Source organism: Geotrypetes seraphini, chromosome 2, assembly GCF_902459505.1.
Source record: "Geotrypetes seraphini chromosome 2, aGeoSer1.1, whole genome shotgun sequence".
NCBI classification, from domain to species: Eukaryota; Metazoa; Chordata; class Amphibia; order Gymnophiona; family Dermophiidae; genus Geotrypetes; species Geotrypetes seraphini.
The window spans coordinates 77,708,559-77,780,647 of record NC_047085.1 but is presented as its reverse complement, the minus strand read 5'-3'; positions in this window follow the sequence as shown (position 1 = coordinate 77,780,647).

Below are 72,089 nucleotides of genomic sequence, written 5' to 3'. Positions count from 1 at the left end.
ACCTGGAGTACTGTGTCCAGTTTTGGAGGCCACATTACCAAAAGGTTGTGAAGAGAATGGAGTTGATCCAAAGAATGGCCACTAGGATGGTCTCAGGACTTAAAGACATCCCATATGAAGAACGTCTGACCAGACTGCGCTTATATTCTCTCGAGGAGTGCAGAGAAAGGGGGGACATGATAGAAACATTCAAATATAACACAGGTCGCTTTGAAGTGGAGGAAGAAATCTTTTTTCTCAAGGGTCCCACAGCGACACGAGGGCATCCTTTAAAACTTAAGGAGGGAAGATTTCATGGCGACACCAGGAAATACTTCTTCACCGAATGGGTGATCGATCGATGGAATAGTCTTCCTTGCCAGGTAGTTGAGGCCAGTAGTGTGCTTGACTTCAAGCATCGATGGGACCAACAGGTAGGGGTACCACAGAGTTTTGCTTAAAAGATGGATACTTCAGGGAGGGAGGGTTCATCTTTAGTGGACTTGTGTGAGGGAGGGTTATTGTGTGGGCAGACTTGTTGGGCCGCCAGCCCTTTTCTGCCGTCAAACTCTGTTTCTATATCATATGCACCAACTTAATCTAGTTGAGTACCTAGATTAAGAGTTTCTTTCTTAATATTGTGCTCTGTTTTCTCAGTCATATTGCAAACAGTACACATGTACATTTTGTTAGCTATTCAGATGTCAGATATTTGAGCCATTAGTAGATATTTGTGCTTTCTCTCCATTTTTTTTTGTTACAAAAAATAGTGAGACCGAAAATGAGGCTAAGGTCTGTTGCTTGCTTAAATCTGTTTTCCACTTCTCCGATTTTTGATAGACAGTGAAAGTGGTCTAAACTGGATGATGCTAATTATTATTTTTCTTTTTAATTAACAAAGCTGTTCCGCATTCCTCATCTCCCCAAATTATTTCCTCAATCTGAACCAACACCTATATAGGTTATTCCCAAAACTACATAAGAAAAATTGCTCATTAGGCATCTGTTTATTCTAAAACACATGCACACAAGGGACAGCATTAGATAACAGCTTTTTGGCTTACTAAATGGGTTAGACCTAGTAAATATGGTAGTCATTTTTCAACTGATTCTACCATCTGTCACCAACAGCATAGCTTTGAGCAGTTGTTTCTCATAGTTTAATGTTTTTTGTTCTAATTATTTTATGAACCTACAATATGTACTCATAAAGTTTAAGGATGTAGCCACAAGTAAGATGAATTTCTTCACAGAACAGGCAGGCATTTGCCCATTTTTTTGTGGACAATTCTACATCACCTTAGGAAAACAATAATAAAGTTTTAAAGTTACAAATTTGACTACATAGTTTTGTGAGCTCAGAATGTCACAGTCTGCATTTTAGGAGTCCAGTTTTTATGCAGTTTACTTTGGCAATGTTAGCTTTTTGCAGACATAAAATTGTATTTTAATATGGTAAATCTCCAGAGTTTGCAAAGATTTCATGCACAGACGTCTTTGTTTCAGAATTTTCACAGTTGCAACATAAATATGGCCTTAAGAGGAGGAGGAGTGTGTGGCGCAGTGGTTGGATCTACAGCCTCAGCACCCTGGGATTGTGGGTTCAAACCCCGCGCTGCTCCTTGTGACCCTGGGCAAGTCACTCAGTCCTCCATAGCCCCAGGTACGTTAGCTAGATTGTGAGCCCACCGGGACAGAGAGGGAAAATGCTTGAGTACCTGATTGTAAAACCGCTTAGATAACCTTGATGGGCGGTATATAAAATCCTAATAAACTTGAAACTTGAAACTTAATAAATCAGAAAGTTTTAGATGGTTGCAACTGAAGCAGGCCATTCAGGCAGGGTTCCCTAACTGGAAAAACCTTAATAATCAATATAGTATGGAGTTCTTATGCTTTCAGGTGGACTTCTTGGGTCACCAGGCTGCCCAGTGGTATAAATTGCTGACTGGATTTATTAAAAAGAAACCAAACACTGGTCTGAGAGACATTTGGAGCATTGAGATTAAGCATCAAATTACTGCGTCTCAATGGCCACGAATTTGGACTTGGAGGATGAGATGTACAGTGTCGGCATCTATGAGACAAACTTGGTTTTTTCTGTTACATAGAGCATTTTGGACCCCTGTTTGGTTGCAAAAATTGGATAGCTCTAAGTCTAATAAATGTTGGCATTGTCATCTCGAAGCAGGGATTTTAGATCATTTATTATTCTATTGTCCATCTATTATGAATTTTTGAAAATCAATTTGGGACCAAATTAATTGTTTATTAGACAACCCAGTGGCATTATCATATGATGCTGTGCTGTTTGGTATGGCAATGAGCAGGGCCGCCATCAGGGCAGTACTACCAGTCCTGCATTCAGGGGCCCGGAGCTGACAGGGGGCCCAGGCTTCCCCAGGGTACTAGGCAGTGTTCTAAGGCAGGGGCGCCAGTAGCTCGCCAAGGCAAAGTGAGTCGATCATCCAGGACTCACTTTGTCTTTGCGATCCAATCTATCGGGCCGATCAGTCTTCCTCTCCCCGACGTCAATTCTGCAGTCGGAGAGGAAGTTCGGGCCAGCCAATCGCTGCCTGGCTGGGCGGAGCTTCCTCTCCGACGGCACAATTGACATCGGGGAGAGGAATGCTGATCGGCCCGAAGCAGGGAGAGCATGCGTCAGCGTCAGCTTTGGGGTCTGTTATCCATTGGTGAGTCCTGTTCCTCGATGGCAGCGGCAGTGGTAGTGGCTTGGGGAACGGCAGGGAAAAAGAAATAAAGGGGGCATGCAGGGAGACAGAAGGAAAGAAGAGAAACAGAAAAAAAGAAACGGGGCATAAAGAGAGGAAGAAAAAGTTGGGGGAGGGAATGAGGTGTGGAGGAGAGGAAGCATACAGGCTGAAAGACGGGAAGCAAGATTGGATGCACAGTCAGAAGAAGAAAGTGCAACCAAAAATCACCAGACAAGGTAGGAAAAATGATTTTATTTTAAATTTAGCAAAGTGGAGGCAGTATTACCACAGTTTTCAAAGGAATTTGCCCAAATAACTTAATAGTTAACTGGGTAAATTCCCAGAGATGAAAACTTCCCTTCACTTACTATGCACAGTTCTGAATTTATATCTGCTGTCTATATTTTACAATATGGTCCCCTTTTACTAAACCGCAATAGTGGTTTTTAGCGCAGGGAGCCTATGAGCGTCAAGAGCAGCGCTGGGCATTCAGCGCAGCTCCCTACGCTAAAAACTGCTATTGTGGTTTAATAAAAAGGATGGAGGATATATTTGTCTATTTTTGTATGGTTGTTACTTAGGTGACAATGCATAGAGTCATCTGCCTTGACCTCTTTGAAAAAAACCCAGAATAGGAATGATAATTAACATTTTCTCAGCGTATAGTGTGCTTTGTGTTTTTAAATTTTATTGTTGGTAGATCATTTTGACTTGGTCATTTTAAAGTAGCTCACAAGCTCAAAAAGTTTGGGCACCTCTGAGCTAGAGCGTTGAAACTGTGTATTTCTATTTTATCCCCCCTTTTACAAAACTGTGGAGTGTTTTTTAGCGCCAGCCGTGGTGGTAGCAGCTCTGATGCTCAGAATTCTATGAGCGTCAGGGCTGTTACCACTGTGGCTAAAATCCACACTACAGTTTTGTAAAAGAGTGAGGGGTTAGTTTGTGATGACATATTCCATACTAGGCGAAGGTGTTTTCTGTGTTCTGTTTGTTCGAAAGACATGGTTTTCTGTTAGGATTGACGGTGTAGGATTGATCTGTGCTGGTCTGGCTTGTTTAGTTTTACAATGGGTGTATTGATGTACTGCTCACTGCAATATGTAAGATGCTGCCTTTTCCTAGGTACTCATGTGTGACGTGTGGTTTGTTACTAAAAATCATGTTTTTCTTACAGATGGGGGGTATGCCAAAAAATGATGGGCCCCGGGTGTTACATATGCTAGGTACGCCACTGTATGTAAAGATACCAGAAAGCTGGCGTAGCAAAAACTTTAAGTAAATTGTTATTCTTCTAAGTTTTGAGTATTTAACCCTCCCACAATCTTGCGGGCACTCATTTCAAGTTTCAAGTTTATTGAGATTTTGATTTAAACGCAATATCAAATATTTTCAATGCATATAACAAAAATAAATTTGGGGAAATAAATAAAACCATTTGAACAATAAACATACAAACATATCCATAGATGATTAAAATTACATAAGGAGTACAAGGATAAACTACATTTGTTTAAAAATGCGTTCTCCGTGCCTGCTCATAAATTTGTTGACTGGAAGGATCCAGCAATGTGGCCAGATGCCATTCAGGACAAAGACAGAGAAAGAATTGTGCAATTTGGATTAATGATGGAAGATGATTTAAAGCAAATGGCACAGTCTATGAGTAAAGATCTTGACGGATGTTCTTTTTATGAATATCTCCTCTATGCCAAATCACCCAATGGACGTGAGAAGATTTTAAGGGACTGGCCTAGGTGGAGCATTAGCAGAAAAGTATGTGTGTATTCGGCCCATGGAATAAGGTGGGGTCGGGGGGGGAGGGTTGCGATGCCGGTTAGAGCAGGGGGGGGGGGGTGCTCGTACACCAGAACATGCTCGGTTTGCGAGGCAAAGGTTTGCTGAGTGTTTTGCTCGTCTTGCAAAACACTTGCAAACCGGTTTACTCGCAAACCGAGGTTCCACTGTATTATGCTTCTGCTGTGCACAACAATAAACACTGCTGTCATACTTTTTTTTGTCCCCTGCTCTAATTTGTAATACCCCTGGGCGTGTTCTGTGATCTTGTTGTACAAGTGATTTTGACTTATAATAGTGCGTTTATTTACAGCTTTTCTTTTAAAATTATAATGCTTGGCTTGTTTTCCTTCTGGGCATAAGAAATCCCTCATAATTGAGGTGGTAATACTACTGTTTCTGCTGGTTTTCTACTGGTCGCACGCTGCGCATTGTGGGACCGGGATCCTGGCGAGGCCTAGTAACTCCACAGAATCCCAGTCTTGGCTCGAGCGTAACCGTGGTGGGCCACAGCTGGCCTGGTGCCTCCCATAAACTGCACACCACACTGGCCGGGTTTTTGTCCAAATATATCACTTTTATTTATCCACAAGAAAAGTTTCAAACAAAAAAGGTCAAAATTTGGCATTCAAAGTAAAAACCCAAAACATTCCAATTTTCTCTTGTTCTGCTTTCTTTCTCTTATGTGCCAGTTCTTATCACTGCACCCTCAGTGCTGGCCAATTCAAGTTCACAAATTAAGAACATAAAATACAGTTCATGTTAGGTGTTATTTCCCCAAGCAGTGCCAGAACCGTACCTGCCTTGGTAATAGTTAGGCTACCTGGTTCTAGGCACTAATTAGGCTTCTGGTAGATTTGAGTGGCAGTTCCCTTTTACTAGGAGCAGAGGGACTTGTGCTCCCACAGGTGTGGCCACTGTTCCACTCATCTAACACAAAAGTAAATTCAGCAGCTTCCAGCCCAGCTTGAAACCCGGATACAAAATCCTTCGCAAAACATAAAACTCAAAAAGGAAGAAACAAAAAAAAAAACCCTTTCACCAAGGAAAAAGGACATTCAGGCTTTCCTAAACCTATTCCCATTCCATAGGGTGTTCTTCCCCAGAAGACATAGCATTATTCTCTAACCAGTCCATGTCACAAACCTCAGATTGTGTTTCAAGGTTTTGCATTTCCCTCTCCTGGTGAGAACTTTCCAAGGCTGGCCAAAAGTTAGCTGCTTTAGCTGGGTTCCTTCTCAGCTTCCCCTGAGCTTCCAGTCCCAGCTGTCCCTCCCCTCTCACTGACAAGGGAACTTCAGAAAAAGGGAGACTCGGCACATAACCACGCCCCCTCACAGCAGCTTTAGCTAATTCCTTAAAGAGCCCTGTCCTTCCCGTTCCAGCCTGAGCTCTGTGAGCATTTAAAGGGACAGGCTCCCACTTAACCTTGTGCTCAGGATTTTCCCTATACACAGGATATTTCTTCTCCTTAGTCCCTGGCACATTATTAATGCTTCCCTGCTCTTTTCCCTGGGCTTTTCCCCGGGCTTTATTAGGACTGGCCAGATCCCTGTCACAGCATACATCAGGGCCGCCATCAGGGCAGTACTACCAGTCCTGCATTGTAGATGAGAGGAGGCACCCTCTGGAGCTGGTGAGTTGCATTAAGTTTTGATCTATATCTCTTATTTATTAATCATTCATGATCATTATGTAATGCTGTGGGCATTGGCGGGGAGTTGTGGTGGTTAGTGGCTGGTTTGGTTCAGGGGGATGTGAAAATTAAAAAATGTGTGGACTTTAATTTTGGGCAAATACAGTACAACCATTTAAAGCAGAGGTAAACTCACCTCTCCTTGTCCAGCGCCGGGTGACACAACCCCTTCGGCATGCATTCTGCTGTCTAGCAGGGTTCCCTTGGCTACTTGACATCGCCATGCCCTGCTATTGGGCTGAGATGTGAACCCGGCCTAGTGCCGGGCTGCGCATCCGACTGCACATACGCAGCCAATATCCATAACAGGCAGAGACAGCAGCGTGGGACTTTCCCCAGGTGAGTTTACTAATACTTTAATACAGTCACATGGAGAATTAAATATTGTATTTTAGTGCCTTTATTTTTTTTCCATTTTGAGGCAAAAATGTATCCACACAAGTCTGGATTTCAAAAACGTAAGGAAAGAAAACAGCGAGAGCAAGAGGAGGAAAGCTTGAAGAAGAAAAAAACTATTATGAAGTTTTTTCAGCCTAAAAGCACCCAAGCAGATATTGAAATTGGTGAAACTTCTAAAACAGTTATGGAAGTCACTTCAGAACTCAGTGAAGAAGAAACACCCAACATCAGTTCCTCTATTGACATAACTGAAGAAGCCACAATGTCACGTGCTATACAAAGTGCTACAGATGCTGAAGCTCTTGTGATCCTTTAATGTCAAAAAGTATTGCTTCTGGGGTTTGTGTGCATGAAAGACCATCTGGTAGCAGCATTTCCACAGACATGACCCCCTCTAACATTGCTTGTGAAAGCCCTGAAAATGCTGACTATTCCGAAACTGTTGACTGGAAGGATCCAGCAATGTGGCCAGATGTCATTCAGGACAAAGACAGAGAAAGAATTGTGCAATTTGGATTAATGATGGAGGACGATTTAAAGCAAATGGCACAGTCTATGAGTAAAGATCTTGACGGACGTTCTTTTTATGAATATCTCCTCTATGCCAAATCACCCAATGGACGTGAGAAGATTTTAAGGGACTGGCTTAGGTGGAGCATTAGCAGAAAAGTTTTATATTGCATAACATGCTTTGCATTTACCAGTGAGCCGAGATGCCAGAATACAAGTTTTCTCTGCAAAAAGGAAGGCTTTGATCCTACCAAAACCAAGTGGCAAAGGCTGTATGTGCGCTTACCAGAGAATGAGCAATCAATTCAGCACAGAAAACATTACTGGAGTTGGAGAACACTTCAGAAGTCTATAGGTGGACATGGTATTGATGCAGAAATACAAATAACTTTAGCAAGGGAAGCTAAGAAGTTCTCTCTTCTGCTACAAAGACTTCTTGATGTGTCTTTATATTTGGCCTCCAGGAACTTAGCATTTAGAGGAAGCACACAAAGAATTGGGGATGTTAAAAATGGAAATTTTCTAGGAACTCTAGAAATCCTGGCTCGGAATGACCCCTTACTATCTGACCATTTACAAAAAGTAAAAGACAGCCAAGAAAAAGGGGAAAAAATGCCAGCGCACTATCTATCTTGGGCCATTCAAAACAAATTTATTGATATTTGTGGAAATCGCATTGTGGAGGCCATAAATACCGAACGAAAAGAAACTCTATATTTTGCTATCATATGTGATGCTACTCCTGACATTTCACATACAGAGCAGAATGTGATAGTAATACGATATGTTCACCGAGATCAATTTAAAGGAAGTTGGAGTGTGGAGGAAAGGTTCATTGAATTTTTTGATTTTTTTAAGAAAACAGGTGAAGAAATCGCTGATATGATAGTCACAAGATTAAGTTATCATGGACTTGATCTCAGTGATTGTAGAGGTCAGGGATATGATAACGGATCAAATATGTCTGGCAGAGTTAAAGGAGTACGAGCAAGAATACAAGAAAAGTACCCTCAAGCTATATTCTGTCCTTGTGCTGCACACACGCTGAATCTTGTAGGTGTACATGCTGCAACATGCTGTCCAGAAGTGAAGACTTTTTTTGGAAGTGTGGACAGATTGTATATTCTTTGCAGTAGCAGTCCTGAGCGATGGAACATATTGACTGAAGAAATTGGTATTTCTTTGCATGGTCTAAGTGATACAAGGTGGAGTGCACGAATTGAAGCTATTCGCCCTATTGCTCGAAGACTTCCAAGCATTCTTACTGCAGTGGAGAAAATTATCGCAATAGGAAAACTTACAACAGAGGCACATTCTGATGCACAAGGATTTTATGAATATTTTTCTTCTTTCCGAGCAATTTTTTTGACTACATTTTGGGTGAAAGTCTTGGCAAGTTTTGATGAGAGAAATAAGATCTTGCAATCAAGGTCTGTTTCCATGGATATTGCTGCTGCTAATATCAAGGATCTAACTGCAGAAATGCAGACACTTAGAGAAAATTGGTCTTCAAATCCTTTCAGAAGCTACACTGGTAGCAGAAAATATGAAGATTCCTACAGAACTGATGAACACACAACAGCTTCGTCAAACAAGGACACGCCAGGAAAATGCACAGGATAGCTTCAGATCAAGAGTTTTCTACCTGACATTAGATACCATCATTTCTGACCTTCATCAACAGTTTAAATCAATGGAAGATTCCTGCAAGCTGTTTGCTCCCATTTTCAAATTAAGAGGGCTTTCTGAGGAAGATCTCATAACTTCAACAAATGAACTGATTTCTGCTTACCCTAATGACTTTACACAGTCCTTAGTGGAAGAACTGCAGCATCTCCGTAAAGTATACGAAGCTACTTTCTCGGGTGATCTGCGTCCCTTGGAATTACTAAATGCCATATATGATCTACAGCTGCAAGGAATATTCGCTGAAGTATGCATTGCCTTGCGAATATTTTCAACGCTTCCATTGTCTGTTGCAGAAGGAGAAAGAGCATTTAGTAAGCTGGCCTTAATCAAGAACTATCTGCGCTCAACAATGAGTCAGCAACGTTTAAATAGCCTTGCACTGCTCTCTTTTGAACATGAACTTGCTAAAAAACTAGATTTTAAGGATCTAATAAAAGACTTTGCAAACCGTAAAGTGAGAAGGCTGGCAGCCTAAATTATATTGACCATTGTTTCAAACTGTGGACATGTGCAATGGCAAGGAGACTACCTCTTCAAGTTAGTGGATCCATCCACTAATGACTACCTTACAGGTATATACATGTACCTACATTTTCTCCACCCAATCTGCTGAATAGCAGTGGATGGAGTCTTTATTTAAGTAAGCAGATTGGCTTAGAAGCCCAACTTTGGAAAAAGTTATCTTGCTCAGGACATTTTTTTATAAGACTTAGGATAGTGTATTTTAGGTTGGAGTTATTTTTTGCAGACTTTTTACATTGGTCTGCTAAATATGTTATGTAAGATAGGGCTTATGGGTATTTAATGGGACCAAAAATCAATACTGGCAAAATTTTGAAAATTTTTGCCCCTCTTTTTACAAAAAAAAAAAGTCAAGACAACAATGAATACATTTTTCCTACAAATTCTTTTTTTGTTTTAATTTTGTCTAAAATACACTATTTATTTTTTTACTTGCACTTTACCATATTCTACTGAAAATGTTGTAGAGTAGATGTTCAACTTCCTAGTTGCATATGTTGATTTGCGATCCATAAAGGCACTAATTGTTTTATTCTTCTGACCGAAAGATTTAACCAAATGACTCTTAATTATTGAAGAGAGCTGTTATATGGTAGAATTAGAGAGAGAGAAGTAGGCTACGCTGCTACTCAATAGAATAGCAATATCCCTTTTTTTCAGATGTGTAGTTTTTTCTGATATATTTATTAAGCTTACAGTATTTATAAAAACACATTTAATACTTGTTACAAAAAATATTGTGCAATTGTGATCTACTTCTGGCCTACAAAGGTCAAAAGAAATCCTTAACTGAGATTTTACATTCAAAAGTGAATTATAGCTACTAGCACTATTATTTATTAGTTATTTATTATGCATATGTTTGTTAGTTTGTTATTAGTTCAGTATTAGACATATGTTAGTTTAGAATAGATAGATATAGATTAGTTTAGTTTAGTTTAGGTTAGGTTAGGGCCCTGCTGAAAGAGTCTACCTTGACGTGGTTGCAGGCTTACAAATCTTTTGGTCAAAGAGTGCGGCAACAGAGAAAAGTATGTGTGTATTCGGCCCATGGAAGAAGGGGGGGCGTCAGGGGGGGGAAGGGGTGCGTGGGGGGCCCAATAGGATTGCTCAGTAAGGGGCCCAGAAATTTCTGATGGCGGCCCTGGCAATGAGAGCAAAAAGTCAGATTTCTACAAATAATAACAAATTATTACTTATGACTGGGGTTGCCATTCAACAAATTATGTATAATTGGAAAAATTGGAGTAGATTAAATTATAATTATTGGTGGAATTCCTTGTCATGTTTATAAAATGGAGAGATTTATTGCAATACAGCGGGGATGTTTCAGGAAATTTCAAGATGTGTGGGAGCCATTAACAAAGTATTATACTGATTAGATGACATTTTTTCCCTTAAATTTACACGTTCAATTGTGAGAGGGGGAGGGGGGATATTTTATTGTTACTTATTGTATAAGTTATTGATTATATGATAGGAAAGGGTGGGAAGGGTGGGAGATAAAAGCATATCATTTATACCACTGATGATTATTAAGTGATATATTTATTGTTAATTTGTTTGGACATATTGTCACACATATTGTAAGTTTGAAAATGAATAAAGAATTAAAAAAAAAAAAAAGAATTATTCTAAATCAGGTCAATGTTAAGTGGGGCAGTCGGCATCTTTTTTTAAAATGCTGGCCATTGTGATTGAATTAAATCCAGATACTGGTATCAAAATAGTGTTGGTGCTATCACAAGCATGAATGCACATGAGGCAAATCTGTGAGGAAGCTTTGGAATGAGGGGGCAAAGGACAACATTTTGATTTATTTATTTATTTTGCAAGATGTGTTAATCTCCCATGGCAAGTTATGACTATTTCACAATACAACTACAATAGCCTCTCTTTAATACATAGAAAGAATTTTATTTTTCTCTAATTAAATTACATCATTTTTATAACAGCCAACTTTATGTGGCCACATCATTCTCATAGAGTTTAAGAAAGTCAGTGTTGGTGTTGCGCCATGTTTGAAGCTATAGTAATTCATTTATTTCCAACAGTGAAGTTACCCTCAATTTTTTTTTTTTGTTGTTCTTTGTTTATCTTGTAGAGGTTGAACCATGATGCAGCATGTATATTAACAACACCATCTTCTGCCAATGCTCTGTGTTTCTTGAATATTCTAAACCTGGCAACTCTTGAAATTAAGATTCTTCAAATAATGCAACCGACAGCAATGCAGAGATAAGTGTTGACATTTGCACCATTTTTTAAAAAATTTATTTATTAAATGGCCTATATAAAGGCTGCATAAGATTGATGAGTTACCAAGCTGATTTGTGCTATGACTATAATGCTGAACAGGTACATTTTGATGGGATCACAGGAGGATCATAACGGTCTCCTCTTTATATAAGCACTATTTTTTAGTCATATTTGTCAGATATTGTGTTATTTTGGACAATACATGCAGTGGGAGCAGCCATGTTATATGTTGAAAAATTCAGTGGCACTGACGTCACTTTTCACGTGAAAGTGTCAGCACTTACACATGAAAATGGCAAGTTTGGAACTCCCACATGAAAGTATTGACATTCCATTTGTAGTTGTCCCATTTTATAAGCCTACATGTATAAATGGCACTATTTAAGAGGGGAAGTTATCAAGGTGGGCTACTGTTGTGTTACTTTAATGTCAACCCTAGTTATTAGTAATTAGGTCTCATTGCATAAAATGGGACCTGCGATTAAAATATGATGAGTCAGCACTAGAATAGCATGTTTAAACAGTAGTCCACGTTCATAACTACATTCCTAGGTAGTGAGGTTGCTATTTTAATATAATTTCAATTTGGAGGAGATTAAAAATCACACAGGATTAAAAATAATCACTCCCTTCATCCCTTGATTTTTAATTTCTAATTTTAATTATCCTTATTTTTAAAATCCCCCTTCCCATCGTGCCTACCTTTTATGTTAACTTTACTTGATTATTGTAGCTCCTCCCTCATTCCTTTTGTGCCTGTTCGTTTATACGTTGTCTATTATTTGTCTTGTGACTCATCACAATCTCTACCTTTGTAAGTCTATATCTTTGGTACCTTTTTTATTTTAAATCTTTATTAATTTTCAATTATTAACAATGCAACACACAGATATAAGAACATATAACAAGTCAAGAAAAGCACATTCAACTTATAGATATTCAAAAGCAATCATTTCATCCCGTCAATTAATCAATAACACAAATATATATACTCTTTCAATAACCTACACATATTTAAAATAATACAGTAGTATAATCCCTCCCAACCTGGATGTGTAAGGAAATGGCACAGAAACGAAAGACAAAAACAACTACAGAGAAGTAATAAAAGATGTCAACGGGACCCAAACCAGTTTAAATACATTACTATGCCCCAGCATTTCAGCATTCATTGGTACCTTATTAGCACTTATTTGTGCACCGCTTAGAAGTTTGATTGAGCGGTATAAATTTTTTTTTAATAAACTTGAAACTTGATTTTAATCCAACCCAAACATCGCCCAAACCATATGTTCTTGACATCTCTATATAATATGGTTTTCCATGTGTAAATAGAGGCTTTCTGAAATTGTTTTTACACTATTCACACAGGTAACTGCAGGGTTATTTTCACTTGCAAATCATGAATAGAGCTTCTAAAATTATATTTAGAATATGTATGCATTTTTTGCCTGCTCAAAACATGTCTTATTGAAACCTGCCCCCTGGTGCATCTTCATATGTAAACATCAGCATTCTGAAATTGCCATTTATACATGTATGTAATCTACACGTATAAATATCCCTATTTTAAATATGTAGATGCTTCTACAATGAACTCCTTGCTTTATTTGTAAATATTAGTCTTTGACCTTGAGCATTAAACAATTATTATGAAAACTAATCTACCGTATAATAAACAAGCAAGTTTCAGCTCAATTACTCAATGAGGCGACAGAATATTTTTAAAAATTAATTGTAATAATAAATTGGTAAACTGTTAGGTTATAGTTTTATTTCTGAAAGGTATAATATAGTTCAAGGGATTAAAGATACATTTTAAAATAAAGAGGCTTGTTAGAATGTAACCTAGTCACATAGTAAATGATGGCAGACAAAGGCAAGTGTGGCCCATCCACTCTACCCAGTAAAGTGCTTAGGGTTGTAACTGCCAACTGCTGTTCCATGTAGGTTACCATTATCCACCCACTCATTACTTTATTTAGGGACCACCATGCTTTTGTGATCCTTGGATGCTGCAAGACATCCACTGTGCATAAATAAATCAAATATATATATATATATAACAAGACATCTCAAAGCCCAGACCAAGGTTACAGGACACAAACTCTGCTCCATAAAAGAATGTATTGATGAGGAGAGAGTGGATGCTGCGGATGGGCAGACTGGATGGGCCATTTGGCCTTTATCTACCATCATGTTTCTATGTTGATCCCATAGAGTGTTGACTGCAAGAACCATATAACTTAAAACTGGAAGGGGATGGAAAGAAATAAAGGACTACAGTACCCCTTTCCAAATATCACCAGCATTCATTAAATATATGCTGTAATTAAAACAGATAAGACCTAGAATGTATGAGGACAGTTAGACTTCCAAAGAGAACAATTTAGATTGAATCTAATCAAGATAATGAGGATGCTAATAAGATACTCTTGAATTTAAATATGCCATTACAAGGATGTTACTTCAGTTCAAAGAGATTGCATGAATACTCAGAAGTCTCACTATCTGAAAAGGATATTAAACAGTGATGACACAGAATTATTTTCTTACAAGCCATAATAATTCAACTAAGGATTAGTTAGAATAAAATGATTTTCCAATTTTATATAGGTAAATCTTATCAACAATAAAATGAAAAGAACCATTGTTTTCATTTTAAGATTCTGTGGCATATTGTGGTAATCAAAAACTTTAAAAATGCATAGCTTGCCAATGTAATCTTTTTGGCTGGTAACAGAGTGACATTTCAAGTAACCAAAGGATAGATACACTAATTCCTACACACAATGAGACAAGCACAAGATTAAATTGCAAGAAACAATATTAATCAAATGTGTCTTTGTCAACTCTCTGTAGTTAGAAATGGCAGTTTCTGAACATAGCTTAGAGAGAAGAAAATTTCAAACTTGTGAACTAACAATCCCTAGTTATGTCCCTCTTTATTAATCTTTGTAACCTTATTTTAACCCTATATGTATTTTGGATAATCTTTTTATTATTGTACATCGCTTAGAAGTCTGATTAGGCGGTATAAGAAATTTTAAATATACGTGAAACTTGCGATCTCTTTTACAAAGCCACAAGGCAACATCCCCGAAGCCCTTTAAATTCGATGGGCTTCGGGGCCGTTAGCGCGGCTATTTAAAAGAGGCTGCTGGTCTTGCTACCAAAGAAATACATTAATGAATGCAAGCTCAAGAAATAAATTGAAATGATGGTCCTTCTAATGGAGAGCGTGACACTGTTGAAAACTGAACTAAGATTGTAGCAAGTTGCAGAGGTGCAATGAGGTACATAGTAACATAGCAAATGAGTGCAGGTAAAAGAGCAGCCAACAAAAAAATATTTCTTGGTGCCTTGGGTTTTCCTGGGGTTATTTGGGGCACTGATTGAGAAAATTGTATTGGATAAACCACTCTAGTTTCTTAGATATGGTTATGGGATAGTAGTTATTCCTTTGGGATAGTAGAGCCAAACATGAACATTGGGCAAAAAAAGATTGGCCTTTAAGGGAATACTGTATATGGTGGTTGGAGGACAAAATGTAATCAATGAACCTTTGGTAGCATGAGAATCATACTAAAACCATTACATAGAAAGCTAGGCCTGATGAAACAATTTGTAAAGGCTTGGAATAAAGATGGTTCAAGTGCATTGAATAAGTGGAGAGGCATAATAAAAAAACAACGTCTAAGTCCCCTTGTGGCCTAAGGCCCTAGGCGCACAAAGTAGGCAGCAGGGAAATGTCCATTCTTGAAAAAAAGTCCAAAATGTGTGTTTTTTTCAAGAATGGCCTACCTGTATGTTCAGGAGTTTAATTGCCCAGACCACCATTATATCTACCTTTAAGCCCTATTTTAAAAAAAAAATAATTACCCAAGTCCCAAACGCTCAAAACAAGACCTTTTAGATGTGGGAGGGACCAATCCTTCGCCTAAAAGCATGATTCTCTAACCGGCATCTGTCATAAGCGCTGGTTAGAGAATCATGGAACCGTGCCTCCCCCCCCCCCTCCTCTCCCTAGTAACAAATGCGGCAGGATGGATGCCCAGTCCCTCCTACCAGAAGCCGCTGTGACACCAAATGTTCCCTAATAGGAGAGATGCCCAATCTCTCCTGCCGCAATCTCCCGAACCCTCACCAATGATCGGCAGCAGGAGAGATGCCCAAATCCTCCCCAATGTTCCCCCAATGTTCCCCTATAGGAGGGGTCTAGGGGATTTGGACAATTGGAATCTTAGGCCACTCCCAATGCATCTGAGAATGCACTGGGAGATGGGCCTAACATTCCAGTTGGTCCAAGTGCCTAAGGCCCCTCCTACAGGAGGAGCCTTAAGTGCCTGGGCCAATCAGGCCCTTAGGCCCCTCTCTGGTACACCGGGAAGGGACAGGCCCACCATTCCTTCGAAGGAGCTGGCCAGCCAATGAAACAAAGTTAGAGGGGGGTCCGGGTGGGGTCCTGGGTGGGTTAGGGGGGTCCTGGTGAGGGCAAACTTTAAGTTCACTGGGCCCCCTACCCATGCTTTAACCGTTCCTTACGCCTCGCCTACTTGCCCACCCTTCCAACAGCCCCACCTACCCACTCCCCACCCAGATAGCATTGTAAATAATACACTGGGCCCTAAAACACTATTAAACCACCTAATGGGGGAAAAAACACATGGAACTGCCACAAGATCTCTACACAGAAACTATATGCTAGAAGAATACCACATCCTGGTCACACATGCAAAACATAGACCCTCAATAAATTTGAAACTAGAGACCACAGATCAGTAATACAATATAAAGGCAAGAAACTGAGCTGGAAATCTCAAGAAATCAGACTCATGGATTTTTGAATGTTTTCTGTAAAATGTCCAAAGTGAGATTTAGATGTCATCAAAAATGCCCCTCTTTATCATAAAATTGTTAAACTGAATGTATGGCACAAAAACCTAAAATGATTAAAACCTAAAATGATTGTAACCTAAAATGATTAAAACAGCATTCTATAAATACAAGACTTACAAAGAATAATCGTTCACAGAAAAACAGATAGAGAAACGAACAGCTAAAAGTGCTATGACTTCAAAGAGTCTAATAGGCTTGCATCCCCCCTTTGAACTAGAGGGGAAAAAAGAAAGCCCTAGAGCAAGCAAATAAGCTCTGTAAAAATCCTCTTCTACTAACAAAAAATAACACAAGAACTATCCCAGCAATACAAAATTTATAAGTAAATTATTCCCCCACCCACGCCCCCTAAATTACCTCAGTTTGCAGTGTATTTCTGTCAGGATGGCAGAGGTTTCTCAAGTCTCTAAGCTATTATTGGATAACACTCTAAAATCCTGACTCTCAGGCAGTCCAGAGAACACCTTAAAAGTGCTTTGACTTCCAAGCATATAATTAGCCAGTGTCCCCCTTTGAACTCGGTTTGCAGTATGTTCTTCATATGATTGCAGAGGCTTCTGGGGGTTTTAGGCTGTTATAAAGCTCTAAAATCCTGATTCCCAGGCAGTCCAACTACCACACATCTCATAAGTGCTGTGACTTCAAATAGTATAATTAGCAAGCTTCCCCATGTGAACTCAGCTTACACTGTGTTCCTTTTAGGATGCTTACAATACTGGTGCATTTTATTAGAAACTGATTAATCATGCATAATTTTAAGTGTCAATAAAAAGATAATCAGCAGCTATGTGTAGTTCATAGCAAGCATACTTTTCCCTTTATTGCCTCTTCCAAACTGCTCATTTTCCTGTGGCTTACCATTGTTTATAGTTGAGTTTATAGTTTTATTTCTTTGAATCCCGCATTACCCAAAGTGGGTCACACCAATGCACAAACAGAACACATACTAAACAACATTATCAAACAATATAAAAATATCATGTAGCGCCCAGCGCCCAAACAAATTGCAGTATATATACTCAATTCCCATATTTCATCTTACAGAAAAAGATATCTTTTTAACAATTTTTAAAAACTGCATAAATTTGTCTGCTGACATATATACTCGTATGTTCTTCTTTAAAGAGGAATTTAGAGGTGATGGTGCCTTCAGACGTGTCCACATGTTGCTGCTTCCAATCTGGCAAAGGTCTTGAGCAAGGACTATCATGAAGGCTACCTTAGGTTGTGGGGGTAAATGGGATGGTACCAAAAGGGTATCTGATGCTTCCACATTGCCTGTAATGTATCCCCCATTTTACAATAAAAAGCCTAATTTGTCCAGGATCATCCTCTTTTAGCTGCAATGTTAGGCTTCCACCACTGTGAACTGCTGCAGTCTCACTACTTCTTCTACAGACTTCTGATGTCTATGGTTTTCTGAGGGGACATTCCCATTCTTTCTTGCAGGCAAGGATGGCTGCTGCCAGAATTTTTGAGGGATATCTTTGCTGTCAAATTCCTCTGAGCATTTGTGGTCAAATGGTGATCTTTTGGTATAGCATCTTTCTCACTGATGTCTTCCTTAGCTGGAACCCTGACACTTCGGGGTAAATTCTCTATTACTGCGTTTAACTTAGGCGTGCTTTGGACGTCCGATATAAGTGAATAATTACGGAGTTAAGGGTCTTAATTAATGTTAATTGGAAGATAAACGACACATAGACGTCCCTAAGAGGTAGTTGACGGACTGACGTCTACAGAAAGCATAGTCCTGTCTCCAGCTCTGGACGTGGGCGTTCCGCGGGCGTGCCAAATGGGGACGCTAGATAGGCGCTACCTGAGCGACCGCCTGCGTCTAAATATCGTGTATTATGTAGACGTAAGAAACCCTGGTCTAACTTGGATTTCAATGCCGTTTCAACTTTCGTAATTGTGGTTCTTTGTTAGACGCGAGGCAGACGTTCGCTGTGTTTTTTCATCAATAATTCCAATAGTGAGTTTGAATAGGTAATTTTCATCTTTTCTCTGTCCTAATAAATATAATGTCAATGGAATACATTATATTGCATGGATAACAAACCACATTTCTGCCCGAACAATAATATAATTTACACATGGCTTTTACAACCCCCTTTTTTTTCTCAACAAACAGCACTGCAATTGGCTCTCTTTTGAAAGCAAAGAAAAAACAGCACACATTATCAGCACTTAAAAAGAGAATAAACAGATACACACCTTAACATTCAAGCTTCCCTCATTGCAAAATGGAGGTCTTCAGTTGCACAAAACTGACCTCATTGTGACCTCATCAATCTGTACCTTCAAAGTAGTATGCCACAATTAAAATATGTGCTGGGTGTAGAACTCAAAACCTCTGGATGTTAGGAGCACAGGCTGGCTCCTAACACATAGAGCTACAGCTGCTTCTACTTAGGTCCATCTCACCACCCTTTCATATCATACTTGACTGAGCTGTCTATGCTCATTAGCTATCATAGGATGAACTCAAATAAGTTTAAGCAAAGGAATGCCTAAAGATTTGGAAGGTTTTCAAGTAGAAAACAAATATCAAATATGTATTAAAGAATTGCAGCACAAATGACGTTGATCGGTAAGGGCAAAAAAACCCCACTTTTCCGGGTATGACGCCTAAACGGAACAGATTACTTACAGTCATATATCCATTAGTACAGTGCTTAGAATGAAGATTAGCGTGTGAGAAAAATGGAGCTCCACCTCACATGCATTCAAGCACACTTGGGAATATGGGTTTGGGGCTCAGTGAAAGCAGCACTTTTAACCATTGAACTATCACTCTTTTGTCTCAGCCTACTATGACATTATAGCTAAACTCCTTTTCCCTTAGCACTTCACTAAGATATGATATGACAAGGGAGCCAGAGACATTGGAGCAAAAGGTGCTGTAGGTCAGTGAGGAAAGGCACTCTCTACCAATCTTCTGGGCTTTGAGGGTTCAAATCCCAGCCTGTATTTCACTTGTGGCATATCTACCTTCCAGGTGCACTTTGATGATGCTTTCCACTTCTTATAGGAGTTAAATATAACATTACTGTACAACTTTGCTGTGTAGCAGAAAAATAAACTTTTCCCCCTTCCATGCTAAGAATTTGAGTTCAACTCATCTTATATTTCTCCTTTTAAACATGGCATACTTTGTTAGTTTTTATCATGGTAAAGTATACATTTCTGAAATGGTGAAGAAACAATAATATACAACTGCAGTGTTTTGTCTCACCAAACTGCTATAAGCACAAGAAAGCATTTCTAGGTCAACACGGTAATGCTCTTGTTCCGAGCTCTGACCTCTGAAACTCCCCGGTTTGACTCCCACCTTTGCTCATTTTAATAAGGTCCTAGTTTTTTCCTATTAGCTCTTATAACAGGGTCTACATGGTGGACTTTGCCATTTGTAAGGTGCACATTTCCCTTTCCAGGCAAACCTATTTTCAACTTACCATGGCTCGGACATCCTAAGCAGTGATGAGAGGAAACCTTTCCTCTGACAGCAAGATGACATTTGTGGATCGCCTGGTTAATGTGCTCTCATCACTGCTTAGGATATTATTGTTTCTTCACCATTTCAGAAATGTATACTTTACCATGATAAAAACTAACAAAGTATGCCATGTTTAAAAGGAGAAATATAAGATGAGTTGAACTCAAATTCTTAGCATGGAAGGGGGAAAAGTTTATTTTTCTGCTACACAGCAAAGTTGTACAGTAATGTTATATTTAACTCCTATAAGAAGTGGAAAGCATCATCAAAGTGCACCTGGAAGGTAGATATGCCACAAGTGAAATACAGGCTGGGATTTGAACCCTCAAAGATTATTTGTTCATACCTTGTACATTATCTTCCGCAGTTTTTCCTTTGTTTTTGTTTTCCGACTTTGAGCTGCAGTTTGTATGGATATTGTTCTTTCGTTTTTTGTACAATACATAGAATAAATAAATAACTGCTGGCCACAGATAGAAAGTCTGAGATCATGACTTGGAAGTCCCTAAAGACCAGGGCTGCATTGGAAAGCATTCAGGTGAACCTGAATGCACTCAAAAATGAAAAAAATGATAAGACTACAAGATGGGAAAGGGATGATGCTATGGTAAAAGTTACTAAAATAGGAGGGGAAAGGCTTGGAGATGTAACAGGTATTCCTTTTAGCCACCCAGAAATCGAAGATTATGTCCAACACAAAACCTTTAAACAACTTATTCCTTCTACTGAAAAATACAACAGGTCCAAAAATATTCCAGTGTCCATAGCAACATTTAGTTATGTGCACTGGCCACCTTCATACAGCCAAGCTCTCCTCTGAATGTATACCTTAATCACTTAGGCCATCTAGTGCAGTATTACTCATAACTGAAATCTTACATTTAGTACATTACTCACAATATCTTTCCCATGGCATGTCTTCCTCATTCAACCAACCAGTGGTGTAGTAAGGGTAGAAACATAGAAACATAGAAGATGACGGCAGATAAGGGCCATAGCCCATCAGGTCTGCCCACTCTACTGACCCATCCCCAAGTCTACTATCCTAGGGATCCCTCTCCTGGTGACAGGTTAACCTTGGCTTAACCCGCTAAGGGATCCCACATGGGCATCCCATTTGCTCTTAAATACTTGCATGCTGTTTGCCTCGATCACCTGCACCGGGAGCTTGTTGCAAGAATCAACCACTCTCTCGGTGAAGAAATATTTCCTGGTGTCGCCATGAAATTTCCCGCCCCTGAGTTTGAGCGGATGCCCTCTTGTGGTTAAGGGTCCTTTGAGAAAGAGAATCTCTTCTTCCATCTCGATATGGCCGGTAATATACTTAAACGTCTCAATCATGTCTCCTCTCTCCCTACATTCCTTGAGTGAGTACAGAGAGGTGGTGCCTTCCTTGTGCCCCCTGCTCCCTCCTCTCTGCTTCCCTGCTCCTTCCATGTGCTCCCCCGTTCCTTCCTACCCCCTACACTCATGCTCTCCCTCCCACCCGTACCTCTAAATCTTTGCAGCATGAGTGGCTTCTGCAGTGCCAGTGTTGAATTTCCCTCTGTTGTCACTTCCTGGCCCCATGACCCAGAAGTGATTCAGAGGGGAGCCAGGCTGGCGCGAGCAATAATCAGTAGTTGCTCGCACTAGTGAAGATATACTCAGAGGGTGGGGGAGAGTCATGAGGTCTCGTCAAAGTATTTTTTAATGGTGAGGAGCTTCCATAGCATCGAGATGCCTTTTCTGACTGTGTTATCTGTGTGTTTCTCCAGGGATAGATGTTTATCTAGTGTGACTCCCAGTATTTTTAAGGTTTGTTCGAGGGGGAAAGTAGATCCTTTCACTTGAATTGTGGTGTCTTTGATTTTGTCATTGGGGGTAGCTAGTAAAAATTTTGTTTTGTCGGGATTTAGTTTTAGTCTGTAGGATAACATTCAGCGTTCTATCTGAGTGAGTATACTTGAAAGTGAAATAAGGAACTCTGGTGTGAAGTTGGTTAGCGGGATGACTATTGTGATGTCATCCACGTAGATGAAGAATTTGAGTTTGAGGCTTTGCAGGAGGTTTCCTAGGGCGATAAGGTAAACATTAAATAGGGTGGGGGACAGGGGGGAGCCTTGTGGAACTCCGAAAGAGTTGTCCCAGCTGTATGAGAGAGAGTCGTTCTTAAATACCCTGTAGGATCTGTTTCGTAGAAATCCGTGGAACCAGTTAAGAACTTGGCCGGAGATGCCAGTGTATGCAAGGCAGTCTAGGAGAATGGTATGGTCGACTAGGTTGAAAGCACTGCTCAGGTTGAGTTGGACAATTAGGGCACTAGAGCCCTGGCTGAAGAGTGTGTGAAGGTGGTCCAGTAGAGAGGCTATAATGGTTTCAGTGCTGTGATCAGAGCGAAAGCCTGATTGATTGTCATTTAGGATATTGAATTTTTCCAGATGTGTGGTAAGTTCGGCATTTACCATCCCTTCTGCTATTTTGGTGAATAGTGGGATACTAACGATCGGTCTGTAATTAGATGGGTCATTGGGTGGTTCTTTCGTGTTTTTTATTAATGGGGTTATCGAGATGTGGCCCTGTTCTGTTGGGAAACTACCTGTGGATAGTAGAAGGTTTACCCATGCCAGCATATTGGCTTTGAAGTGGGTTGGTGCAGTTTTCATAATGTTTGGGGGGCAGGTGTCCAGTCTGCAGAAGGAGTTGATATATTTGTTGTAGTATTTGTTGAAGGTTTGCCAGTCTATGGTTGTGAATTGGTTCCAACTTAGGTCTGTTCTGGACCCGAGGTCCGGTTTAGATTTGTCGGTGTCTGGGAGGATTGGAAAGTCCTTGTGGGGATTGGCTGGGGCAGTTATAGATGACCTTAGTTTCTGTATCTTGGAGTTAAAGAAGTCTGCTAGGGTGTATTCCCAAACCATGTCCCTTTGAAATCTCTGCATCTTGGTCACCTACATGTGTAAATTAGATTTAAGCGATTCATAAATTTTTAAAATAAATAAATCAACATTTGCACATGTAACTCCTCATATAAATACTGCTATTTCTGCATTTAGATACTCCCCATTGCCCTCTGCTCAGCATCCTAGCCAATAGTTTAACCATCCCTGCTAACTGTAAGACCTACCCAGCCATCCTATTTGTCTGTCTTGATTATTTAGATTGTGAGCTCATTTGACCAGCAACAGTCTTCTTTGTCACTCTGTACAGTGCTGTGTACATCTGGTAGTGCTCTAGAAATAATTAATACCGTGTTTCCCTGAAAATAAGACCTACTCCAAAAATTAGCCCTAGCATGATTTTCGGGGTTGGTCTTACCCCTGAAAATATGCCCTAGTCATAGGCAGCCGTGCTTTCCCCCGACCTATCCCCTTCCCTGCCCCCGCCGTGCAGCCAAACCACCAAACCCCTGCTGACCGCGATCATAAATACCTTCCAGCAGAGGAGCGTCGGACCAGCAACACTCACAGGCTGTTTTGCGGCCTTCTCGCTGGGGCCTTCTGTGTGCCGCGTTACTGATGATGTAATCAGTACACAGAAGGCCCCAGCAAGGAGGCCGCAAAGTAGCTTGCGAGTGCTGCTGGCCCGACATTCCTCTGATGAAAGTATTTATGGTCGCGGTCGGCGGGGATCGTTTGGGAGGGAAGGATGGAGGGTCAGCGGGGGTTCGGAGGTTTGGCTGCGCTGCAGGGGTTGCGGAAGTTGCTCAACAGTTCTGCTGCACAAGCGATGGGAGGGAGGGAAGGATGGAAACTGAGCAAAGGGTTCTGCTGCACGAGGGATGGGAGGGATGGAGGGATAGAAAGATGCTGCAGAGGGAAGGCACAAGGGAATGGGTTAGAGGGGAGGAAAGATGTTGCACATGTGGGGGAAAGGAAAGAGGAAGAATTGGGATGAAGGAGAGGAAGGGAGAGATGATCATGTACATGAAAAAAAAATAAGCCCTACCCAAAAATAAAACCTAGTGCCTTTTTTGGGCTACAAATGAATATAAGACACTGTCTTAGTTTTAGAGAAACACTGTAGAAGTAGTAGCAAAATGGCCTCTTTAATGTACCAAAGTTGTTCCTTAGTTAGAATGAAGTTCCTTGCTCACATAATCTAGTTCTAAAGCCATCTTCTTTAGTGATATTAACACTATAGAAATATCTTATTGTACATTGGTGGATAATGGAGTACAACTGCTCATTATGTCTCTTTAACATTTCTATGTGCATAATTTAAAGCACAATTTTTTTTATATATAAAACTTTATTCATTTTTAAAAGCCAACATAAAGTGAACAGGCTAACTAACAATTAGTACAATAAACAGCATCATTACAATCAAATGATATAATAAGTACATAACACCCCCCACCTGCACTCTCCCACCACCCTTCCTGGATGTATATAGTACTCATTCAGAAATCAAAGGGAACTACTAATGATCAATTCTTACAAAAGTTTGTCAATGGACCCCAAATATCTTTGAATTTATTACACTGTTCCAATTGTAACGAATTCATATGTTCAAACTTATAAATTTGGCATAAGGTTTCCCACCAAAAACTATCATTTATGTTATTCCAATTTTTCCAATTTTTCGTGATTAGCAATTCCTGTCATGATGAGAAGTAATCTATTTTTTGTTTGCATTGATTGTACTCTTGGGCATTAATAATGTTCCAAACAATACTACATCATATGACAATGACAATGGAGCTTCCAATATCATATTGATTTGACCCCATATGGATTTCCAAAATTTAAATATCAAGAGACAATAGAACAGTAAATGATCAAGTGTTCCTATATCAAGATGACAGTGCCAGCATCTATTAAACTTAGAACTATCTAACTTTGCAAACAAACAGGGGTCCAGAAAATTCTATATAACAGAAAAAAAACAAGTCTGTCTCATAGATGCTGACGCTGTACATCTCATCCTCCAAGTCCAAATCCAAATCCATGGCCATTGAGTAGCAGAAATCTGCTGCTTAATCTCAGTACTCCAAATGTCTTTTAGACTAGTTTTAGGGTTCTTGTTCAAAAGGTCAGATATTAATTTATACTACTTTGCTGCCTGATGCCCTAGCAAATCTGTCTGGAAGCATAGGCCCAGCAAGCTATACTGATTTTTAAAATTTTGCCAATCAGGGAAGCTGGATCGAGGACATATGCTAGATGTAATTTACTTGGATTTCAGCAAAGCCTTTGATACAGTTCCTCATAGGAGGCTGTTGAACAAACTTGAAGGGCTGAAGTTAGGACCCAAAGTGGTGAACTGGGTCAGAAACTGGCTGTCGGACAGACGCCAGAGGGTGGTGGTTAATGGAAGTCGCTCGAAGGAAGGAAAGGTGACTAGTGGAGTCCCTCAGGGTTCGGTGCTGGGGCCAATCCTGTTCAATATGTATGTAAGTGACATTGCTGAAGGGTTAGAAGGAAAAGTGTGCCTTTTTGCAGATGATACCAAGATTTGTAACAGAGTAGACACCGAAGAGGGAGTGGAGAATATGAAAAAGGATCTGCAAAAGTTAGAGGAATGGTCTAATGCCTGGCAACTAAAATTCAATGCAAAGAAATGCAGAGTAATGCATTTGGGGATTAATAATAGGAAGGAACCGTATATGCTGGGAGGAGATAAGCTGATATGCACGGACGGGGAGAGGGGCCTTGGGGTGATAGTGTCCGAAGATCTAAAGGCGAAAAAACAGTGTGACAAGGCAGTGGCTGCTGCCAGAAGGATTCTGGGCTGTATAAAGAGAGGCGTAGTCAGTAGAAGGAAGAAGGTGTTGATGCCCCTGTACAGGTCATTGGTGAGGCCCCACTTGGAGTATTGTGTTCAGTTTTGGAGACCTTATCTGGCGAAAGACGTAAGAAGACTTGAGGCGGTCCAGAGGAGGGCGACGAAAATGATAGGAGGCTTGCACCAGAAGACGTATGAGGAGAGACTGGAAGCCCTGAATATGTATACCCTAGAGGAAAGGAGAGACAGGGGAGATATGATTCAGACGTTCAAATACTTAAAGGGTATTAACGTAGAACAAAATCTTTTCCAGAGAAAGGAAAATGGTAAAACCAGAGGACATAATTTGAGGTTGAGGGGTGGTAGATTCAGGGGCAATGTTAGGAAATTCTACTTTACGGAGAGGGTGGTGGATGCCTGGAATGCGCTCCCAAGAGAGGTGGTGGAGAGTAAAACTGTGACTGAGTTCAAAGAAGCGTGGGATGAACACAGAAGATTTAGAATCAGAAAATAATATTAAAGATTGAACTAGGCCAGTTACTGGGCAGACTTGTACGGTCTGTGTCTGTGTATGGCCGTTTGGAGGAGGATGGGCAGGGGAGGGCTTCAATGGCTGGGAGGTTGTAGATGGGCTGGAGTAAGTCTTAACAGAGATTTCGGCAGTTGGAACCCAAGCACAGTACCGGGTAAAGCTTTGGATTCTCGCCCAGAAATAGCTAAAAAGAAAAAAAAAAAAAATTTAAATTGAATCAGGTTGGACAGACTGGATGGACCATTCGGGTCTTTATCTGCCGTCATCTACTATGTTACTATGTTACTATGTGGAGAATAAAATTCTATTGTCCTTATAAATCCGAGGTAACTTGATACTTAAAACATGACACAAATGCAATGGGTCACAATGAATAAATAAAGTAGGGAGACAAATTTATTGAGTCTCGTAAAGACTAGGAGGTCAAAAATAGTATAAAGTATCAGTACTATATGGAACTCCTAAAATTGTTAAGTCGATTATGTAAAAAGTTTTTACTTTTTATCACATACACTTAGAAATGTGTAATTCAGCCAAAAGCTGAAACTCTATAGCCGAATCCACTGCTCCATCATTGTGTATGGAATTTTTAAGAAAGTGCTAATGTGTGTTATTCAAAAAAGTAGAAATTATTTTCAATGGCAAAAATAGAGAAAGGAAATAAATTCCCACTTATCTCATAAAGATGATAATACGTTTGATGTTGAATGCGTAGTGGGAATGAGGTAATATGCCCAGGATATGACCAATAGATTTTCAGAGCAGGGATATCCCAAATCTACTATCAAAAAATCATACAAAAGAGCTTTGAATGCCCCACAGGAGACACTTTTACAGCCAAAACATCAAGAACAAGATTCTTCTATTGTGTGGCAATTACCTCATTCCCACTATGCATTCAACATCAAACATATTATCAAAAAGCATTGGAATATCATGCAATATCATCCTGAGTTTCAAGACCAGCCTAAATTTGCGTTCTCTAAGGGTCTCAATCTTAAACAACACCTTGTACGATCACATTATATACCTACAGAGATATCAGTTTCACACAGTGGGCATTCCCCATATGGCCACTATAAATACTGCCAGTACAGCTTAAGCCTTTCCCAACTTTCTCTTCCCAACTGGATTAAAAAGAAAGCACTCTATATGTCTTCAAAATGTGAGACTCAGGGAGTCGTATATACTGTCCAATGTCCGTGTCTGCTACACTATATTGGACAAACATCACGTAGCATTAAGTTCAGGATTGCAGAACATCTGAGTAAAATCCGGAACAATAAACTGGAAGCTCCTTTAGTACAACATTGGACGGACAAAAAACATGCTATTGAGGACTTCCGTTTCTCAGTTGTAGAAGTACCCAGACTAACAAGAGGTGGAGACCTCTCCCGATTTTTATGGATCAAAGAACAACGGTTGATCCTCAAATTAAATACTTTACATCCTAAGGGTTTGAACAGCGAAGTAGAATGACAAGCGTTTTTATAGATTTTTATAGATTCTTACAGTTTTTTGGCTAATCCCAGCATTCGTTTCCACTGACAGTTGGCACAAGACTCAGCTGCTCTTCACGTCACCCCGCATATGCGCGATGACGTCAGAACACTTCATTTAAACTCAAGTCGGCGTTCTACAGCTGTTACACGAAAGCAGAAGCAGAGTAATTTTTCTTTCAACAAGCATACATGGCAAGTACCCACTTTCTGCTTCATTTTTATATTGATTTATCACAGTTCTTCTTCTATAGCAAGCTATAAAATTCATGGAGATGTGATATTTAAACCTTTTTCTCTTTTTTAACAGAATATGAGATTACTCCAATTGCACTATTACTTCCTCTGGCATTTAAACCACTAAGACCTACTTTTGGGTTCCTTGAAACAGAATCTCAAAACATGGTCCATGTCAGGACCTTATGAACATCTTTATGAGATAAGAGGGAATTTATTTCCTTTCTCTATTTTTGCCACCGAAAATAATTTCTACTTTTTTGAATAGCACACATTAGCACTTTCTTAAAAATTCCATACACAGTGATGGGGCGGTGGGTTCGGCTATAGGAGCTTCGGCTTTTGGCTGAATTACACATTTCTGAGGGTGTGTGACAAAAAGGTAAAAACTTTTTACATAATCGACTTAACAATTTTAGGAGTTCCATATAGTACTGATACAAATGCAATGGGGACAGGAGTTGCCATTCTAATATTAACCAATCCGGAAGATGCTCCTTTTACGAAGGTGTGCTAGTGGTTTTAGCGCATGCACTGGATTAGCGAGTGCCATAGCGTATGTTAGCTGAAAGTCTACCGCCTGCTCAAAAGGAGGCGGTAGCGGCTAGTGCATGTGGCAATTTAGCACACACTATTCCACGCATTAAGGCCCTAGCGCGCCTTTATAAAAGGAGCCCTTTGTGAGAATACTATTTAATTTTTTATGAAAGGACCCTTGAAAGAAAACCAGCAACATACTCATTTGGTAACAAACCACAGGCAAAATAATCATTTTTACGGTTTGGACTCTCCCCCACCAAGAAAGATGTAGTGGGTTCCAATGCTCACACATTTCTTTGACTTTCAGCAATAAGAATTTTTCATTTACTGTCATTGTGTCTTCTAATGTTTTCTGAATCATAATACCTAAATATTTTATACTCTCTTCCTTCCAAAGGAAAGGGAACCAATCAAATAATCCTTTTGCACAATGCACATTTAAAGGAAGAATCTCCAATTTGTTCCAATTTATTTTGTACCCAGAAAATTTGCCGAATCGATCAATCAATTCCAGTAAATGCGGGATGGTAGAATAGGGATTCATCAAATGAAGCAAAATATCATCTGCAAAAGCAGAGATCTTATATTCCCGACCTGCATAAGGAATTCCCTGTATCTTCTTTGCCTGCTGTATAGCCAACAACAAGGGTTCCAGAACAATATCAAAAAGCAAAGGAGATAAGAGACATCCTTGTCTAACTCCTCTCTCCAGACAAAAATGTTCTGAGAAAGTATTATTAATATATAATCTGGCAGAAGGGGAAATATACAAGGTTTGAATCATTTGTATAAATCCGGATCCTATACCAAACCAATCCATCGCTTGATACATGAAAGTCAATTCCACACGATCAAAGGCCTTCTCTGCATCCAAAGAGACAGAGAAAGTCGGATCATTCATTGTTTTTGATAAATTTAGCATATGAAATACCAATCTAGTATTATTTGAGCAACGAAACCCATTTGATGCATACTGATCATATAAGGAAGAGCCTTGGCTTTCATTTGGTCAATGAATACAAGAAAATATAATAACCCCTCCCCACCTCCCTGGATGTGTAAATCAAATAGGAAATTAGGGGATAATCCAGCTAATCAGTGTTAACAAAATTTGTCAATGGACCCCATGTTAATTTAAATAGCTTATTATTACACACAATTTCTGAATTCATTTCTCATATTTGTAACATAAAGAACCCCACCAAAAGGAGAAATTAAGTCTATCCCAATTTTTCCAGTTTTTAGTAACCATTTGCATGGCTAGCCCAGTCATTATGGCAAATAGTCTACTTTTATATCTATCCAATGGAGGTTTAGGTGCAACAATGTACCAAAGATCACCACCTCATAATCAAAGACTCCAAAATCAAATTGATGTGTCCCCATATTGATTTCCAGAAGTTGAGTATCAAAGGACAAAAGTACAACAAATGATCCAGTGTCCCTATTTCAAGATGACAGTGCCAGCATCTATTAGATTTTGAACTGTATAACTTCTGCAAAAAAAAAACTGGGGTCCAAAAAACTCTATGCAACAGAAAAAAAACAAGTTTGTCTCAGATGCTGACGCTGTACATCTCATCCTCCAAGTCCAAATCTGTGGCCATTGAGTAGCAGAAATCTGCGGTTTTATCTCAATGCTCCAAATGTCTTTTAGACTAGTTTTAGGCTTCTTGTTCAAATATTCAAATATTAATTTATACCACTTGGCTGCCTGATGCCCTAGCAAATATGTCTGGAAACATAGGCCCGGCAAGCTATACTGGGTTTTTAAATTTCATCATTCAGGGAACCCTTTCTGAATGGCCTGTTTCAACTGCAAACATTTATAAGCTTGAGACTTTGAAATATCGAACGATTATTGCAATTGTAATAAATTTAGCTTTTTCCCATTGGAGATCCCATCATCTAAGGTACGTGTACTTGCCTGCAGCCAATATTTCCAGAGGATTTTAGACTCACCGATTTGTATCTTGGAGTTTAACCATAGAGACTGACACGTGGATTAATGGATCAGAATAGGTGTTAAATTATTAATAAATATTAATGTATACCAGGCAATCCTAGGCAATTTATACTCAAAACATGGCACAATCGTAATGGAGACTTGAGTTGACATTCTAATATTAGCTAGTCCAGAAGATGCTCCATGAGTTCAGGAAGGATCCAATACATACCCTGATACAGAATGAAGGCTTGATGCTACCTCTAAAAATTTGGAAAATTTACCCTACCCGCCGAAATTGTTTTTTGCAGATAATAAAGCTATTCTACCCAACCAAATACATTTTTATCCAACCAAATAAATTTTGTAAGAATCCCGTTCAATTTTTTATAAAAGGACCCTGGAAAATAAAATGGTAACGTACTCATTTGGTAACATACTACAGGCAGAATCATCATTTTGATGATTTGGACTCTCCCCCACCAAGAAAGATGTAAAGGATTCCAATGTTCACACATTTCTTTGACTTTCAGCAATAAAGAATTTTCATTTACTGTCATTGTGTCTTCCAATGTTTTCAGAATCATAATACCCAAATATTTTATACCCTCTTCCTTCCAAAGGAATGGGAATGGATCAAATAAGCCCTTTACACAATGTACATTTAACGGAAGAACCTCTGATTTGCTCCCATTTCTTTTGTAACCTGAAAATTTACCAAATCTATCAATCAATTCCAGTAAATGCGGAATGGTAGATTCCAGATACCTCAAATGAAGCAAAATATCATCAGAATAGGCCGAAACCTTATAATCTCGACCTACATATGTGATTCCCTGTATCTCCTTTGCCTACTGTATGGCTAACAAGGGTTCCAAAACAATATCAAAAAGTAACGGAGATAAGGGACATCCTTGTCTAACTCCCCTCTCCAGACAAAAACGCTCTGAAAATGTATTATTAATATATAATCTGGCTGAAGAGGAACTATACAAGGTTTGAATCATTTGAATAAATCCGAATCCTATACCAAACCAATCCATTGCTTGATAGATGAAAGTCCATTCTACACGATCAAAGGCCGTCTCTGCATCCAAAGAAACAGAGAAGGCTGGTTTATCCATTGTTTTTGCTAAATTTAGCATATGAAATGCCTATCTGATATTATTTGAAGAATGTCTTTGAGCAACGAAACCCATTAGGTGCATACCAATCATATAAGGGAAAGCTTTGGCTAATCGTAGAGCCAATAACTTAGTCAGGAATTTTCCATCCACATTAATTAAAGAAATAGGCCTCTAGTTCGAAACCAACATGGGATCTTTATTTGGCATTGGCAAAACAATGATTAAAGATTCCACCATAGTACCTGAAATACAACCCTTAGCACCAGTTTCTTTACTTCATCATGTTTTGTCTTTTGCTTTCTGGGTTACAGTGATACACCCATAAGAACATAAGAATAGCCTTACTGGGTCAGACCAATGGTCCATCAAACCCAGTAGCCTATTTTCACGGTGGCCAATCCAGGTCACTAGTGCCTGGCCAAAACCCAAGGAGTAGAAACATTCTAGAATCCCAAAGAGTAACAAAAGATTCTAGAACCCAAAAGAGTATCAAGATTCCAGGCAGAATCTTAAAGAATATCAAGATTCCGGAACACCAAATAGTAGCAACATTCCAAGCTACCGATCCAGGGCAAGCAGTGGCTTCTCCCATGTCTTTCTCAATAACAGACTATGGACTTTTCCTCCAGGAACTTGTCCAAACCTTTCTTAAAACCATGTCTTGTCACTGGTGACAATTCTCTCCAGAATATTTGGATCTTCTTTGTACCGTCTCAGGAACTGGGTTGCAACCTCCACACGCTGTTGTGCAGATCAGTAAGCTGTTTGGGAACCTATCATGTGCAGACTTTCCTATATCCCAAGTCATCATACATTATGGCAAATGCAGATCCATAGCTGATATCCCAATTTGCAGCCAATTGAGACATTATTAAGTGTCGGTCTTCTTTAATCAAGGCATTCACCCTGTCAATGTGCTCTTGTGTGTGCAATGTTGATTGGCGACCAGAACGACCTTCATCGGTTACACCTAGTCGTCCTGCTTTAAACCATTTACCCACTCCTTTCCCTCACAATTCTTGGAATTTTGTTATATGTTTTCTATTTTAATAATTGTTTACTCAGGTACTTTAGCTAGATTGTGAGCCTTCGGGACAGATAGGGAATTTCTAAGTACCTGTATTTTATTGTAAACTGTTTAGATCTGTAATATGCTTAAGCGGTATATCAAATGTTAATAAAATATCAACATAAACACCCATAAACCTTTTGTTGAGTCCAGGTGCTATGTCCATACTGAGTCAGTATCTCACAGGTTTCATTTCTTCTGCCCCAATAAAGCAAACTACTGCACATTGTTCTTCGATGGTGCAATCTTGCAATGAAGCATCCATGTTTCTGACGTCATGGCTGCCACACAAATAAAGGCCGAGCTCTGCGTTGTGCATGGATGAACTATCCAACAGGCAATGTAAGAATACATACAGTATGTTGCATTTTGCTAGCTCTCTTCCAGTTATCACATAATTTAACAATTGCCTTTAATTTTTTATTCACCCTCATATAATAAAAGTTCCATCCCTTAGTACTCAAGCCTCTTTGTGCTACTTTCTGTACTGTTTAGTCAAAAATGGATTCTTTTGGTAGAGCAGAAGCATTAACTATCTATGCTCTTTGAAAACACTCACTACTGCTTTGCCATATTCCGCTCTTATGACTGAGTTTAACAGATGGAATCATATGACAAATCTAGACGGTGTAGTATATTGTGTTTTTGTTGAAATTTCTTGTCTTATGTAGATGTTTCAGCTATTCCTAATGAAAGCAAGTGACATATGAGTTTCATAATTACATTGGACAGCTCACTTCTGTTTGCTTCCTACTTATTCCCCAAATTCTGCTATTCTTGCAGTGTAATCACTTGGATTATTATCTCATTAATCTGAGTTACTGTATGCAAATTATGCAGGAGCAAGGGTATAATTATTTCCTTAATTTATAGGCCCCTATTTACAGAATGATGGGAATAAATGTCATATTACTAATTTACAGCACATATACAGAGTAGGGTTATACAAGAAATTAATGTTTTCTGTATTTAATGTCAAAGAAAACAATTATATCATACTTAAAGATACTTAAGGAAGAAATGATTCCTACAAAGCATAAGCATATGTAGCTGATACATGACAGCAATCTAAGGATTTAATATAGAGTCTATATACTAGTATGGAATCTACACTGTTATGACATTTCTCATTGTGGTACATACAGGATAAAGGTTTCTTTTTCAAAAGTATATTTTCATTGAAATTGACATATTTAAAGAAAAAGCTGCATATGATCTAACAAGTAGGGAAAACATGCAGCGTGTAGGTGTGAGTTGGAAGGGTTTAGAGGAGCAGACAGTATGAGTATTGTGAGGAATCCCCAAAGGTTTACCCTGAGCAACCTTGAGGACCCCAGGGGAAATTAGGTTATATTCTATCAACCAAATGCAGGAGAATAGGTTTTCTTCAATGCAAAAAATATATACCAACTCAACTCAAAAAATTTTTTTTAAATCATTCAATGAAATACTGCAACTACTGAATTTCATATAAGGAGGAAAAAAGCCTCAGAACCCCGTCTTCAGACAGATGAAATCTTGCTGAAAGACTGGAAAGGGTAAGTACCTCACTGGCTTAAAAAACCCTCCTTGAACAGCGTTGATAAATGCTTGTTAAATTTTGAATGAAGTGATATAAACATTGAAGTCCATTAAATTGTGGTAAAGGTACATAGCCCAGCAAAAACTTTTTCAACAGGCTTATAAATACAGTTACAGCAACATATCTTTTGAAACAGCTGTGCTGGGCCGCTTGTGTGGGGCTATGTTAGCGTCCCTTCAGCCTTCCTCCTGTTCAAGGAGGTTTTTTTTAAGCCAGTGAAGTACTTACCCTTTCCAGTCTTTCAGCAAGATTTCATCTGTCTGAAGATGGGGTTCTGAGGCTTTTTCTCTCCTTATATTAAATTCAGTAGTTGCAGTATTTCATTGAATGATTTTCAAAAAAATTTTAGAGTGAAATTAGGTTATATCCCAGAATGGTCTCAGACAGGAAAAGGCATTCAGCCTTCAGTCCCCTTTAAGAGCAAAAGGAGGGTGAGGGGAAATGGGAAACCAGAAGAAAGATACCCCAGGGCAGGAAGAAGCGCAGGGAAAGAGGAAAATGAGAGGGAATTCTGACAACCCTTATTAAACCAGCAGTGTATAATGTTTCCTCCTAAATGAGGGAGGAGTCCTTTGAGGAAGGTTATATGAGAAACAAGGAGCGAAAAGAAGCCAGAGACTGAAGCTATGAAATAGGAGGAAGGCTCCAGCCCCATTTTCCCAGAGCTTGAACCCATGGACTGGACTGCAGCAAACATGTTGACTGCAGCACTATAAAGTGAAGTAGAAGAACTGTTGTTTCTGGAGGAACTTTAATTAAAGGGAGTGCCATCTTTTTTTTTTTTTTTTGTAGAACTTTAAACTGGGAGGGCAGAGAGAGGAGGTTCTTTTCTGTTTAAGCTGAATCTGCTGTGAGGACCACTGTTTAGTAACTCTTAAAATGCTGCTAAGAGAAGCAAGCAGGAACTGGAGCCTGGCACTTGATATCCTCCTGTGGAGCCTCTGAATTGAAAGAGTTTCCTTGGATTGTGTTTGAGTCTGTGGGGTATTTTTTTCTCCCTTGAAAAGGATTAAGACAGGAGACTTGGAATTGGAGAAGCTTCAGTCAGAGCAAACCTGGAGCTGGATGAACTAAAAATGGTCGTTAAGACCATGCAGGTTGCTGTGGGTCAATTTCAAAATGGTGATCAATGTTCAAATGGCTTCCCATGCAAACGAGTTTTGTGGAGGTCTGCCATAATCCCATCTGATCATTCATTTAGAAAGTGACTCTCACACATGCGCAGAGCTGGCAGGGGAAGCCCGAACAGCTGAGCAGCAGAGAAAACCCCAAAGCAGCCTCCTACCACTCAGCTGTTCAGAGCTTTTTTCCTTTTTTTTGTAATGGCACAGATGTGCATGTGTTATCCATGCACAATATATGTCCCCATTAACATTCCACACACACACACTCCCGACCTTCCCTTCATGAAGACCGCAGCCTCCCCACGAGAATCCTTGGCAGGAGGGATGCCCACTCCCTCCTGCCTCAGCATGTTTTAGTGTATACATAAGGTGACCATACGTCCCATTTTGAACAGGACCGTCCCTTTTTCTGATCCCCCGTCCCCCCACACTGCCTAGCTGGCCCGGAACTTCCTCTCAGAATTGATGTAGGGGGAGCAGGCTTCTGGACCGGCAACAGGACATGCCTTTACTGCGGTTATTGCGGCAAGGGCAGGAAGTAGCAGCGGGCGGCGGCGGTGGACCGGGGAGGAGCAGAAGAATCGGGTGGGTTTTGGAGGGAGGGAGGCAGGCAGACAGACAGGCAGTAATCCTACCTGCAGTTCAGCTTTCTCATATTCGATGCAGCAGGGAGGGAGGGAGGCTGGCTGGCTTCGGGGGAGGGGATGGAACAAAGACTGGAAGGCAGTGAGGGGGAGGCAGGCAGTCAGGCTGACTTTGGCAAGAAAGGGGCACTAGGAGATAGGAAGGAGCACCAAGGACATAGGAAGGAGCACTGGGGGCACTAAGGACATGGGAAGGAGGAACTGGGGGCACTAAGGACATGGGAAGGAGGAACTGGGGGCACTAAGGACATAGGAAGGAGCACTAAGGACATAAGAAGGAGACACTGGGGGCACTAAGGACATAGGAAAGAAGGAGGGAGGGAATAGAAAGGGACAATTGTTAGGCCTGAGTGCAGAAAGAAAGAAATGAAAGAAAGTATGCACAGTCAGAAGGAAACACGACCAGAGACTCATGAAATTACCAGACAGCAAAGGTAGGAAAAATGATTTTATTTTCAATTTAGTGATCAAAATGTGTCAGTTTTGAGAATTTATATCTGCTGCCTATATTTTGCACTATATTTGTCTATTTTTCTATAGCTACTGAGGTGACATTGCATATTTTAAAGTTATCTGCCTTGACATCTTTGAAAACCCCCCAAATATAAATGATAACATTTTCTCTGCGTTTAGTGTGCTTTGTGTTTTTTTAAAATTTTATGGTTACCATTATGAATTAATAAGATATTATGTGTACATGAAAAATGAATGGAATGAATTGGGGGCGGGGCTAGGGCAGGATTGGGATAGGGCTAAGGCGGAATTGGGAGCGAGACTGACAATTAATAGATGTCCCATTTTGATGAAAAAATAAATGGTCACATTATGCTTATAGGGCCACACACACCCCTTATACTCCTCCCCAACTCAAAGATCCCCCCCATTCTGACCTTCCTACCACCCCACCAAAGTCCTCAAAAGAAGGCCCTGGTAGACTGGGTGGTCAAGTCAGACTCCCCACCCAACTCAAGGACACCCCAACCCCCTATAGCTTGTTGTAGACTTTGTTGTCGTAGAAATCTGGTAAAAGGGATGCATACTCCTTCCTGCCAGTAAGCTCCGCCTCTGCAGAATGGTGGGCCTTCCCCATCCCAGTGCATCCTGGGAGGGGCCTAAGGTCCTGATTAGTATCTGGCCAATCAGAGCCTTAGACCACTCCCAGTGTATCCCAGAATGCACTGGGAAGGAAGCCTAAGACTTCAGTTGGTCCAGATGTCTAAGGCCGCTCCTATGGTCAGCAGCAGGAGGGAGTGGACATCCCTCCTGCCGGCTGACTTCACAGGGTAAGCCGGTTCCCTGCCACGGCCACTCAGCTGATCACAGCAGTGCTGTCTAAGGTGCCCCACTGTTCTGTTGCTAGGTCTGGGTAGCCCCTCCCATGTCCAAATGGTCTTGTTCTGGGCGTTTGGGACTTGGACAAAATTTTTGTTGAAAAAGATAGACATTCTGGCAGTCTGGGCATCCCAATGGCCTGGACGTCCAGATAGAGGATTTTCCCCCAAAAAATGTATTTCTAGGCATATGGTGGTATGCCTTTTGAAAATAGGCATTTTCTTGCTGGCGACTTTGGACATCTAGCACTTAACATCCAAATCAGACTTAGAAGTATGTTTTGAAAATACCCCTCTTTATCTCTTATTTGTAATTCCACATTTGGTACCTTTTCACTTAGTAGGTCTCATAAATGTACTATATATGTGGAAAGAGAGATATACATACATACATTTGAAAAATGTGATAAATGCATTAGTAATTTTCTCTTTTGGTTAATGATAAGATTACTAGATGTCAAAGAATTTGTATTCACTCTAAAAGTGTTTCACAATGTCATGCGTATGTATTATGTTAGATCTATACCTCTGTACAGCATTTTCAGTTTATATAAAGTCTGATCTTTTAGCCTCATTAAATTGTGAATGTAGTGTTTGATATGGGTACAGGATGTTGAGCTTGAGGTGATCTTATCGGAAACTGAAGTAGTTCTAATTATAACTTGAGAACAGAAAAAGGGTTTTAGGTGAGGAGTATCCAAAGTGCAGAGACTATCAGTGTAATACTGATTTCAAATCTAATTCTAGTAGGGTTTCCAATTCTGTGTCTGCTGGGATAACGTTAAAGAATGGTGCAGTAAAAATAGGGCAATTTTTCATATTTATGGTCCTTACTTTTATAACTGAATGTGCTATGCCAGTAAAATTGTGGCACTTGGACTTCTTTGTTGACCTTTATTTCTGCTTCACTGAGAAAAATAAATGCTAGCCTACTAAATTAAAGTTCAAGAATTATTCTTCTGAAAAATAGGTTTTCATGCAGTTTTAAAAGAAAATTGTACCTTTCTATCTACTGTACAATATTTTAAAGTACTTAATAACACTAGGGGACCATGCAATAAACCTTAGCATGACAGTTAAGGCCCTTTAACACATTATTATTTTGCCAAAAATTAAAACTTTATTTATACTAAAGGCTACAAACAAAAGATCATCATTGTGTACACTAGTAATATATTATTTTCTAGCAAAGATTACACCTGTTTGTGCAGCATTGTTGTATGTCTAACTACATATATGGCAGAAGATATGACCTTCGTCAAATAAAGTGTCATCCCATGAGTTTGCATAGAAAACCATGAACATTCAAGGCAGTGGAATAATTCTCAGAAGGCTTTTCCATGGGCATGGGGGTGTTTACCTATAGTAACATGCCTTCTAGAAAATGTCCCCTCATCCAATGTGAAGGGAAGTATAATTGCCCCCTCATTCAATAGCAGGTCATCTAAAGTTAGACATCAATTGCATGCATAAGTTGGAGAACACTAGCATTTATATGTGAAAATGTTGCAGTTATGTGCATGTTCTAAGCCAGGAATCTCAAAGTCCCTCCTTGGGAGCCGCAATCCAGTCGGGTTTTCAGGATTTCCCCTATGAATATGCATTGAAAGCAGTGCGTGCTATGGGACGATATTGGAATGGATGTCAGGAGCATGATAGTGCAGTAAAAAGCGCCAGTTTTTCGTATGATTCTGGGTAATTCTAGTTAGATAATTCTGTGTTAGATAAGGACCACGCCCAAATAGAAGCGTACGGAAAAACAGGTGAATAAAAATTTGAATATAATGTAGCTAAGGCCAGAGAAAAACACACTAAGGATTAATATAAGGGAAAGCATAATAATATCTGTGTATGTACTTTGCTGTTGAGCCAAATCATGGTGGAAATCATGATTACATGATTACATAGAATCCAGTTTGGGTTCTCTGTTTGGACACCATCTTGTGCCAGTGATTAGTTTTCTGCCTTCTTTGTCCTCTCTGAGTTTTTCCCGCTCCCAGCCTCGTAACACCAGATGTGCTTGCTTTAGACTGGTAAAGAAGGATAATGTGTCTCAAACTGAATTGGATGTAGTTATGAATGAAAATTATGATTTATTGAATGGAAAAGCTTGGCCAAGCAAAGAGTGAATGAAGCAAAGTATAAATGAATATGACTGGAGTGATGGCTGAGATTATGTTGAACAAAAGGAATAAGTTTTGAAAAAACATACTTTATATATTTTAAACCTGAAGAAACACTAAGGAAAATCCTAAGGCAGCATCTAGAAGTAATTAGAGTCAGTCTCAAGAATAGGAAGAAGGGGGGCATTGGAAGCCCACGCTTCAGGGAGAGGAGAGGGGGATTTGCCCCCCCTTCCTCCAGAGTAAGGTTTCTCTGTAAGGCTGTGCAATTTGAACCTGTCAGCTTAGGAAGAGTTTTTTCCTTTAGGGCTGAGAATTTCTCAGCACCATGTTAATAATTATAGATTCTCTTGAATGTTATAATGTTAATTCAGAAATCAAAAGTAATTTTCTAAAAACTTTGTATAACTTTTAAACATGAAGGAATGTTTTCTTTGTCTAAACTTTAAGACCACCCATAGAAATGTTATTGGTCGTCAAACTTGATGATGTTACTAAACCAAAAGTTATATAATAGAATGTAATGAGATAGAAAAACGAGACCATTGTGAGAAGGCCAGCCTTTGGCCACGATGATGATCTCCCATGAGCGCAACGTAAGCAATTATGCTGTTCTTTTGATCTAATAATTGAAAAATAGAAACAATAATTCAATAAATCTTGGTTATAATTTTAAAACCTTGCGCTGGTGTCATTTTGCATGTATAATTATTGTCAAACCTGAAGCTTTCACAAATGGCGTCAATGACCCTTGCTCAATTGGTGCCGAAACCCGGGAACTAATTTGACGTCTTGAAAAAGCTTATAGGTTATTCATAGAAACTCTAGGAACTCTAGAGATTTCGCATGGTTGTGCAACAAAAGGTAGTCCGTTATCAATCGATGACAGAGGACTGGCTGCGCAGGAAATATGGCGACAATTAGAGATAAAACGGGACCGGAAAACTGGAAAATTGTGAGTATTTCGCCTGTTTAAAAAAAAAAAATAAATAAATAAAAAAATTATAAAAAATTATAAAAAAAATTAATTAATTTTTAACAATAAGAGCATGCTTGTACATATGTAAATTAATGTGTGTAGTGACGTTAATGTAAAGTAAGTTATGTGAAAGAAAAAAAATTTAAGGTAGAAGTGCCCAGTAGAGAGCAGGTCTCCTCTGTGAATGTAGATAATAGAAGTTACTGAGTATGAAGAGAAGAAAAAAATTGTGTCCTTCCCTGCTGTGTGTCTAAGCTTTGTCTCTGAACTAACTTTTTTCTCTCTGTGAAAAAGAAAACTGTCTGTTTTAATCTGACTTTGTGTGGAAAAAAGTTTCCCTCGCTGTTCCGTCTCTTTGTTTGAAAAAACGGGCTGAGGGCACCCCCTCCTTCTTCTTCTCCCTCAGTGCATTTTCAGTGCTGTCTGAAGTAAAGTTAACTGGTAGCTATTGTATTGCTACTTTGAAAAGAAAAAATTTTTGTGTTTCTCAGCTTTGTCTTTCTAAACTCCAGTTTCTGTCTCTCTCTGTCTTTTTTGCTCTGCCCTAACTTTTTCTCTTGTCTCTGGAAAAAGAAAAATAAAGTTAATGGCTTTCCGTTCCCTTGCTGGTCAGTCTTCTTTGTGTGAAAGAAAGAGCGAGCTGCAAATGAGGGATTTTCACCCCCACCTTTTTCCTCCCTCGATGCCTTCCACAGAGCTATCACGTGAGCTGGAAGGCGGGCTTTTTGAGCTTCTCCTTTGTTCACTACCAGGCAGAGGGGAAGGGGGAGGAAAGAGGAGGAGGGAAATTCCACAGTATGGAGATTTTCTTTGTCCGAACTTGCTGAGATATTTTTCAAACACAGGTATCGATTTATGCTGTTGTAAATATTAGCTAGCAGAGGGATTTCAAATGTAGTAACTTGCAATTACCTTGTTAGCAGCAGGAGGATTTTTAGAATGAAAACTTTACGAGCATACACAGGGAAATGCATGCTGTTTGGAGTTCCGATCAGCCGGTATGCTGGGGAAAAGTTCTTGTGAATTTCTCATTGTTTAGTAAGGCACTTGAAGTTAATTGAAAGTTGTTTTTGATGTTCAAGAAACAAAGAAAGTTTGCGTATGTTGATTTAAGTTCAAAAGAGTTTTTTGCAGTGTAGATCTGTGCTGTTAAGAACAATTGAGGTACTTTAGTAGCTTCAGAGCTGTTTGTAGCCTAGGGCTATGTCAAAGAATGCATTAAAAAGATGTTATGTAGCCTGTATGTTTCCCTTGTTTCTTTATATTTTAAAAAGATTATCAGAATGTTGAAAGAAAGGTAATGCAAGGTCAGAAGGAATCAGGATGTGATATTAAATGAGGTGAATTTTGCCATAAGTGAATGGATAAAAGAAGTTTGAACAGCTAGATGGGTTTTAACACTGAATTGTTATATTGGAATTGGAATGTGGGAGAAAGGTTTGTGAAATATGTTAAGGAAAGAGTTATGGAATGCATTTAGCAGTGAACGAATATTTTTTCTGAAAAGAAAAAGATTGATTCCAAAGGGTAGATACCATGCTTAAAAGAAATATTAGGCGAAGTGTGCATAAAAAAAAAAAGTTTCCCTGCCTTTGTATTTTATCTCAGTGTTTCAAATTAGTTTTGAATATGAATTTTTGTGTCCCTGCATGGTTTATAAAGTATTTTTAAAATTGTGCATTGCCCGAAATGTATGATTAGGGAGTAATTAAATTTAAATGCATTTTAAAATTACATTGGGAAGTTTAAAATAAAAAGATTAACAAAAGTAGAGGTTAAGTACCTATATTTTTCTGAAAATTAAAATAAATATGAAACAAAGGGCTTGTTAACCTTGTTACCGGATATGAACAATTATAATAAACTTTTATGTAAGTGGATGAATTCGGAATTGAAATTTTGCTTACTTTTTACAAGTAAGCTCTTCAGGATAGGAACCTAATAAAGAATATGGATTGAGAATAATTCCCTGATGTTAGGAAAAAGACAGTCTAATTTTACCATGTAGAGAATGTGTCTGCCTGTTTAAATTTTCCTGTGGCCATATTTGGTACCACAGGACCCTGTAAAAGGTTATTTAATCTGTGTGTTTTGTGTTTCAGAAAAAAAAAAACCCTTCTTTGAATCTTTTCAACAATTCAACACAGAGACTGTGACTCTGCGATACAAGAACTAGCACTGTTTGCAGAGGGGAAAACGTGCCATGTGTTTCTTTTCTTTGTTCTTTTGTTAATGACCATGTGCTTTCCTTCCAAGATTTACACTTGCCAGCAGTACCACATTCCACCACTAGAGCTGTAGAGAACACAGAGAAAATTCCGAAGCTGAATTTTCGGCGGGAATTTCAGTGTTTCTTTGTCTGTGTTCAATTAATTAGATATGCTTTTTTGCAGTTGTAACAGTATGGGTGTGTTCCCTTGGACAACAGAAAGAAAGACAGAAAAAGCAGTTCCATAGTTATAGAAAAGCCAAGCTTGAATTATGAAAATGTTGCAGCATGAACTTTTTAAAGCCATGATTTAAATTTCACTGAAATTAATTTAGAGACTCCGACCTTACAAGTTGCTAAAACTATTTGCAAAAGACATTTCTGGACTCATAAAAAATTTTGAAAGAAAAAAAAACAGACTTTATCTTAAACCACGTTACTTTAAATCACTTCATTTGAATTAGATTTCTGAACTTTAATTATGCTTTTGCATAATTCAATAGGCTTATTATGATATTGTATTAACAACTGTATTTTCTTTATCATTGTCTTCATGCATTGTTCTCAGAAAATATTTTGTGTATCCTGTATTTTAAATTTTATTTCATATTACTGTATTTCCATATACAGTGGCAGCTTCTAAGCTGTTACACAGTGCCACAATATTGGTTAATTGGGTTTAACAGCTGATATCATCAGTCCTTTTAATGATTTTAATTTAAATTTGAGAAATGAGTTCCTGCAACACACACAGAAACAGAAAACTTAATTCTGATGTGCATTCACTGAGTGCATTATCGGCACATGAGTTACATTTCCATATTAAGCATATATTTGGTTTTCTTAACACTGTGCATTATTTTACACTTTATTGATTTAATTCCAAGGTTTTATAACATAACACTTTTGAGCATAGGGACTAATTAAGTTAGATAATCCTGAGGTTCTCTTTATCTTAAGGAAATCTAGGGTTCTATTTTTCTGTAACTATACTTTCTCTAAATTTTCTGACTTTTTAACTTCAAAAGTACTGGAGTTTCATGAATACCTCTATGAATAAAACAACAGACACTAGGTTAGTCTCTGCTCTAGGACTGTACTTGCACCTAGAACAGAACTACCACTGGAATGGTAAGTTTCCTATATGATATGGTTTAGACAGCAACTTACATAAATGTACACGTAAATGGGTTTTATCGGATGGGATTTGCTTGCATTCTCACTAGAGAATTCAAGTAAGCTTTGGGTAAGATCTTCTAGGCACCTGCCGTTGCAGGCCTAGGTAGTACATTTTTCTGGCTTTTGCTATCTAATTGGCATTAAAAGAATATACTTGCACAGACACACACTGATCCATAAGAAGAACCGTACCCAGAGTAAACCCCAGCGCCACAGATAAGACCACGAGCTCAATTCTGAATATTACTTCATAAAGTCTGAAATATTCAAGAGGGGATTGAGTCGTGGCTCGTGTCCAGCATGCTGTTTATAGGACGATATTGGAATGGATGTCAGGAGCATGATAGTGCAGTAAAAAGTGCCAGTTTTTCGTATGATTCTGGGTAATTCTAGTTAGATAATTTTGTGTTACTTAAGGACCACGCCCAAATAGAAGCGTACAGAAAAACAGGTGAATAAAAATTTGAATATAATGTAGCTAAGGCCAGAGAAAAACACACTAAGGATTAATATAAGGGAAAGCATAATAATATCTGTGTATGTACTTTGCTGTTGAGCCAAATCATGGTGGAAATCATGATTACATGATTACATAGAATCCAGTTTGGGTTCTCTGTTTGGACACCATCTTGTGCCAGTGATTAGTTTTCTGCCTTCTTTGTCCTCTCTGAGTTTTTCCCGCTCCCAGCCTCGTAACACCAGATGTGCTTGCTTTAGACTGGTAAAGAAGGATAACGTGTCTCAAACTGAATTGGATGTAGTTTTGAATGAAAATTATGATTTATTGAATGGAAAAGCTTGGCCAAGCAAAGAGTGAATGAAGCAAAGTATAAATGAATATGACTGGAGTGATGGCTGTGACTATGTTGAACAAAAGGAATAAGTTTTGAAAAAACATACTTTATATATTTTAAACCTGAAGAAACACTAAGGAAAATCCTAAGGCAGCATCTGGAAGTAATTAGAGTCAGTCTCAAGAATAGGAAGAAGCCCACGCTTCAGGGAGAGGAGAGGGTGATTTGCCCCCCCCCCCTTCCTCCAGAGTAAGGTTTCTGTGTAAGGCTGTGCAATTTGAACCTGTCAGCTTAGGAAGAGTTTTTTCCTTTAGGGCTGAGAATTTCTCAACACCATGTTAATAATTATAGATTCTCTTGAATGTTATAATGTTAATTCAGAAATCAAAAATAATTTTCTGAAAACTTTGTATAACTTTTAAACATGGAGGAATGTTTCTTTGTCTAAACTTTAAGACCACCCATAGAAATGTTATTGGTCGTCAAACTTGATGATGTCACTAAACCAAAAGTTATATAATAGAATGTAATGAGATAGAAAAACGAGACCATTGTGAGAAGGTCAGCCTTTGGCCATGATGATGATCTCCCATGAGCGCAATGTAAGCAATTATGCTGTTCTTTTGATCTAATAATGGAAAAATAGAAACAATAATTCAATAAATCTTGGTTATAATTTTAAAACCTTGCGCTGGTGTCATTTTGCATGTATAATTATTTTCAAACCTGAAGCTTTCACAAATGGCGTCAATGACCCTTGTTCAGTGCACATAGATCTCATGCATATTCTTTGGGGAAATCCTGAAAACCAGGCTGGATTGCGGCCCTCAAGGAGGGACTTTGAGACCCCTGTTCTAAGCAGACTTCTATTACTTTAGCATGCAACTCACTTAGCATATAAGTGCAAGGGGGCATGAATAAGGGGAGGTGCATGGGCAGGTCCCATATTTATATGTGAAACTTACAGAAAATTTTGCATTTATGCCTACTATTGACACAGTCTAAGTGGGCATGCCTAAATGTTGGTGTGTAAATGCTTCTTAAAACTTCTATTAAGAAAAGAATTGCTAATCATAAATATTCTTTAATCCTAAATATTATTCATATAAATACACACAATCAATATATTAAACATATAAGCACAGGATACCAATTCATCACAGAATAAATCATCAAAATACTTCTTTGAAAAGCAGTCAATCCATAACAATGGAAAAATAAAGGAGTACTTATCTTCTCTAGAATTGTCGTTTCATCCTAGGCTCGGCTGCAGATTTTAAAGTGGAAGTTTCTGGGATATTGATTTTTTTCACTTATATTTTTGTTTGGGAGCAATGAGCGCTTTAAAATCTGCAGCCGAGCCTAGGATGAAACGACAATTTTGAACTCAGAAATTTATCCAAATGGGCAGGCTTGAAGAAAACATATTTTACAGCAGTACCCCCCACCACGCCCCCCTTTTACAAAGCTGCATTAGGCTTTTCCATCGCCAGCTGTGGCGGTATTAGATCTGTTGCCCATAGAATTCCTATGAGCATCCGTTTGGCAGGGTGAGGAAGAACAGTGCCCTCTCCCCCTCCCCCCTTAGCAAACCTTGGAGGTCTGTGTGCAAAAGGGGAAGAAGACACATGGGCCACAACCCATCTGAAATTTAAAGCCCACCTCCAGCTGCTTCTGCCATCACTTTGCTCCTTTCCCTTCTCCCCCCTCCCCCATACACACACTCTCCCCATGACCCAGCACGTTTCCTTTTCAAACCACTCTTTGATCTAGAGATGGGAATAACTAGTGGAGTAGAGAAGTAGCCTAATAGTTTGTCCAGTGGGCTGAGAACCTGGGTAACTGAGTTTGATTCCTACTGCAGTTCCCTGTGACCCTGGGCAGGTCACAAGCCTCCATTGTCCCAGGTACACAACTTATTTGTGAGCCAACTAGGAACAGAAAATGTACTTGCATATAGTACATCTAAACCAGTTTGAATGTACCCATAGAAAGGCAGTATATCAAGATCCATGACCCTTTATAGTGAGGTAATTATATCTGCTGAAGACACAAAATTGTTAAATTGCAAGAGGACCTTGGGAAACTGAGCATCAAAATGACAAATTACCGTATGTTTAATATGAGTAAGTGCACAGTGATGCATTGAAAAAGAGGAACCTGAACTATAGCTACTTGATACAGGGTTCCACATTAGGAGTCACCACCCAGGAAAAGGATCTAGGTATCTTTGTTGAAGATATGTTGAAATTCTCAGTGATATGTTTTGTGGCAGAGGCTAAGAAAGCAAATAGAATGTTAGGATTTATCAGGAAAGGAATGAAAACAAAGAGGAAAATGTTATAATGCCCTTGTATCACTCCATGGTGTGGCCACACCCAGTGGTGTAGCGAGGGTGGGAGGCACCCTGGACGGTGGTGCCCCCTGCCCTCTTCTCTTCCTCACCTTCCCTGGTGCTAGCAGCATCTCCAACTTGCTGCCCACGCCAACCTCGGCTCTCCCTCTGATGTCACTTCCTGGTCCTGTGATCCGGAAATGACATTAGAGGGAAAGCCAAGGCCAGTGTCAACGCCCCCACCAAGGTGTCTCCCCCTTACTATGCCACTGGCCACACCTCAAATACTGTGTGCAATTCTGGTTGCTGCATTTCAAAAAAGATATAGTGGAATTAGAAAAAGTACAGAGAAAGACAACACGAATTATGAAAGGGATGGTAGATCAAGTCTGGAGGATCAAGAAGTGCATGTAATATACGCACCGGTGGACTCTACCAAAACTGAAGTGCCTAAATAACAATCTAAATTAATTTATATTTCATTAAGCTGCTTGACTACTGTAACCAGGGTTAAAAGTTACTTGAGTGTAAAGAAGCAGGGTTTAAAGAAGCAGAGAGGATCTGGAAGGAAAGAACTGTGTTGTTTTTTTCTCTTTGAGAGGTTTGGTTTGTATTGTTTGTATTGGTGCAGTTTTGGTTTTCTGTTGCTGATTTCCTGCACAGGTTTGCTGTCCTCAAGCAGAGATCAGCATCAGCTGTATGAACATTCTAACTGTCAGATTTGACAGTTGGGAGGGTGACTTGGATCTGTGTGGAGGTGTTTTGGTTTCTGTGCCTGGTGAGTAGGTAATTACGGTGGTTTTTATTTGAGTTTGTGAAGGATTGTGAAATTCTGGTTAAGGTCTGAAGTTTGATATTGATACTGGTAATGTTTGAGAGTCTGAAGAGACTTTTTTGTGATGTTCTGTGGGAATCTTCTGGGAAATGTGTGAGAAATTCCCTGTCTAAGAAATATATGGTTCTGAGTTCTGAATAAAGTTTCAGTCTGCTCTTCTGTGAGACTATTCTGGGAATTATTTGAGAGATTCCCTGTCTAAGAAATATATGGTGTTGAGTTCTAAATAAAGTTTCAGTCTGCTCTTTCGTGAGACTCTTCTGGGAAATGTTTCAGAGGATCTTTGAGTGACTTCTGTGGTGCTGAGTTTTGGAGGAGATTTCTATGAGAGATTCTGTGACAGATTCCTGTGAAATGTTGTAAGAGAATATTGATGAAAGAAAATTGGTAAACTGTTTTGGGAACCTTTTCCTGAGAATATCTGTTGTAAAGTTTATTGAGAATCTGAGTGATTTGAGATATAGGAAATTTGAGTGATTTTAGAAATAGGAAATTCTGGGGAGGGAAAAGTATAGGGAATATCAATTATCTGGGGGGGGGGGTTTAGCTTAGGAATTATTTTAGAAAGTTTTGGGGTTATTAGATTAGGATAGGGTTTTCCCTTATTGGTTTGTTTAAGTCAGAGTAGTAGGTTGGTTCCAGCAAAAGAGAGTCTGCTAGCAAGAGATTCTGCTATCAACAGCGCGCCTACATGGTACCCCTATATAGAAAGAACATAAAGCCTCAAATACCCAAATCTGAAGAAAAAGAAGAACTTTACAGAGGGGAAGTAGAATCTCTTTGTTTAGATTTGATTTACAGCATTTGTATATTAAATTTTATTTCTATATTCAATTTTGAATCCTTAGTGCTTCTTTATATTTATTTTATTATATGTTTAATAACTATTTTTATTCCAAGATTATACCATATTATTATATATTATTATTTTGTTTATGTAATTCACCCCTTCTCCTGGGGAAAGGTATCAATTTAACCCTCGGTGTGCATGACTACAAAACAAATCTTATTTCACCGAGGGATACCTTTTACCTCAGTCTGAGAAGGAGGGGGGTTACACTACCACTTCCTTATACCATAAAGAACAGTAATGTTTGAAAGATTGCCATAAAATTACAAGAGTTTATTATTTTTTTTTTTCAATGTTTGTAATGTCATTTTTGCACCAAGTTTCATTCTAGTGCAGCATATAAATGAAATTTGTGTGGTGCAGTGATTAACGTTACAGCCTCAGCACCCTGAGGTTGTGGGATTCAAACCCATGCTGCTCCTTGTGACCCTGGGCAAGTCACCAAATCCCCCTATTGCCTCAGATATATTAGATAGATTGTGAGCTCACTAGGACAGACAGGGAAAAATGCTTGAGTACCTGAATAAATTCATGTAAACTGTTCTGAGCTCCCCTGGGAGAATGGTATAGAAAATTAAATAAATAATGTGGTAGATGGCAAATCAGAGAATGGCAAGGGGAGAAATTTTCCCCTTCCCCAAGGGATCTCTCTATCCTGGTGAGCTCTGTCTCTGTCCCTGCCCCATTCTTGCAAGTTCTGTCCTCTGTCCTCATCTGTACGTGTTCGAGGCTTGTGTGGTTAAGGCAGAGCTTGTAGGAATGGGACAGGGACAGAAATCACAGAGACGGAGCACGATTATTGAGATCCCATGGGGATGACAACTGATGTGTCCCCATCATTTTCTAATGGCAATTGCAGGACATTGACTGGCTTAAAGAATTTTAAAAGTAATGATGAAGAACTTTGTATTTGTTTAATGTCCTCTGCATTTGAGCTGTAGACAATGAAGATTTTGTGATTTTAGGGTTTTCGTGATTATGAAGGGGATATTCATGTTGGTCTATTGCATTAAAATAATATTCAGGGCATGCAATATAATATCCCCTTGATTTCTATACATGGAGCCCATAATTTGTCACATGCCCGATGCATGTGCAAATTAATTGAGTAATGAGCCTTTAACTATCAATAATTGGTGCTAAGAACCAATTATTAAAATTAATTGGCACTCATTCAAATTTGCACATGTATCTAGTTGCATTCTATTCTATAAGGCATTGTACCTAACTCTACTAGCATACAACTCAAAATGGCCAGGGGCATGTCAGGAGCGTTTTGAAAATGTATGCATGTAGTTATAAAGTATGGCCTCAATGCGCCTAATTTGGGCATCTAAAGTTAGGTACGGGAAATGGCACTAACCTCCTCTTTTTTCAAGCTGCACTAGAGGGTTTTTTAGAGTGGGCCAGTGACATAAGTGCTCTGAGCTCATAGGAATTCTATGAGCATCAGAGCATTTACCATGCCAGTCCATGCTAAAAACCTCTAATGCAGCTTGATACAAGCCAGACTAAATTGGATTCTACATTGGGCATGCACTCTTTATAGAATCACATTTAGTGCTGGGTTTTGGGGTTTTTTTCACTGCTTAATTTTGAACTTGATTTTTAGAATTCTCTCCTTTAGGTGTAAACTGGTTGGTAGGGTGCACACAGTCAAGCATGTAAACATGATAGAATAAATGTTCTCTATGTGTTTTGATCCTGGGGACACAGTGGTGTTTCTGGTGATATTAACTGGATAAAAAAAAGCTTTGTAAACCTTGATATCTTTCCTTGTGTTTTTAAGTAATAATTTTATTCAATTTAATTTTCGATCTTGGTTTGTTAATGGGGTAGGTGGTAAATACTAAATTATGGGGAGGGGGCTATCCCTTTCATGAAAAATTGAAGGTGGATAAAGCTATGGGACCAGGATATTGAGGGAGCTCTGAGAGGTTCTGGTGGGTCCTCTTAAAGATTTGTTCAATAAATCTTTAGAGACGGGAGAGGTTCCGCAGGACTGAAGAGCAGATGTGGTCTCTCGTCACAAAAGTGGTTGCAGAGATGAAGCGGGGAAACTACAGGCTGGTAAGCCTCACTTCAATTATTGGAAAAATAAAGGAAACGTTGCTGAAGGAAAGAATACTGAAATTCTTATAATTTAATGGCTTACAAGATCCGAGGCAATATGTGTTTACTAAAGGTAAATCATGACAAACAAATCTGATTGAATTTTTTGACTGGATGACCAAAGAATTGGATCAAGGACGTGCACTAGATGTAATTTACTTAGATTTCAGCAAAGCCTTTGACACGGTTCATCATAGGAGGCTCTTAAATAAACTTCATGGGCTGAAGTTAGGGCCAAAAGTGGTGAACTGGATTGACAGACATATGCCAGAAGGAATTCGCTCAGAGGAGGGACAGGTGAGTAGTGGAGTGTCTCAAGGAACGGTGCTGGGACCAATTCTGTTCAATATATTTGTGAGTGACATTCCTGAAGGGTTAGAAGGTAAGGCTAGCCTTTTTGCAGATGATACCAAGATTTGTAACAGAGTGGACACCCCGGAGGGAGTGGACAACATGAAAAAGGATCTAGCGTCTGGCAAATAAAATGCAGTGCGAAGAAGTGCAGAGTGATGCATTTGGGGGGTATAAATCTGAGGGAACCATATGTGCTGGGAGGTGAGAGGCTGATAAGAACAGATGGAGAGAGGGACTTTGAGGTGATTGTGTCTGAGGATCTAAAGGCATCTAAACAGTGTGATTAGGCGGTGGCTGTTGCCAGAAGGATGCTAGGCTATATAGAAAGAGGAGTAACCAGCAGAAGAAGGGAGGTGTTGATGCCCCTGTATAGGTCATTGGTGAGGCCACACTTGGAGTACTGTGTTCAGTTATGGAGGCTAAATCTAGTGAAGGATATATAAAAATAAAAACAAAAGAAGTGCTCAGAGTTGTTTTCCAATATCAGACCAAGCACCAGGGGGAAAACTCTCGTGTTAAACGGCTATGATAGAACACTCAGTCATTGCACTTCTTTTTCATTACTTATTAAACATATCTTGAGCTTTAAACCACTTATCTGAATTTGCAGTATAGATGAAATCTGGCTTAAAGTCTTTTGGGTTCTGATGCATTTCGCGGTGGCTGCTTCAGAAAACCCATAGTAGAAAATACAAGTTCAAAAATTGTGGATGGTCTGTCTTTCAGAGCACCTATTCTTCACTTTTGCAGACCAAGGTGCTCTGATAGACAGACCATCCACAGTTTTTGAACTTGCAATGATTGAGAGTTCTATCATAGCCATTTAACAGGAGGGTTTTTCCCCTGCTGCTTGGTCTGATATTGGAAAACAGCTCTGAGCACTGTTTTGCTAAAAGAAATGCTAAAATGTTTGGACATATACAATTCTCTTGGAAAATACAATTTGAATGCTTGATGTGCCACTTCTTTTGGGTTTTATTTTTGTTTTTTCATTGAAGTGGGCAGGTAGTACCCATTGTGTATACTTCTCTATATTTTTTGAAGGATATAAAAAGTATGAGAAGAGACTGGAAGAACTAAACATGTATACTCTGGAAGAGAGGAGGGACAGAAGAGATATGATACAGACATTTAAATACTTGAAAGATATTAATATAGAACCAAATCTTTTCCGGAGAAGAAAAAATGGTAAAACTAGAGGGCATAATTTGAGATTACAGGTAGGAAGACTTACTTTAGGAAATGCTTCTTCACAGAGAGGGTGGTTGATGCCTGGAATGCCCTCCCAAGAGAAGTGGTGGAGAGTAAATTGGCGATGGAATTTAAAAAAAGCATGGGATAAAAATAGAGGATCTCTAATTAGAAAATGAAGGATGTAAATTAAAGAACTAAGGCTGATATTGGACAGACATGCAAGGTCTGTGTCCCATATATGATGATTCGGTGTAGGATGGGCTGGGGTGGGCATCAATGGGAACTCCACTAACTTGGAACATGAGAATGTCACTGGCCAGACTTTAAGGTAGATATCCTGCAAACAACAGGATGTTTGGATAGACTGGAGTGAGCTTGGATGGCAACTTCAGCATTTGGAACCTAGGACAATACAAGACTTTATAGTCTATGGCCAGAAATATCAAGGAAGACACAAGTTAATTTAATCATGTATTTTTTAATGGGTATAGCTTATGGGCAGACTGAATGGATTGTTCAGATCTTTATCTGCTGTCATATACTATGTTACTATGAAAGTTTAGTTGGAAGTTGAGGAAGTGAAATAATTTGAGATTTCATGGCATATACCAACTTATGTGCTTTGATCATAAGGGATTATATGAAACCAGTGGCATATCAAGGAGGGAAGGGGGTGGGGGGCGATCCACCCCGGGTGCACACTCCAAGGGGGTGCACATCCGGCCGGATCCGGAACCTCCCGCGCTGCTCCAAATGGTACCTCAGCGCGGCTGCCGTACTTATAACAGAACAGAGTCAGCAGCCGCACTGAAGTGAATGAAGGTCCTGAGATGACTGCGCCGTCTACCGCCTCTTTTCCAGAAGAGATAAGTGACGTCGGGGGGGGGGTGGACCGGCAGCCGCAGTCTTCGTGGGATCTTGCCGCAACTCCCTGCATCTGCCGGCCCAGTCCCCTCCGACGTCACTTACCTCTTCCATCCAGAGCAGAAGCAGTCATCGCGGGACCTTGCTGATTTGGGATGGAGAAAGAAAGGAGCATAGTAGGGTGGTGAAGGGAGAGAAAGGAGGTCAGGGTGCTATGGAAGGGTGTGGAGGGTGAGAAAGGGGGGTCAGGGTGGTATGGAATCATGGTGAAGGGTGAGAAAGGGGATCAGGGTGGTATGGAAACATGGTGAAGGGTAAGAAAGGGGGTCAGGGTGTTATGGAAGGGTGTGGAGGGTGAGAAAGGGGGGTCAGGGTGGTATGGAAACATGGTGAAGAGTGAGAAAGGGGGTCAGGGTGGTATGGAAGGGTGTGGAGGGTGAGAAAGGGGGGTCAGGGTGGTATGGAATCATGGTGAAGGGTGAGAAAGGAGTTAGGGTGGTATGGAAGCATGGTGGAGGGAGATAAAGGGGCAGATGCTGATGGAATTGCAGGGAAAAAAACATAAGGGGGAAGGATACTGCATGGAATTGGGTTGGAGGGAGAGAAAGGGGGCAGATGCTGATGGAAGTGGGGGGGAAGGGAGAGGAGAGAGTGAAATGCCAGACCATGTGGGTGTGGGAGAGGGAAGGGAAGAAGAGGAGAGGAGAGATGCCAGATCATTGGAGGAGGGAAAGGAAGAAGATGGATGCCAGACTAATGGGGGTGAAGAGAGAAATGGAAGGAGGATGCATAAAATTTCTAGAACGGAAATAGAAAGAGAGAAGATGCCATATAGAAGGGGCAGAGAGAGGGTAGACAGTGAATGAAAGGAAGAGAGTGACCAAAAGATGAGGAAAGCAGAAACCAGAGAAGACAAGGTAGAAAAAATTTCTATTTATTTATTTTTTGCTTTAGGTGAGATGCATTGCTGTTTCTGTGATGTTGCATTGTATGCAGAGTCCAGCTTTTTGGTGCTTCAGTTTAACCTTTGTCTACGTATTTTTATTCTATCTCCCCATTTACAAGAGCGTTTTTTAGCATTGGCATCTGAGCTGTTACCACCGTGGCTAAAAGCCACAATACAGTTTTGTAAAAGGGGGAGGGGTTAGTTTGTGATTACATACTAGGTGTTTTCTGTGTTCTCTGTGTTCAAAAGGACATGGTTTTCTGTTAGGATTGACTGTGTAGGATTGATCTGTACTAGTCTGGCTTGTTTAGTTTTACAATGGGTTTATTGATGTACTGCTCACTGCAGTATGTAAGATGCTGCCTTTTCCTAGGTATTCATGTGTGACATGTGGATTGTTACTAAAAATCATGTTTTTCATACAGATGATGGGAGATCAAAAAATGATGGGCCCCGGGTGTCACATATGCTAGGTACGCCACTGTGTTAAACGGAGCATTATAATTCAGGAGATGGAGGTGGGGTAAAAAGAATATAAAATGTAGGATTTGCATTCTCATCTTAGTCAGCAATTAATGTTACAGGATTGTCTCACAAACCCCTTGAAAAAATGGATTGATGAGAGGAGGAAGTGACGTCATCGCCGCGGATGGAAGCTTGAAGTGAGAGCTCCGTTCGGGCTGGCGAAATAACTATCGTTTTGGTGTGTAAACGGCGCAAATTTCTTGTCCCCGGGGGTTGGTGAGGTGTGTGCAGCTACGGTGCACACTATGGCAACGCGAAAAAAGTTACCTGGCGACAAACCCGGCCAGCGCACGCTGGAACAAGCGCTGGGCCGGGCTGCACGTGGCAGCATGGGCCCCGAGACGAGCAGCGGGGAGGCGGCGAAATCGAGCAGTGCCCTTGCGGCTGTGGTGGACATGGTCGTGGACCCGGTGCCGGAGAGCGCATCGCTGGACCCGCTCACTAAAGCGGATATGCAGCGCTGGATTGCAGAGGTAAAATCTGAAATCTCTGCGGTGGCTGTGCAGGTTCGGGAGGCAGTGCAGGAGCTACGCACTGACCTGGTGGAGGTGGGCACGAGGGTCGAGGTGGTGGAGATGCGCTTGGATAGTTGTGAGGACAGTGTAACTGGAATGCAGAGATCACTGGAGAAGGTGTCTGCGGATTATCAGACTCTTCTGGATAAGGTCGAGGACCTGGAGAACCGCACCCGGCGCAATAATTTGAGGGTGCGGGGCCTACCGGACCTGCCCGAGTTTAAAGATGTTCGTGCTACTACAATCAAGCTGATCAGGTGGCTCTTGCAGGATGATACTCTGGAGCCGGGATTGGAGCGAGCTCATCGTGCTCTGGGACCCCGGACACTGGATCAACCTAAAGATATAGTGTTGTGCCTTCAGAGCTTTGTCCTTAAAGAGCGGATCTTCCGCAGAGCCCGGGAGATGGGCACGGTCACCTGGGTGGGTCACCGGCTGGAATTTTATCAGGATCTAGCTGCTGGCACGCTTCAGAAACGTCGGGCGTTCAAAGAAGTGACTAAAGCTTTGCAGCGCAGTAATTTACGCTATCGCTGGACTTACCCCTTCGGGGTTGTCATTTCCATCAATGGAGTCCACACCAGAGTTGCCACTGTTCGAGAGGCTCGTGGGCTGTTGCAACAAGCGGGAATTGAGATTCCTGAGGAGGCTGCTCCGGCGGGGGGTGTACTGCCTAATCAAGCGGGGCGCCCTGCCCCCTCCCGCTGGCAGCGAGTGGAGAATAGATCCCGGAGCGGGAGGGGTGGCCGAGGGGGCGGACCCCCTCTTCAGGCCGCCGCTTCTTCTTCAAGTGCTCCCCCCTGAGAGCTGATTAACTGTACTTGCTTCTTCCCCATCTCCAATGTCATTTTATGTCTCGGTCTTTGGGCTCCTCTCCCTGGGAATGGACTGTTGGATTTTGCTTCTTGGGAGGGGGTTTTGTGGGGGTAACACACTGTCCGGTTTGGGATGAGGTGGGAGGGGGAAGTTAACAACTTTGTGTTTGTGTTCTATGGGGGGTATTGCAGTATGGGGGAGGGGTGATTGTGACTTGTGGTGTGGGAGTTGGGGGGTTGGTGGGTAGGGTGAGGGGGATGTCTGTACGCATTGTACTTGATAGTTGATGTTTGATTGTGGGATGTGTGTCAGAGGCCATGGGGATGGTTCACTTCTTTGTATGTTGGTGGGAGATCTGAGGACTCTCACTTTGGGGGAGGGGGGGCGGAGGGGAGGAATGGGGGAGGAGTGGGGGGGACGTGGGGACCTGTTTGCTAGGGTTGGGTCTGTGTGGTTCTTGTTTAATTTGGAATATGGGGGCGTTTAGATTGGTCTCCTATAATATCAGGGGTCTCAATTCCCCCAATAAGAGAAGGGCTTTCTATAGGGAATTGCTCCATTTGAGGGCTGATGTCTGCTTTGTTCAGGAAACACATCTACTACAGTCCCATGAATCCTTGGTTGGGGATCATAGGTTCCCGCAGGCCTTTTGGGCTTCCCGGGTGGGCACTTCTAAGAGGGGCGGGGTGGGAATCCTTATCCGTAAGGGGATTCGTTGTGAGGTACGTAGGGTGGTGCGGGATCCTCAGGGTAGATACATCATGTTGGAGGCTCTGATTGAGGGGGTCTTGTACTCCCTGGTAAATGTATATGCCCCTAATGAGGGTCAGGGGACCTTCTTTCGTGAGTTGGTCCCCCGGATCCTTAAATTTAAGGGGGGAGCCCTGGTTTTTGGTGGAGATTTTAATCTTACAGTGACCCCTCATTTGGATAACTCAGGGAGGGCGGATCACTATGGGAGAAGGGATCGTAAACTGTTACGTGAGGCATTGGCTACTCTGAATGTGGTGGACTACTAGAGGTGGCTACATCCTTCGGTCAAGGACTATACTTACTTTTCGGGAATACATTCCTCCTATTCTCGAATTGATTATGTCTTTGTGGAGCGGGGACTACTCCGGAGGGTGGAGTCCGCGGGGATTGAGTCCCTCACGTGGTCGGACCATGCCCCGGTGTGGTTGCGGATTCAGGGGGCAGGTGGAGGCTCGGGACAGAAATTCTGGCGTTTTAATGATAGTCTACTAGATGATCCGGAGGTGGGGGCACAGATTGAAGGGTGGATACAAGAATATTTGGATGTGAATGTGGAGTGTGGAGCCTCGTTGGAAGCGGTCTGGGAGGGGTTGAAGGCTACCCTTAGGGGCAGATTGATTGCCCTGTCGTCTGCTCGGCAACGTAAACGACGGGAGGATGCGGCGGTCCTGTTGGGTGTGATTGGTAGGTTGGAGTGTATGCATAAGCGTTGTCCCTGGGATGCGGAGCTGCGGGAGCGCTTGTTTCAGGCACGTCGGGATCTCCAGGCTTTAGACTTGGACAGATTGCACTATAACTTACAGCTCCTTCAGCAGAGATATTTTGAGTTTTCTAGCAAAGCTAGTCGATTGGTTGCCCATCATCTTAAGGTGCGACAGACACGTAACCAGATTCTTGCGCTTCGGGCAGCCTTTGGGGAATTGTTGCAGACTGAGGATGCTATCCGTGCCCGTTTTGTGGAATATTATTCTCAACTCTATACTCCGGAGGCACCTGGGCCCTCACGTGACTAGGACGCTTATCTGGATTCTGCAGAATTGCCCCAGATTGCGCAGGCAGATGTAGCACGGTTGGACCGCCCTCTTACGTTGATTGATGCTCGGGGTGCGCTGCTTTCTATGAAGCTTGGTAGGTCGCCTGGGTTAGATGGTTTCACCGTTCGGTACTACAAACGTTTTCAGGACTTGTTGCTGCCTCCTCTGTTACATTTTCTTAACTCTTTACAAGGGAATAGTGCCCTTCCCTACTTCATGCGCTTGGCGGGTGTGACAGTGTTGGCTAAGGAGGGGAAGGATCCCCTTCAATGTGCCTCCTACCGGCCGATATCCTTGTTGGGGGTGGATACTAAGATTTTTACGCGGATTCTGGCGGACAGATTGATGAGCTGGATTCCTCGGCTGATCCACCCAGATCAGTCGGGGTTTGTGGTGGGTAGACAGGTGGGTGATAATACTCGTCGGGTCTATGATTTATATGACCGGGCCATGGGGGGGGTGCGGGATACGGTATTTTTATCTGTTGATGCTGAGAAGGCGTTCGACAGGGTGTCTTGGCCTTTCTTATTTCGGGTCCTGGAGTCTGTGGGTTTCGGTCCACGTATGTGGGATTGGATTCGGGTTCTATACACTGGACCTCTTAGTTGTATCAAGGTGAACGGGGGCTATTCGGAGACTTTCTCTCTGGCAAGGGGAACACGCCAGGGGTGTCCCCTTTCCCCGCTCCTTTTTGCTCTAACGGTGGAACCCCTGGCACAGCGAGTGCGGATGAATCAGGATATTAAGGGGGTTACGGTGCCGGGAGGGGATTATAAGTTGGCTTTGTTTGCGGATGATATTTTGTTTACGGTGGAAGACCCTGCTACTTCCCTACCGGCTATATTACGGGAGTTAGATAGTTATGGTGAGGCGTCAGGATTCCGGGTCAATGTTGGCAAATCAGAGCTTCTTAATATTAATTTGCCTGCTGATCGGGTATCCTATCTCCGAGACCGGTTTCCATTTCGGTGGGTTCAGCGTTCTCTGCGATATCTTGGAGTTTATTTTGGACCGCCGGGAGTGGATTTATATGACCTTAATTTTCCTCAGCTTTTTCGTCGTATTCACCAGGATTTGATTAAGTGGAAAGATCTGTATTTTTCCTGGTTGGGTCGGGTGGCCATTGTGAAGATGATGATCCTGCCTCGTTTGTTGTTCTTATTCCAAGTATTGCCTCTTTGGATGGGAAGGAGAACGTTGGAGGGGGTTCAAAGGCATATTTTTAATTTTATTTGGGCTGGTCGATGGCCCAGAGTAAGTAGAAAGGTCCTATGCATGGGGAGAGGGGATGGGGGGTTAGGGGTCCCGGATGTGGTAAAATATTATCAGGCAGCTCAGCTGCGCGCTCTTTTAGAGTGGCAGACGCAGACGCCGAAACAGTGGGTGGAAATTGAGCAAAGCTTCAGTGCGGGGGTGCCTTTGTTACATCGGCCGTGGGTGCCTGGTAGGGTGTGATTGGTGGGGGAGATACCTTCGGTTGCGACTTCTCTGAGGGTGTGGAATCAGACCCGAACTAGCTTATTGGGGCATAGGCGGCATTCTTGGTATACACCGTTGAGACATAACCCTGACTTTCCACCGGGAAGGGATAGGGGTGTGTTTACAGACTGGGAGTCTCGGGGCTTAGTCTGTGTGGGACAGTTGTGGGATCTGGTTCTGGGTAGGATTAGACCCTTCGCAGAACTCAGGGGCAAGTTTGAGTTTGGGGTACGGGATTTGTTTCCCTACCTACAAGTACTCCATTATATCAGGACCTCGGGCCTTCTGGGGGACTTAAGGGGTGGTAAGACGCCCTTTGAGCTGCTATTGGGTCCCGTGCTCCGGAAGGGAGTTCTTTCTGCGGTATACAGGTGTCTTAATTGTCGGGGGGCTCCCCTTCCCTATATGAGGGCCTGGGAGGGTGATGGTGGCTCCGCTATTTCCTGGGACACTTGGGGTGACATCTGGTCGGAGATTTCCTCGGCGGGTATAGCTGCTTTGCTGATCGAGAATGGATACAAGGTCCTCTTCCATTGGTATTATACACCTCAGGTTGTGGCTCGCTGGCAGGGCGGTGCGAGTGTTCTCTGTTGGAGAGGCTGTGGGGAAGTGGGTACCTATTTTCATATGTGGTGGCAGTGTGGGCAGGTGTGTGGATTCTGGACTGAGGTCTTTGTTCGGGTGTCCCAGATCCTGGATGTCCAGATACCGGCCGATTGGCGCCACGCCTTGTTGTTTTGGCATCAATTGGATCTGGCATGGGGTGACTCTTTGTTTTGCAAGTTGGCATTCACTGCTGCTCGATTAGCCATTGCCTCTCTGTGGAATCAGGCGCTCCCTCCCACGTGGGCCCTGGTGGAGCGACGTTTGCTTACTTGGCAGAACCTATATTACTTAACGGCCTTGAGACATGGTAAACTACATGGCTATGCTCATGTGTGGCGTAAATTTCGGGCCTCTGTGGGGGTTTGTGGTAGGGGTGGTCAGGGACTTTGAGTTGGCCTTGGAGTCGGAATGGGTGGACGATGCTTGGGGAGATCCCATAATCATATTCCTTTCCAATTTTTGGTTTATGTTTGGAATTAACTGTTCTCAACCATATTGAGAGCTGTGGGTATTGTGTTTTGTCCCTGGGGGGTGGGAGGGGGGTGTTGGCTGTGTTTGGGTGGGTATTATAGATTATTCTTATTAGTTTGTAGGACTTGCACATGTCAATATGGTCGATTGTACTTATGTGTGCTATTTTGGAGTGTGATATTTTGCTCTATGTATTTTTGTTCTTGCATTTCATGTGCAATTGTTATGTATTGTTTGGAGTGTTTTTCAATAAAAGCTTTTCAATTGAAAAAAAAAAAAAAGAAAATGGATTGACTATGATGACTTTTTCTAGGGTTCCCCTTAAATATCAGGATGTGTAAGGTTGGCCATCTTTATGGGAATTTTAAAGTATGATAATGTGAATTAAAGGTATGATCTTAGACTGGAATGAGGTGAGATAGATAATTTTAGATTTCAGTGACTTTTTAACATTGAAATCTTTACTAAAGTGCCTTACAAGTTGAGAATTTTTTGTTCAAACTGTTAATATGAATATGAAGGATTATGATTCTACTATTACCACTTTGTATCATATCAATATTGTAACTTATATTCTATGTGGATGGCATAGGTCTGCTTTCATAAAAGTAAATGGTTATTCATTCCTTTACAGTGGTGATGGATATTGTTGTAGAAATTAGGGAAAATGGACCTTTTGGTATGGCTTTGGATAAAAGTGAACTATGTGAATAAATGATAAAACATTTGGAAGAAAGTGCATTTAGAATCCACCAAAATATCTTTAGCAATGATTTGAAGAATTGCCTTTTGTTTTATTTTCTGCATATGATTATGTTAAAAACTGGTAACTTTGTGCCATTTGTTATTCTGTAATGCATATCTAGTTAGGGGATTTTATTATGTATAATTGATATACAATGTGTGTTGTATCAATATGTGATATTTATTTATTTAGGTATTTATTACATTACATTAGTGATTTCTATTCCGCCATTACCTTGTGGTTCAAGGCGGATTACAAATTTCCAGGGGAGACAGAGTAGAGCAGGTTGCTTCGGGGAATTGGGAAGGTTCTTGCGGTATTAGTTTGTTTTCAGGAATTTCTTGAAAAATAGAGTCTTTATTTTCTGAATGTTTTGTAGTCTGAGGTCGTTATCAGTAGATTGGAGATTTGGTTGTCTAGTTTTGCTGCTTGTGTGGCTAGCAGGCCATCATACAGTTTTTTCCTTTTAACTTCTTTGATTGGAGAGTGCGTGAATGGGGTGTGGGTTTTCCTATGTCTAGTTGAAGTAGTTTGGATAAGGCGATTGTTCAGGTAGGTTGGGCTGTTGCTGTTTTTAGTTTTAAATAGTAGACAGTAGAATTTGAACAGTATTCTTGCCGGAATTGGAAGCCAGTGTGAGTTGAGGTATGCCTCTGTGATGTGGTCATGTTTCCTCAATGAATAGATAAGTCTCAGTGCTGTGTTTTGGATTGTTTGTAGTTGTTTTGTCATTGTTGCGGAGCAGGGGAGATAGAGAATGTTGCAATAGTCTAGAAGACTTAGGATTAGGGTTTGTACTAAGAGCTGGAATTGTGTTCTGTTGAAGAATTTTCGAACTTGTCTTAAGTTTCTCATAACTGCGAATGATTTCTGTATTGTTTTATTGGTTTGTGGTTGCATGGTACAACATCTGTCTATCGTCATTCCTAGTAGTTTTAGAGTGGGTTGAATGGGGTAATTGATTGAGTTAATTTCTATATTGGTTATGGTTGGGATTTTACAATCAGGTACTCAAGCATTTTCTCCATCTGTTCCGGTGGGCTCACAATCTATCTAACATACCTGGGTTAAGTGACTTGCCCAGGGTCACAAGAATCAGAACAGGGTTTGAACCCACAACTTCAGGATGCTGAGGCTGTAGCTCTAGCCACTAGGCCATTCTGATTTAGTATTTATACTTTTCCAAAATAAAAAAAAACTAAAACATCAGAAAGGGGCTGAATGTGATTTATGTTTGTTACAAGGACCTAATAATTCCAGGGATATAAACGAGGATGGGTAGCCAACCACAACCCCCACACTCCCACCTCTCGTCTGTCTTTTTTTAATGGATGAGTAAACCCAATGAAGTTGAAAAGTGAGAGGTGGAAAAAAATGTAAAAAGAAAAGGATTATGCTGCTTCAAGTAGGTTAGAGGATTTGTGATCACACAACTGTAGAATTTTATCTAATCACATGCAGGAGATGGATTTTTATTCTGAAAACAAATAAGATAAAACAAATTACTGTGCATAATCCAACACTAATATAATAACATACCCTAATCATTTTCTCTCTTCCCTTCTCCTTCTACAGATTTATATTATTCAACTGTTTCTTCATATGCTTTTTTTTCAAACTGATCTCTAGGTATGTGGTTACTGCTTAGGCAGGTTCAAACACTCTCACAGATAAATCACACAAATTACAAAATGTATAAGTAGTGTAGGCATAGGTGGCCCAAACTGAGTTGGGATCCACCCACTTTATATTCATGTCAACTCCAAGCCTCAACAGCTGAAGACCTCATAGAAGGCATCCTGCACTCCCTCCAGCACAACTCAGCAGTGGCAGCTGGCCTGTGCCGCTTGACGTTTGTCCTCAGTGCATGCTCAGTTTTCACATGAAACAACATGAGCTGGGCTGGGAGCACTGGGAGAAAGGGAGCAGAGATGGAGGGCTGGCTGCAGAAAGGACACTGTGCTCACCCATGCTGGTGTAAGCCCACCTGAAGTCTAGCTATGCCACTGGGTATAATACTCTATTATACTTCCTGAATTCAATCATTGTATATTGTTACCCTTGCGCACTGATTTCCGTAAACCAGACAAAAAAAAAAAAAAAAAAAAACTATTGATCAATGTATTTCCTCAAACTTATCTGAAATGCTATCATTGAATATTTATAGTATACTAGTATACTGGGACTACTGCTAGAGATCACTCTTCACACCCAAGACAACCAGGGTACCATCGAATCCCTGGGTGTGGGTGGGAGATATGGGGCTACCTGGGTGGGGAGGAATCCTATCAGCTGGTCTGGTGCATGGGGGTGGGGAGGCAAAGAAGTTCCAGAGGAGTCCGCTGATATACAACAGGCTACTTCAGGGGCCTTCCAATAAAGAGGGCTCATTCAGAGAACCTTCTGAAGGGGTTGGTACTGTCCAATCTCAGAGGGGTTGTTTCTGGGAAGGCCTTCGAATCAGGGGGCTGCTTCCAGGGGGTCAATGCCAATCAGAGGGAGCAGGTTTCAGGGAGGGTCATGTTGACTGGGATGGAGGTTGCCCATTGGTAAGGCCTGATACCAGGAGTGAGTGGGATATACAGGTGTAGTTTTACAAGCTGTATATGTGTTGCTGCCACTAAGCTGCTATTTTGCAGCCTACATGAATAAGTGGCAGCACACATACCTAAAGTATAAACTCTAGTGCTATCCTCACCTATTTTTAGGATGTTTAAGATACTAAAATAGGTAAATTGTGGTGTCCAGTTATAGAATTGTCCTCTATGGGGTAAATTCTCTATTAGTACATCTAACATAGGCGTGCTTTAGACATCCGGCAAACGCAAGTGTCAATCAAACGGTACATAGGCGTGCGGTAGACGTCCCTATAACCTCTTCGCGCAAAATAGACGCAGGATTCTGAAACGTCATTAAGACGTCTCCAATGGACCCGTGATAGACGTGGGTATGGTTTTATTTTTGTTTGTTTTTTTTGGATTATACTTTATTTATACTCTTTATTATCACTCATTCAGCATTGTAAGTATAGGATGATGAAAAAGATAACTAAAACACAGTATACCATTTTGTAAACTATATATTAGTTGATCTAGCAATATCAGTGAGGTAGGGAATGGCAGATAGAGAACACTGCTGTGTTGTATCTTTTTCCTCTAGGATATCAGAATTGTACAGTTTACCATCAATACAAGGAAAAAAAATATGTTATGTTTCAAAGGAGAACTAGAAGATGAAACGTACCGAGTGGGTGTTGAACTTACATTATCAGTATGGAAGGTGGAAACCGGTAGATGTATGCTACACAGAAAGCTGTACAGAAATGTCATACTCACCTCCTATTAGAAGTGGAAAGGATAGGACTTTGAACACCATATAAACTTCGTTTAAGTTCCACAAAGACTGGCAGGAAAGGCACCCTAAGTCATCCAATAAGCTTTCTCTCGATTTCCCAGAGACATTATTTCAGAGAGGATAGTTTAGAAGTGATATCTTGCTCGAAAGAACACTCTCCTGATCTTAAAACATTGCAACAATCAGCTCATTCTTCAGAACAAAGGTAAATCCCATAACTTACACTGGCCCAACTTAGAAACAGAATCAAAACACAGATTAGAGAATTCTAGAACTTTGCAGCGCACGAAGATGGCTGGGTAGAGGATTAGCTCTGTTGTGACAGGCAAATTTTATTAAGATTTTGGCAGTTAAAATTAAAGAAAAGTGAAGGAAAAGAGAGAATTGAAGTAAGAAATGGCTTCGGGTAAAACTAGTAAAAGTAATCCGGTGAATTCAGGAGCAGGAAGTAAAAAAAGAACAAAAATTGATTCGGTATCCCCGACAGCGGTCCCTTTGCCTCAGGAAGAAATTGATAACAGTGATTTGATGAATGAACTTCAGAAAATTAAAGAAATAGTAAGTGATAACGCTAAAAATATAAAAGATGTGAAGAAGGAAATAGAGAGTCTGACAAATAGAATGCAGGCAGTTGACTTCAAAATTGAGCAGTTAGAAAAGCATGCTGAGAAATCTGAGGCAGAGATGCTGGTGTGTAAAAAAGATCACAGAGAAATAGAGGCGTTGAAAAAGGATTTTGAAGACTTATCAAATCGTGAAAGAAGGAATAATTTGCGTCTGATTGGGATACCTGAGGGGATTGAGCAGAATGATCCTATTCAATTTGTGACTAATTTTATCCCAAAGATCTTGCCATTTAAAAGTTCTTTTCCTTTGGAGATAGAAAGAGCACATCGGATACCGATGAAAAGATCAAATAGTCAGAAGGGTCCCCGTCCAATAATCTTTAAGCTGCTAAGACATCAGCAGGTGGTAGAGATTATAAAGCTGGCTAAAACAAACAAGGATCTTAAATGCCAGGATTCTAAGATCTTTATAGTACCTGACTTTGCAAAAGCTACAGCCTACAAAAGAAAACAGCTTTTGGATTTAAGACCTAAACTGAGAGCAATGGGAGCAAGATATGGATTGATATACCCTGCTATTATGAGGGTAACTTATGAGAATAAAACTTATAATTTTGAAGAAGCAGGCAAATTACAGGAATTTCTAGATCAATATAATTTGCCTATGGTTTCATGAAATTATTTAGAAAATGTAATAAATAATATACTTAGATTATTTTTGGTTTATATTTTTGAGTGAAAATTGAAAGATATTTTATAAAGAAGGAAAAAGTGGAAAAAAAAATAGAAAAGGAGAAAATATTTTCTAGAAAATTGTTGCAGTTAGGTTTAAGGGGGATCAACATTTCAAACAAGATTTAAAGAAAAGAAATGAAAAATTTTAAAGAGACAATAAGAAAAGAAGAAAAGAAGATTTTGACAAGGTAAGAAGAGGGATGGAGCATATAGGAAGTGAAGAAAATATGAGGAACAATTATAAGATTTGGATGGTTTCTTAATGTGAATTTATAATTTGCATTTGAGCGTGACTGAGATAATATGAGGACACATAAATGCTGCATTGGAGAAATGTGGGAACTTAGAATATAATAAGATGAAAAATACAAAAGACTATTGATGTAAAGAGAAGAAGATGTGAAGATGGACTGATGGAAATGACTTGAGCATTATTTAGATTTACAATTTGCATCTGAAATTGACTGAGATATAAGGATGATGTTGCAAAAATACTTTATTGGAGAAAGATGAAATAGCAATCTGCAAGAAGATGGAATAAGAGACTGAAACAGCAGGATGAAGATGTACAAGTGTTACAGTTGTGCAGAATGGAGAATAGACTGTAATAGATTGAAGATGCAATGAAAATTAATGAGAGTTTTAAAAAATATGAGGTCTGCTTGGTTGAAATGTTTGATCCTTCTTTTGATGTAAGGTTTAAAAAAAAAAAAAATGAATATTATAGGATGGAGTGATGTATGTTCCATTGAAGTTGTGAGAAACTTAGGTTAAAAAAAAAAAAAATAATAAAATAATAATATTAATCTTGGGGGGGTATATATTGTAAGAAATGGTTTCCGAAATATTGGGTATATACTTTTATAAATATATTAGAGGTATAGGATGGAAGAATGTTTGGAAATTTGAATGAGAGGGGAAGTATATAATAAAGAATTATAGTAAATATAGGTATTTAGGGTATTGAAGAATGGATTGACTGCAGGATAATTTAGTGTTGGTTGTTTGAAAGATTAGAGAAAGAAAAATGAGTATGTTATTGCCTGTGGGGAGTTTATTTTTGCTCAGTAATATGTGTGTTTCGAAGTTTGCATTTGTGTTAGGGGAGGGGAGGGTGGGGGATGGGAATAGGGGGGATGGGGAAAGAGGGGAGGGAGGGAGACTCATATATTGGTTTAAGGAAAAAGAAAAAATGTATATTTTATGTTTGAGTGGATTATATATGTATTTTATATTTTATTTGTAAAATGGGTTTTAAAATTTTTTCTTTGAATGTAAATGGCCTTAATCACCCTATAAAAAGGAAAAAGGTATTGGAATATATTAAACAACAAAATATAGATATATGTTTCTTGCAAGAGACACATTTGTCTGGAACAGAGTCTATGAAGCTGACAGATAAGTGGATAAAACAATGTTTATTTGCACCAGCGGTAAAAAAGAAGGCAGGAGTAGCAATATTGATTAATAAAAAATGTTCAGCAACATTTAATATGGTAAAGGCAGATCCTCAAGGAAGGTGGGTACTTGTTGACATGAGCATGGGCAGTAATACAATGGCGTTACTAAATATATATGCACTTAATTCGAATCAAAGTGAATTCTTTAAATCTCTACAACAATTAGTTTTACCACTGGCTACTACTAATTTAGTGGTGGCTGGGGATTTCAATGCTGTTATAGATCCAATAATGGATAAAAAGCCTAGTAGAATTATGAAATCAATGGGATTAGAAAATTTGATACAAGCATGTAATTTGAAAGATATATGGCGTATTCTTCATTTTAATGATCGGGAATTTACATTTTGTTCACATGTTCATCAATCGTTTTCAAGAATTGATTATATATTTGTTTCAGATCAGATTGTACAGCAAGTTGTAAAAGCTGACATAGAACCAATAGTAATATCTGATCATGGTGGTGTGTGGATAGAAGTTAACTTATTAGATCAAGATAATTCCAAACCTGTATGGAGGTTTGATAATACTTTGCTTGCTGATTCTAAATTTTGCACTGAATTTCAGATAAAAATGAATGAATATTTCAGACTTAATGACCTAGAGGAAATGTCGATTGGAATATTATGGGATGCTTTCAAAGCAACTATGAGAGGACAAATTATATCATATTCTGCGTATAAAAAGAAACAGATAAGAAAGCAATTTGCAAATTTGGAAAAAGAAATTAAAAATTTGGAATTAAAATTGGTTAATAAATGGGAACAAGAGACATTTCAATTATTGTTAAAAAAAATGTGAATATAATGAAATTTCCTCTGGATTAGTAAGGAAAGATATTTTTGCTCAGCAAATGATGTATTATGGTAGTGCAAATAAGGCTGGAAGATTATTGGCAAATTATTTAAAAGCAAAGAAAAGAAAGGAGAAAATAAGCATAATTAAGGATGAATTAGGACATTCTCATTCTCAAATTGGAAATATATTAAAACAATTTTTAAAATATTATAAGTCACTGTATTCTTCTGAGTCTTATTTAGATAAAGAGAAAGATGGGTTGGATTTTTTGAGTTTAGTTAAAGGACCTAAGGTTCCTGATCATATAAAAGGAAGTTTAGATAAACCTATATCATTAAAAGAGTTACAAATGGCATTGAAATCCCTTAGAGTTGGGACCGCTCCAGGTGGAGATGGATTTACAGTGGAGTTTTATAAAGAATTTCAAATTTCCCTTTTACCATATTTATTAAAACTATATCAGGACCAACTGAATAAAGGTTGTATATCAGGCACTATGGCAGAATCTTTAACTATTGTTTTGCCAAAGCCAAATAAAGATCCAACATTGGTGTCAAATTACAGGCCTATATCTTTAATAAATGTAGATGGTAAAATATTAGCTAAGATTTTAGCATTAAGATTGGCTAAAGCTCTTCCGCATATAATAGGAATAAATCAAACTGGATTTGTTGCTCAAAGACACTCTTCAAATAATACTAGACTGGCATTTCAGATGTATTATTTAACAAGACAAATTAATGATCCGGCTTTTTCAGTATCACTAGATGCTGAGAAGGCTTTTGATCGTGTAGAATGGAATTTCATGTATCAAGCTATGGAATGGTTTGGTATTGGATCCGGATTTATACAAATGATTCAAGCACTGTATAGCTCGTTTATACATAAATAATAATTTTTCAGATGCTTTTAAATTGCAGAGGGGAGTTAGACAGGGTTGTCCATTATCTCCTTTGCTCTTTGATATAGTTCTTGAACCCTTGTTGTTAGCTATTCAACAGGCAAAGGACATAGAGGGTATTCCATGTGCTGGAGTGGAATATAAAGTATCCGCTTATGCAGATGATATATTGCTTCATTTGAGGAATCCGGAAACAACAATTCCATGTCTACTGGAGATAATAGATACATTTGGAAAATTCTCAGGATACAAAATAAATTGGAATAAATCAGAAATTTTACCTTTAAATGTGCATTGTACAAAAGGTATACTTGATTCTTTCCCTTTTATTTGGAAAGAGGATGGTATAAAATACTTAGGTATTTGGTTGAATAAAACACTTGAAGAGACAATGAGAATAAACGAAAAATTTTTATTACAAAAAGTAACAGAGTTATGTGAGCAATGGAATCCTTTACATTTGTCATGGTGGGGAAGAGTTCAAACTGTTAAAATGATGATTTTACCTGTAGTTTGCTATCAATTGGGAATGATACCAGTGTTTTTCCAGGGGTCTTTTTATAAAAAATTAAATAGTATTCTGGTTAAATTTATTTGGCTGGGTAAAATTGCAAGAGTGGCTCTAGTGTCTTTGCAAAGACCAATTGAGGAGGGTGGGATAAATTTTCCCAATTTTTATAGGTATCATCAGGCCTATATCATGCGCCAAGGTATGTATTGGGTCCTCCCAGAGCTTTTGGAACAATTACCAGAGTGGTTAAGGGTGGAGAGATCACTTATTTTTCCACTTAGGCTTGATCTTCTGCTTGGTATAAAAGTGCCTAGAATACGTAAAGACAATAGAGTATTAATGGATACTTGGAAAACATTAAGATTTGTAGATAAATTAACTAGTGATTCTATTTTAAAATCGAAACAGCAGACTATTTGGGTAAACTCCAAGATACAAATAGGCGGGTTTAAGATTGTCTGGAAGGATTGGATTAAAGCAGGTATAAGATCCTTAACGGAAGTAATTGATAATGGTAAGCTGCTTGATTTTTCACAATTGCAACATAAATATGGTCTGAATAAAAAACAAAGTTATAAGTGGTTGCAATTGAAGCAGGCTATTCAGGTGGGGTTCCCTGAATGGAAATCTTTAAATGATCATTACAGCTTAGAATTCTTATGTTTCCAGGCAGATTTTCTGGGACACCAGGCCGCAAAGTGGTATAAAATGATATCTAATTATTTGAATAAGAAACCAAAAAATGGATTAAGAGATATTTGGAGCATTGAGATTAAGCATCAAATTAATGCATCTCAATGGCCACGTATTTGGTCTTGGAGAATTAAAGGTACGATGTCGGCATCTATTAGGCAAACATGGTTCTTTTTGTTGCATAGAGCATTCTGGACCCCTACTAGATTACAAAAATTAGATTGCTCTAAGTCTAATAGATGCTGGCATTGTAAAATTGAAATTGGAACTTTAGACCATCTTTTATTTTATTGTCCATGTATTCAGGCATTTTGGATATCAATATGGGATCAAGTTAATATATTGATGGAAAATCATGTAGCATTATCCTACGACACAGTGATTTTTGGAATGTGTATGAGGGCCAAAAGTCAAATATCTGCAGCAAACAACAAATTATTGATGATTCTTACTGGAGTGGGAATTCAACAAATAACGACTAATTGGAAAGACTGTTCTAGATTGAATTGTAGTTTTTGGTGGAACTCAGTTTGTCATTTATATAAGATGGAAAGATTTCTTGCCGTACAGAGGGGATATTTTAAAAGGTTTAAGGAGGTGTGGAGGCCATTAATTGAATATTGTAATGATTAAGGGTTATTCTTTTTCCTTAGAGGATAATTTGTAAAAATGGGGGGGAGGGAGAGTCTAAATATGTATATGTTTGGATAAAATATTTTGTTGATAGGGGAGGGGATGGGAGGTGGGTGGAGGGAATTAAAACATGTGTAATAATATTGCTTAAGAATGTCAAGTGAGTGATGTGAATTACTTGTAATAATATTGTACACTTGTTGAAAGAAATAAAAAGGAATAAAGATGAAAAAAAAAAAAAAAAAAAACACAGATTAGACCTGAATGTGGCTTCTAGTTCACAGGAAGAGGAAGTAGCCAGCAGCACAATGCTGATCTCATTGTGACATCATCAAGGTGCACCTGGAAGGTAGATATGCCACAAGTAAAAGACAAGCCAGGAGTTGAACTCACAACCTACAGCTGATCGATGTAGTGCCTTTACTCACTGACCTACACCTGTGTCTCTGGTTCCCCTGTCATAGCATACCTTAGTGATGTGCTAAAGTATACTCTACTTAGCTATCATATCACAGTCAGTTGAGGCAAAAGACTGGTAGCTCAATGGTGTAAAGCACCGTTGTCACGGATGCAACACCCATATTCTTAAGAATGGTTCAATAAATGTAATACAGAGTCAAAATTATGCTGTTTATTTTATCAAACCCAAGCTCAACTTTGTGAAATGAGATGCGATAGGTGTATATCCTATATAATAAAACCCTAGCCGCGCATGCGCACATACCTGCGTGCTTCTGTGATCTCTGCTCTGTGATCAGTAGGTCTGTGGCCAGCAGGAGTGCAGATGCAGCAGCCAGGCGACTCCCCCCTCCCGCCCTCACTCACCACCAAAACCACCACCGCCAAAGCCTCCTCATGCCCAGCCGGGAGGAGGGCTCCAAGTCGCTGAAGACTATCCCAGATCAGCTTACACAGTCCCTCAAAAATTAACCTTTTCATCTGAGGCGCGAGGCTGCGGTGACCTTCCTCCCCCGGCTCACTAAGGTTTCATCTTAAGAAATTCAAATGCATTGTTGAAAATGCAAGTGACTATTCTCTGTCATCCTAGACACCCCTGCAACACCCCAACAACACACTCCTGCAGCATAATCAAGTAAAAGTTATAATCAAGTAAAAGACAAGCCGGGAGTTGAACTCACAACCTATGGATGATTGGTACAGCGCGTTTATTCACTGAGCTACCGAGCTACTTAACTGTAGCCCTAACCCTAACCATAAAGTAGCATCTGACGTCATAGAAGCCGTTAGAATTTTGAAATCGTTTTGGACGTTCATTGGGTGTTCTCAGATCAAATACACCTATAGATACTTGCAATGATTACACCTTGTCAAAGCTTGTACCTAAAGCCATTTCTGGAGACTCCCATTCCTAAGTCCCCAACATAGCTCAGTGCTTAAAAGCACTGCATGTATCTTCCAAAGGT